Genomic DNA, 60,767 nt, shown 5'->3' on the forward strand with positions numbered 1-60,767 from the left:
GATGGTTTGTCTCACGTTTAATTTTAACTGAGGATAAAGTTTAGTTAAGGGTTTTTGTAGCTTAGATCAAGTTTTTGGCCCCTGCCAAGCATTCAAAGAGATATTTCCCAGACACCTCCTTCCCCCATAAGTCTCCAGGAATCATAGAAGTCTAAGTTGGTTTGGATACTTGAAGTGTGCCAGGCTGGAAGAAAAATAGCTAAAGAAACATAGTGGAAAATGAAATGAGAAGGGCTGCAGAGCTCCCCTCACTCATATACTAAATTTACTACAAAAATATATATTTCCTGCCTCATCCTTTTCAGATGGGCACATGGACAAATACATGGACCTTTCCCTTACCTTCAGTTATCATTTCCCCCCTTACCTGCAGTTTCCCTGTCAAATCCAGCTTGACCTATCCCAGAGGTGTATCAGGGGAAAATGGTGCCTGGGAACACCTTCTCAGAGTGCCCGCTCCGCCCCCGCGCCCTCCCCCTGTGCTCAGGGGAGGGCTTGGGCCGTCTGCTGCCAAATCCCACCTGCCACCTCCTCCCTGCAGGCCAGCTTCCTGCAGGCCCTGGGGAGGGTAAAAGCTGGCTTGCACAGAGACTGGGGTATGGTGGCAGCAGGTGGCCCAGGTGGGTGCCCGCTGTTGAGGCCTGTCTGGAGCCAGTCTGTAGGGAGGTAGGCTTGGCAGCATGCAGCTGGGGCGCATGCCATTTTGTCATGTTTCCCTCCCCCATGACCAAAAGGTGTGCGCTGGGGACATGGTGACCCCATGTGCCTACAGGCCATATGCTTCTGGTCTACCCTTTCAAGGTACTGAGTTATGGGCTGATGCTGATCCATGAATCAGTAACTGCATGACAGGTTCTAACTATATTATTCCCATACTTAGATCACTTCATTTTCTCTCTTGGTAGTAAATAGCAGTCACACACCCATTTTAATATGCAGTTCATTCATATCAAATTCACTTCACTAACGTGGTTTGTGAATCAGGTCTTCAAAAAACCAAATAATTTAATGTAGCAAACATACTGATGGATACTTTCATTTCACTTATACTTAAAACTATGCAAAGAACGTACCCTTCTTGTAGCAACTTTTTAAAATGTGTATATCACCTTTTAAGATATGACCATATCTCAGACTTTCTCAATTTTTGTATTATTACAATTGTTTATTAGTTCCATTTGTACTGATAACATACACATGGGTTTTTCGTTCCATGTATGTTATAATGTATTATTATTTGTGTGGACAGAGACTTCTCACAAAACTGCTTTGGTACATAAATAACCACAAACATATGTTACATAGAATCATGCAAGAGACCCCAAGGGCCATCAAGTCCAACCTCCTGCAGCACAGGAAAACATATTTAAAGCACTCCTGACAGATGACCATCCAGCCTCTCTTTAAAAACCTCCAAAGAAGGAGACTCCACCACACTCCGAGGTAGTGCATTCCACTGTCGAACAGTCCTTACTGTCAGGAAGTTTTTCCTGATGTTTAGGTGGAATCTCTTTTCCTTCACCTTGAACCCATTACTCCTGGTCCTAGTCTCTGGAGCAGCAGAAAACAAGCTTGCTTCCTCACCAACGTGACATCCCTTCAAATATCTAAACATGGCTATCATGTCACCTCTTAACCTTCTCGTCACCAAACTAAACATGCAGCTCCCTAAATCGCTCCCTCGTAGGGCATGGATTCCAGACCTTTTACCATTTTAGTTGCCCTCCTCTGGACCCATTCCAGTTTGCCAGTATCCTTCTTGAATTGCAATGCCTAGAACTATACACAATATTCCAAGTGAGGTCTAACCAATGCAGAATAGAGAGATACAATTACATTTCTCGATCTAGACACTTTACTCCTATTGATACAGCCCAGAATCACATTGGCTTTCTTGGCTGCCACATTACACTGCTGACTCATGTTCAGTTTGTGGTCTAAGACTCCCAGATCCCTTTTGCATGTAGTGTTGTCAAGTCAGGTGTCACCCATCCTATATCTGGACATTTCAATTTTTTCTGTCTAAATGTAGTATTTGACATTTATCTCTGTTGAAATTCATTTTGTTAGTTTTGGCCCAGTTCTCCAATCTGTCTAGGTCATTTTGAATTCTGACCCTGTCCTCTGGGGTATTAGCTACTCCTCCTATTTTGGTGCCATCTGCAAATCTGATTAGCATGCCTTCTATTCCATCAGCCATACATACGGCCACTTACATCTTGTGGTCAGCCAGTTATGTACCTCAGCACATATTATTCAGCTTTGAGCTTACTATTGCAAAATGTGGATTTTTCAGCACCTGCTTGTGACACACCAAAAACTTAATCCTGTGTCTAATAAGAGATTCACATGCTGGCTGGTAGATGGCATCAGAAGTGTTTTTAAGGATTGTGCACCCAGTATACAAATAGGGGTGCAGTCCTTAATTTCCTTTTTACACTTTCTTATTCAAAACATATCTTGCCCATACTTATCCAGTAGGTTATATTCTCTCAATATAGGGAGTCAAAAGCAACTCTTGCACTGATTCTCTTTAACATTAGTTACTAGACTTGTGGAGATTCTACCAAATTTTAATCATGATTTTTCCCAATTTAATAAGTAAGAAAAATAGAATGGCTTATTTACTTACATTTTGTTCACTTCTGATTAATAGGACTCCAAGTGGCTACATTATTAAATCCAGCTAAAATCTCAGTTCATAGAAATATGACACAGATAAGAAAAGAACAAGACATTATCCATTGCATGTCATACTTCCATTCATGAGCTACCAGAGCCACAGGAGAAACTAATATACTAATCTGTTTTAGACAACCTACAATTTTTTTTGCAGAACTGGGAACTTATTTACATCCTCAAGAAGCTTATTCCACAACTAGGAACAGCCACTGAGAAAGCGCAAATAGTAGCAATTCTTATTGTTCTAAGTGGACAATCTACTAATAATCCCTGGTCTCCTGACTGGAGCTGCCTTTTTAACATACATGGGTGGTGGTGGACGTGTAGGTAGAAGGGTGTGGAGAAATGCCCTTTACTTCTGGGTTACATCCTAGTATTTTGGGCCTGGGTCTTGCAAAACAGGTTTTTAGAAATGGGGGGGGGGGGGGTCACAGAAGACTGGTATGAAGGCAAAAATTGATCTCTCCCTACTAACACCCGTTCAGTCAACTGCTGTGATGAGTACCCATCCATCATAACCTTTTAAATGCAAGTGGATGTCCCAGTTGAAGACCATAAAACTCCGAGCTCACATTTTAGATGGAAACTGACATTTAAAATGTGACACAGACTTGAGATGTTGGAGACTAGGTTGTATCTACCTGGATATCTTGTGAAGGGAAGGTTTGACCCACAGGAGTAAGGTATGGGCTGAGGAGATAAAATCCCTTGTCACAGATGGAATGGGAGTCCCCCCCATTTCTCCCTCCCACTGCCCTAAACACCAAGTTGCCCCAAACACCAAGGGTGTTGGGGAGAATGGGGAGGCTGTTTGCTGCAGTAAACACCAAGCTAGATCCAGCAGGACAGGAGTGACAAGTGGCTCTCCTGCTGGGCCCAGCAACAGCATTCCCCTACCTCCCACCCCCCCAGGCCAAATACCAAGCCGTGTAGAGCAACAGCCTCCCCATTCTCTCGCCCACCCACCCCCCAACTCACCATTCAGGACTGTTTTCTACTGCGGAAGCATACTCTTCCACTGCACCACTACAGACCACACATATATCTTTTCGTGGGAAAGGGTATAGATTGCTATTTCCCTGGGAGTATGTGAGCAGTAATCCCTATGGTAATGAGCTGTTGGATAGAAAGACATACAAAGGGAAAAGCTTTTAAATGACAATGTGGATTACAAGCTAGGAGTACTGGCCCTTTCAGTGGGAATATCCAAAATTGACCAGCTCGTGGCAGTATACTGGAGGAAAAGCAAGAGAAAAACCCTGTTGGAGCGGCACATTTCTAGTTAAAGACTCAGGATGATCACTGTGGATCTAAATGCCTCAGAGGGAAAAAACAGAATGGGATTTGCAGGACAGTGTTGCCATTCCATAACAGAAGGTCACAGGTCATAAATGGCTTTAAAGAAGCAAACTGGCAGCCATTATAGTGATTTTAAACTTAGGGTAATATGTTAAAAACCCTTAAGCCCTGTTAACTGTCTGGTTACCACATTCTGAATCAATTGAAACTTCCATGTTGTCTTTCAGGGCAGTCCCACATAGAGTGTGACCACAGTCCAGACCAGAGGCATATTGGGGGAAATGGCACCCAGAGACAAATTGTCTCCAGGCGCCCCCCCCCCCCCGCTGCTGCCCTCCCTTGCTCCCGGCTGGCAGTCCCTTCTGCCCTCCCCTCTGGGGAGGCCAGAAGGGACTGCTGTCCCTCAGCCTCCGAGAGCTGCTTTTATAAGCACTGAGGCAGGGGGCGGGGCTCGGGGGTATGGCCACGTCTCCAGCCTCAGTGTTTATAAAAGCAACTCTCAGAGGCCGAGGGACGGCAGTCTGGCCTCCCAATTTTGCGCCCCCTGCATGACCAGATTAGTAGCACCAAAGGACAGAGGGTATCCCTCGTCCCTAGGCAAATACGCCACTGGTCCAGACTGAGTTGATTATAGCATCAATGAATATCATCAAGACAGCTGGGTCTGAGAATGGGGACAATATCCGTGTCCTATGAAGTTGAAAATAACATTTTTTTTCAAAACTTGTCTGTTTGAGAGAACACAGTGTGGTCATCCGTGAACTGGAGACACAGATTCATTCTACAGATTGCAGTGTCCTGCAATACAGACATGAGTAAAAGGATAAAACGTATACATAATTTCTTGAAGGAATATTTAAATTTAAAGACAGGTATTTCAGAGGGGTAGCTGTACAAGTCTGTTACAGGGAAAAAAGAATTTTGTGACATCTTAAAAAAGCAAAACTAATGAAATGACTTGTGATCAAAGTGTTTATACTTCTTTCCTTCAGTTTATTTTATTTATGGCATTTATAGTCTGCCTTTCTCACTTGGATTCTAGGAGGATTACAGTAAATGAGACAATACAATCGACAAGATGAGGGATATTCAATAAATAGGATTAAGGTTGTAGAACCAATCAAATCTAAAAACAGAATTGAAGCAAAGCAAGTCTTAACATGACACATTAAATTATGCAAAAATTACAAGGCAGGATCCCAGATTCATTAAGCTAAACACAGTAGTATAGATCACTTATCTAAGAAACTTTGTAAATCATTTAATACAGTGTAACACAATTGCCTGCACAGAAAAGCTCCCTCAAATTCAGTTTTGCATAGTTTGCAGGCAGCTAGGAGCATGGGAGCCTTCATGATCTCCTCAGACAGGCCATTCTATAAGGAGGGGACCACAATGGAGAAGGCACATAAATGGGCAGTTGTTGATTTTGCCCATTAGCAGTTTAGAACCTACAGAATACCTTGCTCAGATGAGTGAAGCTGTTGCGGCAGTGCATAAGGGAAAAAGTGATCCCACAAAAATGAGGGTCTGAACTGATCCTAGAGACTTGGGGGTGAACTAACTGCCTTGGGAGAGCAAGGTTTGGGGAGGGACCTCAGCAGGGTATGATGCCATAAAGTCCATTTTCCATGGCTGCCATTTTCTTCAGGGGAACTGAACTCTGTAGTAAGGAAATCAGATGTAATCTGAAGGACCACATGGAGGCTTGCAGCCAGAATCTGGGTTTTTCTGCTTCTTGAAGCTGATGGAATAGATTGTGGCCAACTTAAATTTATACCACAATAGAACTGTTAGTCTTTATGGTGCCACAAGATTTTTAGATGTTTCAGCAAAAAACCTATTTTAGTTATTATCTGAAGATGAATTCTTGTCCTTTGGTATGTTTAGGAATAATATTAGATAACAAACTACAAATACAAATCAAAACTTAGATGTGTGCCAGTGAATAGATTAAGTATTTAAATAATTATGATAGAACAATGATTTAAAACAAAAACTAATTTATATCTTAAATTTTTACTACTTTAATAAATGGCTCTTATATTAACAAATTGCCCCTCATCCCCCCTGTTTCTTAATTGGATTGGTTAATACTATTACAGCAATTACATGCAGGTACAATTACCCTTTTCAAAGTCTTCCCATTGATCTGCCTCAGGCTTTTGCCAAATTTATAAGTGTTGCAATTACCTCCTTTTAATGCTAAAATTAATCTTGATATGCTGCAATTGCCTATCAGAGCACAGAGCCTTGACTTTTCCAGGTTTTAAAAATATTATTTAGCAGTCTGAGCATAGTTCCTTATGCCACAATTTTGCCTTGTTAAAATTTTGTACATGCTGTATAAGCTGACAAGATCCTCATTTCATTTTCATGAAGGTATTTGCTCCCTGGGGGACAATACACTTTACAATCGTCTCTAGCACACTTCACTACCTAGGAAACAATTATGGAGAGACACATGGTTATTATCTAAATGAGAGGCAGAATACAAATGGATTTGTAATTCCCCCTCTGGAGTTTTTACATATGGACCTCAAAAGAACTGATGACATTTGCTTCCATTATTACACAGGAAATTTTTATTTAGAATAAACATTTGTCCCCTCTGGTCTTACTACAAAAGGTCTCTCTTTCTTTCTTTTTTTTGCTATCCTAGTTGCCATAGAACACATCACAACTGTATTCAAGGCTCTCTTTTCTGGGTAGTAATACTGAGTATTGGCACTATAAATAAAAAGTGGGGGCTCTCCCAAGTCCTGAGGGGAACTGGTAGAAATCAGTACAACCTTAAATATGAGTACCAGCACCTTATTAAAAACAATAATATAACTGGATCTTTCTAGTAAATGGTCTGTTTGAATGAGATCTACAGTTCACCAACTATTTTTAAACATGTGGTACCTAGGCTCTTTCATCTCTCCTATTATGAAAAAAGATCATTTTTCGTTTGCAAATGGATTCTTCAGACTAGTATATGAATGTATCACTATTTTTTTAAACCAACCAAACAAACAAATTCAACAGCAAATCTTTAAACTAAGCCTGTTCTTTTTAGGATGATTTACCATTACAACCACATAGTAAAGTGGTTGGCTTTTATGAGAATGAAGAATGCAGAAAAACCTAACACCTGCAGACAAGGTAGAGGGTGTACCTATTCAAAAGACTTAGACAAATGCATAGTGCAGTGCCGCCAGCAGGGTGACTTGCATGGAGTGTATGGTTGCCTACTGCCTAGAGATAAATATCCTGTCCCTCTAATGCAGTGGTGGCGAACCTATGGCACTCCAGATGATCAAGGACTACAATTCCCATCAGCCCATGGCCATGCTGGCAGGGGCTGATGGGAATTGTAGTTCATGAACATCTGGAGTGCCATAGGTTCGCCACCACGGCTCTAATGCAAGATTAATGGGGATAGTATTTAACTCATGCTGCTGAAAAGCTTGACTGCCCATATCCACAAGGTAAATCTCTATAAAAAGGAGTGACATCTTCATACCTACTGGCAAAACTATGAAGTATCCTGCAATAGGAGCTCGGGGACTCAAGTTTAAATCCCTCCTCTGCCACAGAAGGTCACTGGATAGCCTAGGGAGTGTCACTCTTTCTCAGCAGTCACCTACTTTACTGAATTCCTTTGAGAATAAAGGGAAAACATAAGTGGGTATGTTAACATTGATTAAATGCCTAGATCAGAAAGTTAAACATAAAGATTCTTTGCTTTGCTTAGTAGCTGAAGAGGTGTCTGAAGGTAGTCTGATTGCAACTTCCTCCTGCCGACCGCTTCCTATGGAAGTTTTGAAAATAACATGTTTCTCTGTTCTATGCAATACTCAAAAAACCCACAAGTTCCTTGTTCTATAACATTCTTGAAAATCCCCAGCCCCTCGATGGCTCATTGTGTCCTACAAGTTGCTATGCTAAGAATTAATAAGCAGAATAAGTCTATTAACGCTGATTGGCTTCTGTATTTATGAAGCTGCTTGCCAAATAAGGTAGAAAACAGGCAGGGTAAAGCATAATAAGATGAAAAGCAAACTGTGCCCACAAAATAACCATTATAAAAGGCTATGAATGTTTTTGTTCTGGATCCTGAACCCTCAGGTACACACATAGCTACGTGTCTGCTGCTACCAGGCCTAAATAAAATAACTTCCTGATCAAGAAGTGGTCATTCAGTTTGCTGTCTGATCTTGTTCTTTGTGACTGCACCGAGGACAAAGGTGGCAGGTATAAATACCAAAACAATACCCAAGATCCAGGGTTCAATGCCGAGTCCCAGGAACAGCTGAGATTTGGGGAGGGGGTCATGGCTTATTCATTTCTCATGTGGATAATCCCTAGTTCAGCCTGTCCAGTCATACTAGTTACTTATCAGTCACAGAGGACAATGTTGACCCCAAAAGAGGTTTATAACTTGTATAAGGCAGCTTCATGTGTGTTTTCTTCATATATAGCATTTATAAATAAAGGAGATGGGAACTAAAGCAAGCTGATGTGAATGAAATATACTCCAGAATGAGCACATTTTAAGGTGAGAGGAAGAAGGTAACAAAGAGGAGATATGAGATTACTCAACTGCCTGAGCGTTCAGAAAATTCCAGAAGCAGCAGTTGGGGGGGTCGTGGTCTGGATTTCTAAACTGTCCCATTCCTTGTTCAAACCCATTAACCAAACACGCGGTTTGTGTGTGTGGTTTTTTTTTTTTACACAGCACAGAATAAAGGGGCTGTTCGTAGCGCTGACGAAACAAGACTTGACCGTGGGTGCAATGTGGCTTGCATGACACACACCTAACGACAACCTGAAATACCGCCTGCCGCTTTTAATTTGGCATGGCCGAGCCTTAATGATACAGATTGGCATCCCTGCGTCACTCTGGAAAGAAGCGCGGTCAGGGGGAACGCCATCCGTCCCCTCCCAAGCTAACCCTCCAGAGTCAGACTATACCGGGAAGTCTCACGGGCGGAGGGAAAGAGTTTGCATGTCGCATCTGCTCTTTGTGACGAGGTTGTGGGCAGGCTGAAGTCAGAGGCGAGACTTTCGAAAGCGCACTCACTCGGGAGCCGCCCTTATGCCTAAGCTAAACGCGACGGATGCACGGAGGACGGGGAAAGCCTTCCTCTTCTGCCACAAACCAGCAAGGCGAACGGGAAGGCTTGTTCCGTCTCCGCCCCGGAAGAGAGAGAAAAGCAAGCGCCATAGAGCTGGCAACAAGAAGCAGCTGCTGTATATATATATTTTTTGGAAAGAGTCTGTCTCTGTGGCCGCAAGATCTTCTGAAGGGGCGGGGGAAAACCTGCCTCTTCTTCTCTTGCCTCGTGGTAGGAGACGACGGCTGTCTTTAGTGCTTGCTGGTAGTGTCTCTGGGAAAGGAAGGAGCTCCTTTTCTTGGGTGCTGTGTGGTTTCCGGGCTGTATGGCCGTGTTCTAGAGCCCGGAAACCACACAGCACCCAAGTGATTCCGGCCGTGAAAGCCTTCGACAATACAACTCCTTTTCTCTTTCTGGGATCGGGCGGCCGGGCGGGCGAGTAAAGGGAACCCGCTCTACTGATCTAGGCTCCCGTCATCTTCCTGCTGTGTCTCTCCATTCACGCGAAGGCGGAGCCGAGCTTTGTTAGACAGCTGTTCTGTTGCCAGAAACCAGAACGGGGCGGAGACAGAAACTTGCTCCCACACCTAGACGTTTCTGTTTTTATCCACTGTCTGTGCATTTTCCCGAGTAGCCTAGTTTGTATTAATAGGTGAAGCGGGGCGGGAGCCAAGTTGGTGAGTGCGATTGGTGCCTTTCCTCCTAGTTACCGAACGATTAGCTGGCTTGTGTGTGACCTGTCAATCTTAAACTGCGAGACCTATCTGGTTTAACTTTCCCCGAACAGATTCCCAAAATCCACGTATATATTTATTGTAGATCTTGTAATTCTTCTTCTTTTTTTTGGCCTGTCCTTTTCCCAAGGACATCGGGACAAAATATTTGTTTTACGTCTTCATTTATTCTTATCTGCCCTGTGAAGGTTAGGATGACAGCAGTTCATCCAAAGTAACTCACTAAGTTTGATTGCTGAAAAGGGAGGTTTGAACCGACCTGTCTCTGTCCCAGCCCAATACACTATCTGCTGCTGTTCTAAAGTTATAAAAATAACACGCTTGGCCAAGTTTCACGCATTACAAAAAACACCTCCAGAACAATTAATTAATATATATACTCTCTAGTTGCCGCGTACACCCAGGCAAAATTTCTTGTCTTCTACTTCCTGTTCTACTATACTATGTCTCCCAGCAGGCAGTGCTTCAACTCCCTTATGCAGGAGTTCCAGCATTCCACAAAATTATGGAATCTCAAAAAAGTGCATTTTTGTGCTTAGGATGCCTTTTTTCACTGCCTTTTTCTGTGATCAATAACTAATGTGGTTTCAAATCCCTGTTTGCTTTAGACATATTTTTACACATAACAGTGTTGAGGGCATATTTATTTACATTATTTATAGGCTGCCTTTGTCACTGAGAATCAAAGTGAATTCATACAGAAAGTCAGTACATTCAACAGAATGGGACAGCCAATGAACAATGAAATAGGGTTTGCACTGTAGAAACCTATGACCAATCAGAAATCTGAAAACAGAACTGTATAAGTATAAGCATAAGCTTATGCATAAGCGTAAGTATTAAGTATTAATTGTATAAGCATAAGTATTAACATGACTCATTAAACTATATAGAATAGTAAGATCCCACTTATAATGACATTATAAACTATCCATGTTAGTATACATCACAGTGTCTAACCCTTGACCCAAGTATCTTTCTGAACCATTTTGTTCTAGTACAGCACCATTACCTGTTGAGAAAAGCCCTTTTTGAATAATTCAGTTTTCATTGTTTGCAGAAAAACAGGAGAGTGGGACTCTTCCTGACGTCCTCAGCCAGGTGATTCCATAAGGCAGGGGTCACAACAGAGAATGTACATGTACAGGCATGTCCAGTTGCTCTGGTTCAAGGGCTTCACAGGAGCTTTTGTAACCTCCAGGGTTCCCCTCTTCCCTGACAGAGCCTTAGGAAGGCTTCAAATAAGCCAAGAGGAGGGGCATTCACTTCCACCCAATTCTCTATCTCTGGAGTGCACACATCCTCTCCCTTTACAATCTAGGAAGCAGTCAAGCCCTCCTTTCTTGGATCTTCCTGGACCTGCCTTTTGAAGGGTTCCCTGGATGAATGACATCTCTGACTTATCCTTCTCTCTCTGGTCCAGGGACTATGTCCTGTAGATTGGCAGGAACTAGAGCCAGAGAGGCCTTTCCCCGTTTGTTTTGGCGTACCCTACCCTACTCCACCCTGGTCCTTCCCAAAGGAGCTTGCTTCTAGGCTGCTTGGGTTTAGCGAGGCTGGGACTGCCTGTTGCCCTTCCCATTCCACTAGGTGCACTTTCCTAAATCGGTACTCTGTGTCTGAGCCTGCCTTGTATCGAGCTGGGTCCCACCAAGCCTCCTTTACTGTTATTTTCGATGCTTTTGGTTTCTGTATGGCCCTTCTTGTTGTGGCTGGCCCCAGGATGCTTCTGACTGTGTGGGTAAACGTGAAGGCAGGGGCAGCCCAGGGCAGTTGTTGATTCTGCCCATTTTCCAACTGACACCAGTAGAAGACCCTGCTCAGATGAGCAAAGCTATCATGGCAAAGTATAGAGTTCTGTTTTCAAAACTTGCAGCTGTTTTCACTACTACCCAGAATTTAACTGGAAACTTGCAGTGTGGAATACAACTTTTGTGTATGTTTTTGATAATAGTAGTGCATTCTGTCTGTTGCTTGCTGCTCTTTCTTTTTCGCATTTGAATCTGTCAGTTTTACTTGTGTTTCCCAGAAATGTTTGCCAGAGTCGTTCCTTGCAATTATCTCTAGGATAAATTTGCGGATTATCTTCCCTTCTCTATTTTGATAGGGACTGAACTTCCTGTCATAGTTATAGGAGGAGCCAGTATGTCATATGAGTTTTCAGTTATGGGAGGATACATGCAGTGCTAATGACAAAATTTTACAGTGCTTTGGAGTGTTCCCTTCAGCAGTCCTTGTAATTGATATGCAAACTGGCAAAATGTAGATCAGTGTCAGAGTCTCTGTATTGTGGATGAGAAGTGGCCGTCGAAACTTTGAGAGGGCACTTTGCCTAAGGATGACCTGTAAACTCACAGCAGAAGCAATAGTTGAACTAGGGATTAATTCATGATTATTGTCACAGATCTTTGAGTTCCATTTGGTAGCTAAAGAATGATCTGACTAGTTCAGGTCACTGAAATTCAGCCCTTGTCCCAAGCCTGTCTTCTTGGATTGCCATCGCTTCCACTCCCCTTTTCTTTGATTTTCTGTTAACTGTCAGCAGCATTGAATTAGGTCATGTTTCAGTTGTCTCCCCCAGGTCTTCTTGCTCAGTCTTTATCCCCTGGGCTATTCTTTCCTCTTGCCCCCAGAGGGAGGGATGAACGTCATGGCACAAACACACAACTTATTGAAATAAACACAGACACTTTATTTGTGGTAATAAAATTGGCCATAGCCATAGCGTTTATTGGCAGGAAGACAGAAGAGCGTGGCGCAGCATGGGGGTCTGATCAGATAGCTGGGCAGCCAGGCAGGCTGACCCAAAGCAGCTTTCCTCAAAACCCGCTGTTTGAAGAAAATGAACTCACCCTTGAGTTAAAAGGAGGGCAGCAATGAAAGTGGGAATTCCAGACGGGCGGAGGGCCGCATTCTGAAAAAAATCCCCCCATTTGCTGAGGGGGGGGGGGGGCGCAAGCTGTCTCAACCCAAGCAGGGCTGCCAGACCCCAGGCTTGCTCCACCCCTACCTCATAGGGAGGTTCCCAAAGGGGGCAAGCAAGCAGCTTCCCCAGGCAAGATAGCAGCATTGAATTAGGTCATGTTTCAGTTGTCTCCCCCAGGTCTTCTTGCTCAGTCTTTATCCCCTGGGCTATTCTTTCCTCTTATCTTTGCCAATTTGCATATCAGTTATAACTGCCTGTTTCTGTTTCTACCTTAATTTCTAGTCCTGCATTCCAGCAGCCCCAATTCTGATTACTTTCTCCTTAGTTACATTTGTCTTCACATGCTGTGTAATGTCACTGACCTTTTGCTACTCTGTATCCATTCTTAGTCATGACTGAAAGAAAAAGAAAACCACCGCTTGCAGAAAAATGACCAAAAGTTCTCATCAGGACTCTGTTATTTGTCTTAACTTTAGAGGGGTGGGCCAGTTCAGAAAGGTGTACAGGTTATACAGACTCTGTTCCAATGCAGTGCAACCTTTAATGTGAAGTGGAGTTGTGGTAAACTGGAGTAACAACCAGTTTGTAGCAAAAGGCGGCAGCGTTTTCTCTGAACCAACTTGATTTGCTTCAAAGATTGCTGGTTTTAACTAGCCAACCCCTGGCACCTTAAGTGCCTACTGCTGCAACCAGCAGAGCCCTTGTTTTAACCAGAAGGGGTCTTGCAAACTCTTGGATAAACTATTGGGAGTTATTTCCTTGTTTCCCACAAATAAATGAAACTGATTCTGGTTTCACACAATCACAGCCAAGTTTGGGGGTGGTGTGAGGAGTTAAATGACTGCACTCATCACACAAAATTCAGGTTAACAGGCAAAAATAACAAAAAAAACCCTGTATATTCTTTATTAACATACACAAATAGTTGGATATGTTATAGCCTATTAAGAACCTAAGGCAGAGTAAACATGGTTGTATCAGGGATAAAAAACCAGCCTGACCCTTCTGATCCTTGCTCAACCTTTTCCCAATCTCAGCCCTTACCAGCCAAAGTCTCACCAACAAAAACCTCCATGGCCTCTTCTTATCTGCTGTTAAAAACTGAAGCCCAACCACCTTTCACTCAGATTGGTGGAGTGCTGTCAGTGGAAGCATTCCAATGAAGCTCTTTGCTATCACTAGACTGGATGATACCAATATTGGTCAATATAAGCATCAGGCTTATACTGGTAAGTGGAGGGAAGAGATTTTGCCTTGAGAATCCATTGCAGGAGTATCCATTATAATCCATTCACCTTAAAAAGGGCACACTTATGGTACAAATAGAGTTTATCTGCATGCTCAACAAAGTTGGAAAAGTTTGAGCTTCATCCCCACACTCAGGCTACGTGTGAAACAGCTCATGGATGTAAAATTACCCCTTCATGCTGTTTAAAGCAACCATTTCTGGCATCTTCGTAAATCTACCTAAATGCTTGTTTGACATCCTATGCTTTTATTGAAGCTTTACTGATTTGAGGTCTCTATTTGCGCCTAAAAATATACAAAAGAGTATACTGTAAAATAGTGTAGCATTATATTGCTGTGACAATCATGTCTTTATTGTGACCTTTATTTAGGTACCAAAGTTGAACACATGAGAGAAAGAGATGACCACCCTCTGTGGTTCAAGATTAGCAGCCATGAACTGTGCTTTAATTCGATTAACATCTTTGTCTAACTGGGGAATGTGCAGTAATTCTTCCAAGTTTTCCAGCAAAATCTTTAATGGATGGCAGCTTCAAGTGAATAAGTGTCAACCATGGAATAAAAGCCAAAAATGCTACCTTATGACTCGAAGTTCTAAAAGCCACAGGCACTTCATTAGTAAAAACCAAGGACATTTTTTTAATGTGAAGAAAACTGAAATAGGCAGTGCTACATACAGTTCCTCTATAAGACCTTCTATCTTCTCTGAGAAATGGCTGAAAAAGGATGCATTATCTGGCACACTTTCTTCTTGGAAATTACAAAATGTGAGTGATGTTCAGATCTTAAAGTCTTTTCATGGGTCACCATCACTGAAGGCTGCTCCTGTTCCTATCTTGTGGATGATCTTGAAGCCAGTTCAGAAACTTCTTGCTATTATCCTTGGAAGGTAAAATATAAATATTGATCAGGAAAATGGAATGTAATATATACGACTGTGCTGTTAAGGGAGTTTCCATATAAGCAGAGGGTGTAACTTACAGACATTACATAAAAATATTTGTGAAGTTTGCCGATACTTTTTGACATTATTAAGAAATTTTATAACAGTGTTGTCCCAGATCCTTTTGTTTGCCTGTTCAAAGCCAGGTGAGGCAGCCAAGCAAATGCTAATGAACTATCCTACCTGCCTCAACCAGCCTTAAAAGACCAGGAAAAGATGCTGGGCTAGCAGTGGCACTCTCTTTTCCTATTACAGTGTGTTTTCATCCCTTTTCTCAAAGACATGTGGGATTTAGGCCTAGACTGCTATTTCTGATCTATGAAAGAGGATTGGCAGCAGCTAGTAAAATGGGAGTGGATGTTGCTAATAACCTGTGTGACTGAGCCTAAATTCTTGTTGCCCCAAGTGGATAACAATTTGTACCTCTACAGCTAATCATTTAAATGTGTATCTTATTTCTGTAAAATGTGGAAGCAGCTTCTACTTTTTAGGAATGTTGCGTTTTCAACTTGTAGATTGTCAAGTTAAAAAATTTAAAATATTGAAACTACCAGCCATTTCCTTCAACTGGAATTACAGGTGTCTAACATTTATAAAGTTTGAGTCCTACTCATTTTACTACAACAGCTTCTTTGGGGCTGGAATAAAATGTGAACATAAGTACATTATTATTCACTTGGAAGAAAACCCCCCCAGAAATAATAAAATGTTTCTTAAGTGTAATTAGCATGAAGTCACACCTAGACTGCAGCCTAGAGAAAAGATGTTCTTTATGTGGCTTTGATAAGACTAAAGCCAGATATCTTTAATCCAAATGTGAGGATATTTCAATAGTATTTCCTGTTTGTTATAAAATAAATTAGAGTATTTTGTTATGTATGGCATGAAAACATGCATTTTTGAGGTAATTCTTACCATATTTCAGTTTTTAACAGCACTTTAGTTTGTTCAGTTTCATTCTTAGCTTTGTCCAGCTTATGTACAGAAATTTTGAAAACGATTAAAAACTGAATCTGGCGCGAGGAAACATTTTGTGATCTCTCCTCCTTGTTGTTCAATCCTGCAGTCCCCGTTTGGGTACAGTGTATGTGCATCAGAGCAGCAGATCCATGTGTATCACTCCCTACCCCATGCATGTACAACATATTGTGCAACTTGGGCGTGTGCTGGCAGTTTGTGTTCTTCAGCCTCATAAAAGGATTAAGTAAAGGCCCATATAAAGTGGGGAATATAAGTAGTGTAGGGAGGGGTCAGTCTACTGCCTTATCTTGCACAAAACATTTGTGGATCAACAACCACTCCTTTCAACTTTGAACTCATCTTGAGGCACATTTGATAACTAGCCTTTAATTTATAATTTTAGTGATCTGAGGTCTCTATTTTGTGCCAAAAAGATACATAAGACGGAGATAAACTGGTTTTAAGAGCAAGATAAACTGGCCTTAAAACATATGTGTGGATTCGAAAATATGAGGATATATTTTCATCTGTTTAGGCCAAGATCCCAATTGCTATATGGTTTCATGTAAGGTTGCTTCTTTTAGCCCGGTGCTTTTTTTTTTCTTGAGCAGTTGGCTTAATCTACCTATGTTATATGACAAGCTGCTTTTTAAACCCTTCTCAATATTGAAAGAAGTTTTCCTTATGGCTTAGAAGATTGCTGTTGGAGATAAAGAAGTCTAAGGTGCCTTAGGCTCCTTGAACAAGTTTCATAGTTGGTTGGATCCTTGCCATAACCCTCACATTCACTGGGCAAGCCAAGTAACAAATGCTGATGTGGTTTTATTTTATCCTACATGATCTGTAGCTGTATATATTGGATGTAAATAATATATAAGTAGATCTCCCTGGAAAACATGTTATGGTGGGTGTGGTAATTTTAAAAATGCCTGTCCCTTAATCTGTTTCTTCTTAATAAGCTAAAAACACTCTTACTATAAACATCACTTTTAAAAATGTTTCACATGCATGGTGTCCTCATTTTCTCAACAACAATTTTTAAAATCTTTGCACACTATTAAGTATTTCTCCTTGTAATATATTTACTTTTTACTTTCTTGCATTCATTTTCCTTTTGGAAGGTCTTTTGAAAGATAATTTTAAAAAATGTTTAAAAGTTACTGAGTTGGATCCTGTCAAAATTTTATGATTTCTGTCAGTGAGGCAAACTGTCTTCATTTCCTCCCTTCTACTGCTGCCCACAATATGCCCTGATATGCTGCCTCTGGGGAGAGCCCAGGAACAGCAGCAGGAGGGAGCTGCAAGCAAGAGGTGGGGACACTTAAAATTCTGTTAGTGGAAACCATCTATGGCAGTGGTGGCGAACCTTTGGCATTCCAGATGCTATGGACTACAATTCCCATCAGCCCCTGCCAGCATGGTGATGGGAATTGTAGTCCATAACATCTGGAGTGCCAAAGGTTCGCCACCACAGATCTAAGGGATCCTCTGCATTTTCCCCCCCCAAAGTTATTTTTTCCCCCATAATTGCCACTTGGCTTCTAGAATAATGATTTAACATTTTCCTTTTCCGGGTGTAGCTTTTGTGTCTCTCTTTCTAATGGAGTAGAAAGCTTCTCCTGCTTTCTACCAGCGTATTTCTCTGCCACCAGCTGTGTTCCATTCCCCATATCTCTGCCCAGCCCTCAACAGCCATTCCTCATTTATCAGAATCCTGCTTGCACACACACAGAGCCAATAGATATCACCTGGATTTGGTTGCTTTACTGAGATGAAGGATTTGCAGATCTGGGTGTGTTCAAAAACTAAGATTCTTCTACAAATCCAGTAGTTTCCTCCTACCCCATCTTTCCCTGGCTCCACTTTGTGCAGGTTATGTGTACTCATGCAGTATATCCACTTTACCATTCTAGGGAGTTAGTGAACTTTGGAGTGAACATCAGTGCAAACTCAAAGCTTACTTACTTTATTGATGTCCTCTAGTTTTTAATTTTGGTCTCCCTGGAAAAGATTCCTGTTCTTTAGTTCAGTGTTTCAAATATAATTTCAGGAGAAGCCTGTCTGCACCTCTGTTCCACTTGTCTAGATCAGGGGTAGGGAACCTGCGGCTCTCCAGATGTTCAGGAACTACAATTCCCATCAGCCTCTGTCAGCATGGCCAATTGGCCATGCTGGTAGGGGCTGATGGGAATTGTAGTTCCTGAACATCTGGAGAGCCGCAGGTTCCCTACCCCTGGTCTAGATTCAAGCACTTTGGCTACAAATTCAAGCAGGCGTGGGTACTGCTGTTATCATTTTTGCCTTTATGGCATTACTCAAAAGGAGAGAGTTGCATTCTGGGAGTGTGGCAATGGGGCATATATTCATTTGCTATAGGAGCAAGCTACAACCCTGTCTTAGTTCAACTTTGTAATACTTGTACCTTACAGGAGCATAAGAAAATGGTGGCATGCACTTCCTCCAAACAAGAAGGAGTTATTTAAAGAAGCTGCAAGAAGAAATCAGTGGAAGATAGTCTTGGGCATATGTGGCTTAGGAACTGTATTTATTGTGTTTTATTTTACACATTTGGAAGAGACACCAATCACTGGGCGTGCTCGGCTTCTCATATTTGGAAAGGAGCATTTCACTGAACTGTCTCAGATAGAGTATAACATGGTAAGTAGTTTAAAAGCAAGCAAGCAAGGCAAAACAAAATCCTGCCTAACTATTATTTTTTTTCTTTTTTAAAAAGTGAATTCTTTCTTGCAGTGGAGTGAAATAACCCATAAGGAGGGCATGCCCCAGATCTTATGAGTATAGAACTTTTAGTCATGCTGGATTTTTCTTTTTGCATTATTGTTAACCAAGTACAGTTGTAAAATGGCTGCCAAACCAGTTGGATAACTTACTGTGGAGTGTTTCATTAGTTATGAATTCTCTCAAGTCCCATAAAGCTACTCTCTGTTGAGCCTCGAAAAATCAGCTATATTTATTGTCTCATTTGATTATAGCAGCTCGCTTAGTGCTGGCAAAACAATGGAAAAAGATAACAATTCCGGAAACAGAAGAATGGAAGAACAAGGTTCAACAAATGTTTACGTTAGACAAAAGATATCACCAAACTGAACTATTACCTGCAGAGAGATATGTGGAAAACTGGAGGCTTTGGATTAAATATCAAGAGAAAGAAGCTGAAAGCTTAACTTTTACCAATTGGATTATTAATTGATTTGATTTGTTATATAGCAATATTAGTAGGGATTAATAACTAGGTTTTGGATCACTTGCAAAAGTCTCCATTACTGTATAACTCCTGTAAAACCATTCGTTGAGATGATAATGTATTAAGTATTAGGATTGAATGCTCACCATGATGACTTTTGTTTTAATAGACAAACAATAAGGGGTGTTAGAGAATCAATTTTTATTATGAGTTATAGAAATAACTTATGTTAACTATGTATTAACCTTTTGGAAACCAAACATAAACTGGATGATGTGTAATCCAAAGAAACAGCTAGAGAAGTTACTATATATAGAACTAAAATAACCAATTGAGACTGAAGGAGAAGTCTAATTTTTTCCCTCTCCCTTTTTCTTTCACTATTATACCCTCTTTGCTTTTCTTTCTTTCCCTCTGAAGGTTAACACGATGAAATGAAATAGATATTGATGTTAACTAGATATAACTTGTGTTTTCTTAATATTGTAATTTTCTTTTTCGTCTCTTCCTTTCTAACTATTACTTTCTCTTTTTTTAGTTTTTAATTACTTATCAATAGGATGCGGAATGACTTCGCGTACAAGGATGTGTGAACCTTGTTTTTTATGTTTTAATTAATAAAGATATTCTAAACGGGTTATGTGTGCCAATGCCTTGAAAGGTTTCACCCATTACAGCATCGGCCTTTAAAAGGAACACAGTCCGTGTACTCCCTAGGATGCCAGTGGAAACTGCTTCAAGCCGCCTCCATCTTAGTTTAAACCCTCTAATTCTTTCTCAAACCTTTCCTTGAGAACCTTTTCCTTTGTCTATCTGAGCCTACACTGCCACATTGGCGTGGCGCAAGTTTATATGTGAAGCCAGAATTATTTCCGTGCTCCCACATTTTCTGCTGAGTGCCACCTGGCTAGTCACAGTGCCAGGGGGGTCTCTCAGCCCCATCTATCTTACACAGCCTCCACTGTGAAGATCGGAAGCAGAGCCTCAAACCAGCTAGAGTCTCCTTACAGGAGGGGAAGGTAGAGTTAACTTCCGGACCCTTCCCCCCTCCCTTCTCTTCTGCACACCTCCTCCTTCTCTCGAATGGGCTGACGTACTCCACCTCTAGATCCTAGGATTTGATAAAGGGTTTTTGCAAACCCCCTCTCAAGTTGCTTCGATGTGATCAAACCCTCCCAAGCCCAGGAACTGTTTTCTTTTACATTTTTCTTTCCTAAATCTTTCCTCTGTGGATTGTTATATTACCAATATGACTATAATTGTCAGGGAATTGTTTAAGCTTGCTTTGTACTAAAACCCACACTCTAGACGGTGGCACTGGGATTGTTTTGCAAACAAGCACCACCTGGTGTGACCCTCCCCCTCCCTCTCTCCCTCCCACCCCCAAGTCTTCCCGGCAAAATTCCCTGTCTCTGCCTTGTAATTTTTCTAACGCCTTGAATGTTGCAAGTGATCGCCCGAGGAATGGAGCCAACTGCACCTACAAGGGAAATCTTGTGGCCAAACAAACAACAAAGAAAGGGGAGTAGCCCCCCCCCCCCCACTCAGGAGCCTTCAGCCCCACTCAGGGGCTCAGGGTTTTCCCATTGTCATCTATAGCAAGGAAGTAACTCAGCAAAACTAACTCAGCCAGCGCACAAACCCCCCCTGGGGAAAAGGTGCTGCTTGTTTTTTCTCTTCCACACAGGTTTCCCAGCTCGATGGGGCCCAACTCAATCCCCAGGGGACGCAGGGAAAGCCGGCCTCTATTGAGAGAGGGGCATCGATTGCCCCCCCAGCCTGGGCCGAGACAGGAGGGATCTCTGGAGCCAGCACACCTATTCTTTCCCACGGAGATCGCGAGGCTCCTCACTGGGGCCCCCCCATCGGGAACGGGCAGCCTAGGGCCAGCTATGGCTCAGAGGTTAATGCTGCGTGCCACTGCTCCCTCGCCTACAGTCGCCATTCTCTCCTCCCTCTCTCAGCCTCTCTGGCTGAAGTTTGGAGTTGCAGCCAGGAACATTCCCTGATAGGAGTTAACCTTTTGGAACTCTTCCGCATTGTTTTCAGCCACTTGGATTGTTAACTCGGAACATGCCTTCTCCTCAAGCCAGCCTTGCTTTCGTGGGAGTCCACTGAACTTGCAATGCTAAAGAGACTTATCAGTAGCTCTCCCCTAATGGCTCTTGGAGTAGAGAAATCCATGGACTCTAAACACCATTGCTCCACATAGCTTTGGTAGTCAAACAGCAAGAGCCATGCATTGGACAATTATGTGCAGCCACGGGCTTTGCCTCCTGCCTTGCATCATCTAGCTTATGTATTGCTTTATCAATGTTTATTGTTTCCATTTATGCTCCTTGCCTCTATTTATGCCCCTTGGGAGCACGGTACCTCCAAAGCGAATCCTTGAGTACTGTAACCCAACTGATCGTTGGACAGTTATTGCATGCCTTGATTTTAGAAGCTATGTTATCTTGTTGTTGTTCCATTTACATCCCTGATCATCTTTCTCGCTGGGACTCCTCTGCTGTCTCGGCCATGCCTTTACTCATCGTTTTGCCTCAGGCTCCGCCTCTGGGAGTCCCAGGGCGGCAGCCCTTCGGCCATCAGCCGGGCCTCCCCTGGACCCCTCTTGCCAGAGCGACGTGGTAGCCCTCTCCGAGGCAGAGTACATTTCCCTCGCAACTTCCCTCATGGGAGTCCCCGGACTTGTTTCCTGTAACGCCAAGACTATCGGGCCGCTCTTGGCCGGGCGCCTCTTACTTAAGTCCATCAACTCCACCTCGACTGCTTTGTGGATGCTCTTGGCCTCCGAAGCGGCAAGAGCTTCGGCTGCTTAATCTTTAGATGAATCATGCCGCTACCGATTACTTGTTATTGTTGATTCATATGACAGTGTGTGAGGTTGCCAGATACTGTACTGCTGTTCATTTCTGCCATTGATTTGATTTTGTATGCTGCCTTGCTTATCGTTTGGAGCCCTTTCTATGCAATGTATTTCTATGCCTTGCTTATAATATGTGTGAGGAAACCCTTTTGACTTTCCCTCTCACGTTGCCCAACGCCAGGTCCTCATAGTTGCACTAAACAGCCTCCAGCCAGCTTGAGCGTAAGTCCCCTGGGGAGAGCAAGCATCCCCTAAATTGCGCCTAAACTGATTCGGGACTTCCCTTCCTAAAATATAGCAGAAAGCGAGGGAGATGTAGGGGTGAGCCTACGAACTGAGCCAGCAGAACTGTGTAGGAAAGGAGCGCCAGGCATGCCGGTGCCGGCTATGGCCTTTGAGAGCACCACGCTCCCCCAACCCCCCTCGGGCCTCCCCCACATGAGTCACGGGTCATGGAACTTTGCACCTCGATTCGCGAGTCACCAGTTGTCCCACACAAAGGGGACCACAAAGGGGCTTCCTTTGCCCCTCAGGGTGAGGAGTTTGTAGGGACCCAGACGCTGGGATGCTTCCCCTCCTGCACGTAGCAGCCCTATGCCGAGATCATGCATCACATGATGATCTCCCAAGCTCTCCCTGCCTCCCCGGGTCCGCCCACAATACTGCCCCCCCCCCCTCTTGTAAACCCTAATAAAAGGAGGCAGAGCCTAGCACACGGCAGAGTTGCCAGGATCACGGGATCTCGCGCTTCCTGCTGCTGGCGCTCTCCACCAGATGGAATCTCCACGTCTTGTCTCTTCCTTGGGGCCTCGTGGATCAAGACTACACTCCTGATTTTAACATTTATGATTTTAGCTATTTATGCTTTGAGTGCTTGTCAAAAGAACAGCATATAGATATTTTATATAAATACCTGGGGGAATATCTGGAGAGTTTTATTTCTTGCCCTCTTTCATTCACTTTTTCTGGTAGGGCAGAATAGTATAGATACCAGTATCAAACTGTGATTTTACTATTCATTCTCCACCATAAAAAACTGAGTGTGCAATTCTAGGAAGAGTTTCCTCTGTCTAAGCCTTGTAGAAACTCTACATCTTATTTATTAATATGGTCTGAAAAGAATGGGTGATTTTACTTAGTGTGACTGGTATTTATATGCATGTCACATCCTGACCGTAAATCCTGTCCTTACATAATTTTCTTTGGAAATGAGTGGAGATAATTTTAGCTCAGTCGTACACTCCTTTGCATGGGAATAGAAGCATATTTTACTCCACCTCTGCATTAAACCAGTTTACTTGTCATGGTTTTTCTCTTGTGAAACCTGAAGAATGGTAGGTATGAGAGTTCCCAATGCAGTCACGTTAACTTTGAATTAAAAGAGCCTACCTTATCCAGTTGCCATAGTTAGTGACTGCTTTTTGGATATAGATTAATTTATGGTCTTTGGAAAACGCACCCTAAACAATCTAGAACTCCTTAATGTGTTACTCTTAATAAAGAGTGGAGCAGTGTTTATTCAATGAAGAAAATAAATCTGTAAACCTACATTTTGTATGCTATCATGAGATAACATTGGGTCAGCTTAAAATGGTAAACTGATAAAAATAATGCAAAAATAAAAACAATTAAAATAGCTGCAACAACAATAAAAGTAGTAGTAGTTTCCAGTTTGAGAAATAATGTTATATACAGTTTATAGCTATGATTTTCCAACTTGCCCTTAAGAAGTCATAGCAATTTGCTTAAGCAGAGAGAGAGGCAAGAGATGGGACGTACGAGAAGAACCATCAAATGCCAAGAGCTTTCTGAAAATACTTCACTTGCTTAGTTGTTTCTCAGTAATAGTCATTAGTAAACTGCTGGATAAAAAGTCTCTGACTAGTTAGCTTTTCTGTTTCATAAGGAAATAAAATTTGCCAACCTGAGGCAAAATATCACCCGGGTGCCTCCTCCGCCCCCTGCACATCAAAGAAAAGTGGGCAGGGCACGATTTTTCCGTTCCCCAGGCACGTGCCCGGTGCAACTCCCCCCTTTCCCCTTGTAGCTACGTCACTGAAAAAGAGGATGCCAGGAGGGGGCTGGCTGGCAGTTGGCTAGATGCCATTCCTTCAGGAGGTAAATTGTTTTTGTAGTGTCCAGAAATGGGGAAGTGGGAGATAACAAGGCAAGACTTCAGAATTCGGAAGGGGAACTGGAAGGAACCTGACTCTCCCAGTGGACAGTTAGTGGTCAGGTGGTAGCAGCAGTTACCCAATAGAGGGAGAAAAGTCCCTCCAGGAGGAGCTGGGACCCCCTGGGAGAGGGTAGGGGTAGAAAAGGGCCTGCAGGTCAGAGCAGGCTCTTTCCTCCACACAGTGGTTGAGAAATTTTGGTTTCTAGCTGATAATAAGCAATAGTTTTAAAAGTACAGAAGTACTGTTTTATTATGTGCTGTTTTTATTAATTCCATGTATCTATTTCCTTTCCCCAAGTTATACACTTTACCCAAGCAGAGCTTAAATCTTACATTGCATAGAACGTGTCTTGTTTCAAACAACATAATATAGCATAGCATGGATCTTTCTTTTTTCATGAATTGGATATCCTCATTTATGTGTGATACCAAATGCTTTTCCATGACCACTGATGTGTTTGTATCTATCAAGTATAGTTTTTATTGTGTAAGCCACCACACTGTTTTTCTTGTTTTAATTTCAGTGGATGGAAGAATTTAAAAACAAAATGTTACCTGAAAAAGACCCTCGTTATCAGGTTGTCAAAAAAGTTGTTTATCACTTAGCTGAAAGCAATAAAGATGTTCTGCAATTCTCAGAGATCAAATGGACTATTCATGTTGTGGAAGAGCCAGGCATCAATGCTTTTGCACTTCCAGTAAGTAAACAATGACAACTAAGGATAAGAAACTGCAGCTTGGAAAGAAGCTACAGAAACTGCTTGTTTATGTTATACTTTTTTCCCCCTTTCTGGCTGCAGAATGGACAAATATTTGTTTTCACTGGATTGCTGACTGCTGTGTCGGATATTCATCAGCTGTCTTTCATTCTGGGACACGAAATCGCTCATGTTGTTCTGGGACATGCTGTAAGTGCTTTTCTTTTAAAAAACTTTTTGTTTGAATACTGATATGTCTTTCTTTTATGATGATCCTTTTTAATGGTTTCAGTGGCCGATTACAGACAAGGTGTTTGCAGCATGGTAGAGGTGAATGTCCGCCATGGCAGGATTTCTTGTGTGGACATATTTCCTCTAGCTCCGCTTTCACTTTCTACTCTCTCCACAGCAAACAAATCCACTTACAGCACTATTTTAATTTTGCTTTGCTGCTAGAGTGGGCACAGCTTTGTTCTGGGTTCCTTCCCTCTGTTGCAGCCAGCCAGCCTAGTCTTATTCCTCCACTACTTCGCACTCTTTGCACGCTTCACCCTTGCCTTCCTCCTTTTGTTTGATTGCTTTTTGCTTCTTGTCCTGCAGTATCACTTCTATTGCCTGGACCTTCTCATTCCTGCATATCTTTAGTTCTTTAGATTTTAAAAAATTAAATAACCATATTGATAGTTTGATAAATTGATACTAATACTAAAAAAGTAAAAATAATAAGACTGTAGTTGATAGTCCAAACACCCAATTTGTATTTGATCAACAAACTGGGATGCCTCCAACCTCGTAGTTTTATATAGAAGCAATCAGTGTTTTCAGACCAGACTGGGAAAAGTCCGTCAGTCTTGATGCTTGGGTTTGCAGCACATTGGGAAACAGACAACCGTGAACCCATGGAGTTTAGCAAATGGCAGTTCACATTGTCCTTTTGCAGTTTTGCAGTTTGCATATCACCATTACTTTTCTTACTTCCCACCATAAAAAGCAATCAGTGTTCGGGCAAAGTGTACAGATGCCATATTCAAGACTTTTCACCTTTTCACCTTTTTATGTTGATATGTCAATCTATCAGTAGATTGATAGATTGATATATCGCTCTGTTTATAAGATCAAATATAAAAATTAAAGATTATATTAAAAATTAAAGCATGCATGCATAATAGAGAATCCACGAAACATCCCCTCCCCTGACACAAGCAAAAAGTCAGCAGATGAGTAATGCCCGCCTCACTGTAAACAGGGCAGTGGGCAGAGGAGTAGCTGGGCCAAACTGCACCCAGTGCACAGTCTATATTTTCCACCCCCATGGCCCCCCCACGGCGCCCCCCCCCCACAGCGCCCTTCCCCACAGCATCCCCTCTTCCCACACTTACCTTAGTTCCTTTCCTTTTCCTAGAACTTTTTCAGGCTGAAAAAAAGGCCTGTTCACAATTCAGGCTTTAAAACGGCCTGATGGGAACTATACTTCCCAGGAGACCTTGTGAGCCCCAAGGTCTCCTGGGAACTGTAGTTCCTCAGGTCATTTTTAGCCTGTACTGTGAACAGGCCTTTTTTTCAGCCTGAAAAAGTTCTAGGAAAAGGGAAGGAACTAAGGTAAGTATGGGAAGGGGGGTGGGGGAAGCACCACAAGGAGGTGACGCGGGGAGGGGGCGGGGGAAGGGAGAGGGGGAAGGGGTATTTTGCACCCCCATGTGACCCAAAGCTGTGTGCCTGGTGTGTGGCGCACCCCCTGTCCCCTGGTAGCCCCGCCTCTTGCAGTGGCTAATAATGCTAAACATGCCCTGAAACAAAGACTCCCTGGCCAATTCTCTTTGAAGTCATGGGAATCTTGCTGTGCATCATCGGCCAGTGAGTAATATGGAACTCCTCTTTTGCTGCTGCTTTTAGCAGTCTACAGCCTACTTCAAGATTAATTGTAGGCAAGGGCATGTTGCATCTATTATCTTCTAGCTCTGTGTGGTTACGTCATTTACTGAACTGATGTAATCATCATTATAAGTTGGGATGTAGACTTCAGCTGAATAAGGCTTAAGTCTGTGGGTTTTGAACAAGGAAGTAAAATAGAATGGTTCAGACAGTGTCTATAGTGTCACCTAGTATCAGGCAGATATATCAGAAGTAAACCACAAGATTTGCATTACTATCCTATTTAGAGTTACTTCCTTCTAAGCCAACTGACTTGTATGGCCTTAGAAGAAAATAAATCTACTAAGAATGTCACTGCAAAGCACCCAGAGGTGATAATTATGGAAAGGACCCAGTGTGCCCAATTGAAGGAACTTCTGTTTGCATCCACTTTCATTCTTTTAGGACTGTTACATATTCCATGGCAGACCACTATTCACTTAGATCTGCAATATGGAGGGTAAGAGGACCTAATCTGTAAACTAAGCTCTTCTCATGATTCTTTGGATCAACCCATCATTTTTAGAACACCTGGTTCTTTTTTAGGGGCAAGCTTTTTAAATAACTATGCAGACCACTATTCACTTAGATCAAAATTACCTCCTTTAATTTTTTGGGGAGAATCTTATGGGTTTATTACTCCATTCATGTCACTTAAGGTCATTTTCTCTCCTTGAAAATCTAGTATGGATTGAATTTTTTGTGTGTTTATGTTATTTATGTATAGATCTTGCCTTATAATAGCTCCTTCCCCCTGCTGAGACTTTTTTGCTCTTTTCCCTGATATCTCCTGCCCAAACTCCAAAAAGAAAAAAAAGGGGGGGGGGGATCCCTGTTACCGCTGGGCCTACTGCATCAGGCCCCTTGTTGTCCTCCCTTGCGTGCCACTTGAGGTTGCACTGCTGTCCTCTGGGCACAATCCACCAATTCCCAATCACTCGCTGCTGCAAGTCTGCTGCTGCTATCTTGCTCAATTCAGGCCTCCTTCTATTTCCTAGAGGCACTAAGCTAAAAAGCCGTTTTTTTGGCTGCTCCACGTTGCCTGATAAACAGCTGCCAGGTGACACGAAGGAGAAGAGAAGCCACCATAGCTCAAGCAGAAAAGAGACACGGGAAGGCCCAGCCTGCCCTTATAAAGCCGCGGCCCTGCCCCCTCTACCTACATCATGTGCTCGCACTGGCAGCAGAATGGCCCTGCTGGGCTGGACGCCGGTGCAAAGCCTGCCCCTCTCCCTGCCAGCTCCCAGGCAGCAATGGTGGCCAAGGTAATTCTCAGTCACGCTTTCTCTTTTTAGCAGTAATCTACTATTGGATGTCCTTTCCAATTGATAAATGCAGTAACTTGCATGTTGGCAAGAGTGAAGAAATCATTTAAACTGTTTGACTTCTTTAAAAAGTCGCTGTTGTGATTATGGGAAATTGTATGGATGTAATGTTAGCACATGATTAACTTAAAATGTCATTTTTTTCTGTTTTAAGGCAGAGAAAGCAAGTTTGACACACTTCTTGGATTTCTTCTCTCTCATTCTTCTCACAGTGATCTGGGCTGCCTGTCCTCAAGATAGCTTAGCAATTATAGGACAATGGATCCAGTCCAAGTTTCAGGAGGTAATATGAGCTCTGCACCTTGCTTCATTCTTTATATTTTTTTTCTGAGTTCTACAAACATGTTTGTATGTCTGTGTTATGACACACTAGGATGTTGGGACTTGGGTTGTCATGAGGTGATTGTGATTCGATGGCTCACGATTATTATATTATTGTTGTATAAACACACAAAACACATAAAAATACAAGCATGTAAAAAAAGAAATTGACAGGAGGTCTAACAAAAATTAGGCAGGAAATGCCAGACAGAGCACAAGTGTCATTACTTACTGGCAGAGGACAACAGCAGATGGAGGCAGATGATCCCAGAAAGGGTGTTTCAAAGTTTCAGTGCCATAATTAAGAAGCCCTAATTAACAGACTTCCCTCTGTGATACACCTCTGAAGATGCCAGCCACAGATGCAGGTGAAACGTTAGGAACAAGATCTACCAGACCACGGCCACAAAGCCCAGAAAACACACAACAACCAGTTGAATTCGGCCGTGAAACCCTTCGACAATACATTTTTAAAGGTTACCTTTATCAACCAGAAGTCCATTGAAATACCATAGAGTTGTGTATCTGTTTTATCAGCATTGTACTTTTGAAGACTTTTGGGCAAACACAATAGAACTCCCCACCCCACCTTACCACATTGAGATAGTCCCAGACTCTCAAATGCTTTGAGAGCTTCTGCTTGGGTTCGTGTGAATCTCTGATGCAAAACTCGTTAACCAGAAGCAGAGAAGGGAATAAACAGTCTTTGTTTCCCTGCAAAGTTTTGAATTACACTTGAACTTCCTGCCAGTCAGGAATAAAATCAGAGGTGCAGGAACGAGCAGTTCAGTCACCTAACCTAAAATGTCTGAGAGAACTGTCAGAATGATCAATGGTACTTCAGGACTAGGCTTTCTAGAAAGTGTCCAAGTTGCCAAACCTAGTTCTTTGCCCCTTGTCACAATTTGCAGTTTCTTTCCCTCCATGTTCCTGGAATAAAAAAAAATGTCTGTAGTGGCATTTTTTTTTTAAAAAAAGGGAGGAGGTAGGAAAACTGGAGTTGCAAGAACTTAATGATTTTACTGCTGCTATTTCCTGGTTGCCACAACTGTGTGAGCTGGTTATGATGCTGTTGCTTCAGGTGAGATATTTGTACCAACAAACAGTCCTTATCAATTCTCTATCAAGGGTTTTAAAATTTATTATGGCTAAGTGGTTCCAAAAGTATTTAACTCTATGATCTTTAGTGTGTATAGAGGGGGAGGAGAGCTGCTTATAGTTCAGTTCTTTTAAAAATATGCCTGTGAGTTTGGTGACCCATAACCATTGGTTAGTCACATTTTTGGGGGGAGGGGAAGGTAATTGCACACAGTGGTGTCTATTAACATTCAAATGCCTCTCTGAAACAGTTGCCCTGGCAATGAACTCAGGTCCCAGGAAGTCACTACCTGAAGGCTCTCGTGATAAATGGATCATTATTCAAATATCAGTATTATCGTCTGATATTTTGAAAGGAGAGTAAACCCTTGAAATAAATATCCAGTAACAAAAATAGAAATGATCCCATAATAGAAATTGGGAGGGGGGGGCATTTAAATGTATTAAAAACTGAATGGAAGAACCACCACCAAGCAGAACTTTGGGGTTGCCATTAGGGGTCTGTGTACCTTGCCCATCTAGAATCTCTTGGCAAGTGAATTTGGCAACTGTTGAGAAAACCAGTTACCCGTGTTGTCTTTCATAATCATAGAGGAAATTGTTAAAATGTTGGTTGTGCAACGTCTGGTGATTCTTTGGGAACTGGGTGGCAGATGGTTCAGAACTGGGTAGAATTTCTGAGGTTCAGAGTGGGACAGTACCTTGGTACAATCATCTCTTTTTATTACTTGGGTTCTGTACCTTTGTGAATATGTGATGCCTTCCCCAATCTTAAATTCCATGGATAGGCCTTGTTTGCTATACATCTAGTCTCTCCATTCTTTGCAACTGATTTGGGCAAATTCTTTGGGTATTTGAAACATAAACCTCCAACTGGGTCAAGATATTCTCAGGGTGACTATAAATGCATTTGCTGTTCTATTTGGAGTTTTAGGAGGGCATAGTGGCACATATAGCTAATTGCATATTTTCAGTTTTCCCTGAATACATCAGTTTATCAGAGTTGTGTGAATAGCATAATAGCTTACAGGTTATCTGGGAGATTGCCAGTGAGAAAATAGGAGAAGAATGTGTGTGTTACAATTTCACAAGTAGCCTTAAACGAGTCACTGTAATTTAGCCTGTGACATCTGTGGCATTCTTAGAATGGTTGTTTAGAAGAAAGGAGAGGCAGTCCTCCTCTTGAGTAGCTGCTGCATGCAGTACAAGTAAATAGAAGCTATTACTGTGGATTGGATCCTGTGCTTGATTCCATTAACAGCAGAACTTACTGTTTGTACAGAGTTCTGCCATTAGCCAATATTTTATTCATGTACCGAATTTACAATCTCCCTTTCTCAAAAAAGTCTCCACTATCCAGCCCTTTAATTCTAGCAAGAGTAAATGTTTGATGCTTCTTCTTTCCTTTTTAGCTGCTGTTTGATAGGCCATACAGCAGGACATTGGAAGCTGAAGCAGACAAAATTGGACTTCAGTTTGCAGCTAAGGTGAATAAAATACCAAATGTTTATTTTGCTTCCTTGAAGGGTTGAGCTTATATTTCACCGGTTACCATTTATGAATTGTTCCATCAAAATATGTGCAAAATGAATTTGATAACTATACCTGTAGTGCCACCTAGTGTAAATCATCAATAGTGCTTTTGATCAGAATTTTGAGGGCATAAACTGCTTTTGCTAGTGGAGACATTACTTTAATGAACCATTGACTTACAGAGGTAAATGAATAAATATAATATTTAATTCTTCAAATAAAATTTTTTCAAGTTCCTTTTCACAACTCTACTGGAGAGAGGCAATGCCATTGTGAAGAGTATTTAACAACTGTGATTTACAATACTGTATTGAGAAGTCATTCTAATACTTTATTGCCGTCAAACAAAAACTCCTTACTTGGAAGTGGAGAGTAGGTGAAAGCTGCCACATCCTGTTAAGTAGCCATCCACTTGGACCTCTCATAATATCTGTTAAGCACATTTCTATAAAATATGACACTTCATGAGTGTTGTGGCCTATTCACTCTAGCAGAGTGCTGGACTAGATGGACTCTGGTCTGATTCAGCAGGCTCGTTCTTATGTTCTTGTTCTTATGTTCTTATCCTTAAGCACAGTCTGCAGTTTGGTAGCTTCATGAAAACTTTGTCCATGGCTGCCTCTCTCCAAGGCTTCCACATGGTAGCAGAGATATTTTTTCCTGTCTCTTTTAAAGCCATTCTATCGCAAACTTTCTTTCTCCAGGTATTGCACTCATATGGAGAGAATTGTTCTAACTGCATTGGGAGCAGCTTTCAATTGCTTGTATTAAACAGCTTTTTGGCAAAGCTTTCAATTGCTTGTATTAAACAGCTTTTCTCATTCAGTGAAACCAGGAGTGCTACAAGTAGCTGTTAATATTTTTTGCCTTAAAATATATATATTTTGGCATGTGCAGTAGTTCAAGGACATCTTGTCATTTATAACATTATTTTTCCCTATAAGATTGAGCCTTCACTCAGCGTCTTTGTTTTGTCTAGAGCATTTTGTGAGTCTGTTTCAATTTTGTACACTTTGCAATTGCTAAAGTTCTTCTTTGTTTGCTAGTAAAGGTCAAGATCTTAATCCAGATGGTTTTCTTTTCATTAGCATAATTGGTATCTCTTTCTCTTATCTTGGCATATGTGCACAAATGCCACCTGTTCCATTTCAAGAGTTGTTTGTATTTGTGAATATTGGGTGGTTTACTTAACATTGCAGTTACTCTGACTCATAGCTTTACTAAAAAATGAAATCAATTTTAAAAAATCATTTCCCAATACTAATTAAGTAATGTCAAGCAGTTCTTTCCTCTTCCTCTGTGTTGAAGCATATGCTTGATTATGATCCAGTAATGCCCTCTTGCTTAATAGTTGCCTTCTGCAAGCTCTAGCCTTTCATCGGATTTTAAAAAATAAAAATGAGGAGTTGCATTTTCTTCTTTCCATGGTTAATGTTACCCACGTGAGCAAAGCCATTTGACTTTGGCAGTTGATACTAGAGGTCATTCCAAGGCCTGCAGTCACTTTGTTTATCATAAACACTGTAGGGGATACAACAGGTTTTGGAAGAGAAAGCCAAAATGATGTGGTATTCTGAAGTCTTCTAGAAGTGAACATCTTGCTTCCTGTAATACAAATAGGGTGCCTCCCAGTTGGCAGGCATCCATAGCAGAGAGCAGTTCCAAACCATGCTGCTTGTCTTGGCTGCTAATTGGATATCAGGATTCAGGCAGAATGTATGAAACAGTTTATGAGCAAGTGACTGATAAAGCAGCTTGGAATAGTCTGCATCAGTTATAGCTAATCAAGAAGATAGTAATCTCTGCCTCAACCATTTGTTCAAATTGACTAGTATATTTTGAAGGATGTATGTCTGTGTTCTAAGGAGAGAGAAAGGGAAGCAAGCACGTATGAGTTTGGCGAGCCATTAAGAGAGTTGTGTGAGTGGGAATCTCAGCTGCTGCTAAAGCAGCAATATCTTACATGGTGATTCTGGTAACCATCTCCTCCATAACATCAAAGTCATGTTTTTCTTTGATCTTGCTTCTGTTCTATGGACTGAAACACTGTGATTGGTCTATCTATCTGTCCGTCCGTCCGTCCGTCCGTCCGTCCGTCCGTCCGTCTGTTTGTTTGTTTAAGCTTTTATACCGCCCCATCCCCTAGGGGCTCTGGGCAGTGTACAACATAAAATATAATAAAATAAATTACTAAAATCTTTAAAACAGCGGTATCATAGCACTGATGATAATAATAATGGTAAGGCGTCCGACCAACCCCGTATAGGAGAGTTCAGGGTCTCCAAAAGTTTGCATATAGAAATCTGCCATATACTGAATCACCATTAGTTTATCAAGATCAGTACTGTCTACTCTGATTAGCAGTAGCTCTCCAGGGTCTCAGGCTGACATCTTTCACATCACCTACTACTTGATCCTGTTCATTGTATTGGCCAGTGGTTGAATCTGGGACTTTCTTCAGGCAAAGTAGTTGCTCTACCATGCAGACACAGCCCCACTGCAAATCAGAAAGACTGACAGGTAAACATGCTGAGATTTTTATGGGCAGAATAGAAAGATGTGTTCTTGCTTACAGGTGAATTTCCTTTCATCTCTGTATTGCACATCTAATCCTTTTTTCCTGTTCCATTTTATACCTACAATTTCTCCTTGAAACTTTCTGGATTGAATATTTTGTGTCCCAGATTCTGTAACTTCCCTGCTGCCCAGCGATGTGGTAAATGGATTTAGTGAACCATTTTTCAAAGGATCTGTGCTTCAGCTTGATATCTGTAGTTGCTGTGTTTTTTCTGCCAGGGCTCATTCACCATTGACGGCTGCATAGCAAGCAAAAATGCAACAAGTGAATCTTTCCATCACTGCATCTTCAGGCTAAGAAAAAACTATTCCTGTGGAGTGACTATCATGAAACTGATAATGGCAGCCATTTTCACTTTCACCTTCCAAAAGACAGATCAAGAGATCTTTTTGTTATTGTCCAGTTTTTACAAAGTTTGCCTTTTAGTAGCACTAATAACTGCAACTGAATATTGGCATAATCTTAAATCAGAATTTTCATTGAAGCTGCAAGCATATGCATTGACTTGGATATCAGTTTTTATTGAAGACAGTATTTTTGAGTAAGCATATTGCTGAATATTGCAATGTTTAACATGTTTCTTATGTTAAATACAAGATATGTCTTGCCCTTTTTTCCAGCTAATATTTTTTTCTCCTTTTGCCATCCCAGTTTTCACATAGTAAGTTCCTTTTTGAAAGTGCCCCCTTTCAGAATTGTTTAAAAATTTATTGTGTTGAACATAAGGCCTCTGACCACTCTTTCACATAATGTGTGACATTTGTTACTACATTATTGCATGTGAAAGAAGCAGCCAGTAGCAGGTACAGGGCTTCTAAGTTTATTTTGCTGTCCTGAGAACTTTATTGCTTAGGCGATATCATCTGTATCTCCTTCTTTTTGTTTCTAGGCATGCATGGATGTAAGAGCAAGTTCTGTGTTTTGGCAGCAAATGGAATTGGCTGAGAAAATTCAAGGAAACCCAAAGTTACCAGAATGGCTTTCTACTCACCCTTCTCATGAGAATCGAGTTGACCATTTGGACAGACTTATACCAGAAGTAAGTGAAAATTGAAGATGGTTTTTGGCAGGGGTAGGAAATTTTCTTTGCCTAAGTGCTAAAAAAAGTGCAGCATCTGTCTACTTGTGAAGATGTTGACTGGGTTTGAAAGGAGACTATACAGATTTATGGAGGATAGATCCATCAACAGGCTACTTGCTATGGTGACAAAAGGGAGCTTCCATATTCAGAGGCAGTAAACTTCTGAATACTAGTGCTAGGAGGCAACATCAAGAGAAGGCTTTTATGCCCTGTTTCCTTGCTTTCTAGGGCACCTGTTGGGCCACTGTGTGAAAGTGGATCCTGGACAAGGCAAGCTATTAGTTTGATCCAGCAGGAATTTTCTTATGTTCTGAAAATGGGTAGTGGGGGTAGGTGAAAGTTGTACATGGAAACAAACTTGGAGTCAGTCATGCTCCAACACCACTGCCAGTATCTCAGGGATTTACTTTGAACTAGGGCATAGGCAGGTGACTATGCAGATCTAGGAGGGGATGATGGGCATAACCCTTCCCTATTGCTTTCTTTTGCATTGCTGTCCCAAATGCACATCCATTGCATTGATCAGAGATATAGCCCAAGGTACCAACCAAGTTTGTCTGTGTGCTGGCTGTTGGCAACCATGCCTGGAGTTGCCTACCCCTTGTTTTGGGTTTTGTTTTATTGTTTAAACTAAGCACCCCATCAGCATTATGTCTTGTTAACATGTGTATTTTTCCCAGCCTCAGGGAAGGTACACTGGGAGGTATCCAGTTCTGTTTCTTTCAGTGCAATGCTACCACATGGGTTAATGTCTTAGCAGGCCCCCTGGATTGCTTGGTAAGCTGCAAAGATGTCTAGAAGTGCATAAAGAAATGACAAAAATCCATTTTGGTTTCTTGGCTGCAAACCTTCAATAGTCCTGTGAGAGAACATTTTTCTCTCTGACAGTTTCTGCACTGCTTCTGTTTTCTGTTTATCACTGGAAACCTACAAGTCATTATTAGTCATACTTTAGACTGTCGCACAGTATTTATTTATTAAAACATTTATTTCCTGCCTCTCTCAAAGAACGAATGGAGCTAACAAATGCCAAATGCTAACAAATAGCAAATACTTCAAATCATCATGATAGTGGTGTTTTAATGTCAATATTTTGTATGTATTTTATTTCTGTGATTTAATGTGGAATTTTGTATGTGTATTCCTGTTGTTTAGAATGTATGCCTCTAGAGTAAGAAAAGGGGGCAGGATGGATGATTGAAATGTGTTGTGGTTGGATGGTAGCTATACCCGAGGGGGCTGGATTGACTGACTTGTAGAGCGTGTTTGTGTGCAAGAGGAGATGAGGGTTGCGTGGATGGAGAGATTAAGTAAGATGCTGTGAAAAGTATTATTTGTGAAAGTTATTATTAGGGTTGCCAACCTCCAGGTGGGGCCTAGAGATCTCCCAATATAACAGTTGATCCACAGATTGCAAAGATCAGTTCCCCTGGAAAAAATAGCAGCTTTGGAGGGTGGGCTCTCTGGCACCCTACCCTCGTGAGGTGTCTCCCCTCCCCTGGTTCCACCCCCAAAAGCTCCATGTATATCCTAACCCAGAGCTGGTAACGCTAGTTATATTAGCCTAACTGGCAAGTGAGAAGAGTAAGCCTTTATGACTAAATCTATTTAATGAACTTTAGAGAAAGAAGAACTGTACCTGTCTGAAACTTATTCTCTTTTCCCATCAATAGGAAAGGTATCAGGCTGTTTCATATGACTTGGATTTAGTTGCCTACCTCCTGGACAACAGGTTTTAAAGAATAACTTAAAATAAAGAAAGAGTCTCGTTCCCGGGAGAAGGCCTAATTCCCAGTCTTTACAGCAGCACTTAAGAGAGCCCTTCTGGTTTTTTTCTTTACATCCTTCCATGTTTGTGGTTCTTCAGGGTTGTGGCCATACCAGTGTCTACCTCTCTTACTTAGAATTATAACAAGCATTCTAAAACAATTATAACAAGTGTCCTAAACAGATGCAAGTTGAGCCTTCTTCTCTTTCTTACCTTGAAAACCCTGTTTATTTTGTAACAAAGGGTTTGGTTTTAGTATGGGATCAGGAGCAGATATATGCAGAACTGGGTATGTGCACCTTTTGTATGTTTCTAAATATTCTGGTAAATGCTAAATATGCTGCTTTGCCAGACTCCACTTTTCGTGATAAAAACAAACCATAAAACAAATCCAAAAATAGAATGCCAGTTGTAAACATGCATGGTTTTAGTTTGTAAAGTTTTTAATATGTATATTGTACACCATCCAGAGCCCTTTGGGGGTGGGCGGTATACTAACTTTAATAAATAAATAAATATAGATGCAGGCTGTGCCAGATTATAGAGGTATATAATGAAATAAATTTAACATACATTGGCTGGTACAGATGTATACCCTTAGAGTGCCTGAAGGTAATTCAAATCATCTACTTACCAGTTCCCTCAACAGCTAGATATCCTGTGACCAGAACTATAAGTGTGTGACATGAGGGATCTTCTTAATCAGCTCATTCCTCTAGCCATTGGTGTCTGGAAAGTTTGTATTACTCAACTGCAGTGCTTGTTTTTTGATCTAGGCAAAATTGTAGCTTTCTATATTGTTCTCCCTTAAAATAGAACTCTCTTGTGTTTTCTTATGGCTGGAAGCCAGTTCAGCTAAAGGTCATTCTGTTTGGTTTGGAAAAATATTCTTGGTTTGTTTTGCTATGTCACAGAGCTGTGAGTTAATGTCACACATTTCTATGAACCTTTTAAGGTGACTTTGAATGCCACAATCAGGCAGTGGGAGCAAATATGCGAGAGACTTATATATTAGATTTCTGTGCCTCTGATTTAATGTGATAAGATTGAAGTTATACATGTTCCCTGTACTAATTACATGAACTTTAGCTTGGAATTTTCAACTTTTGGAGAGAAGATGTATAATTGGGAGGTCTTGAACGGTGCATTTACTAGTTTTCAGTTTTTCCTATGGAATTACTATAACCTCCTTGATATTCACACAAGCCAGCAAGTGAGGTCCAAATATCATTAATATGGTGTTCATCCTCCCAAATACATGTAGACCTGTAGTTGGTGGGCAAGGATGGGGAGGAATCTGGTGGCATAGATCCTATAACCCCATAATTGATTAAAGAAAGAACAAATCTCTATCACCTGACATTGCAGAGATAAGGGACAATATGCAAGCAGTTTTTTTCCAGATTGCCTAGGAAAAGGGAGGGCAGCTGCAAGATGGCTGTAGCTAAGTCATTAAGGCCTTACTGATCACATTTCTTCTCAGTTCCACAGCACAGAGTGGAAACTGCGGTACTGCCATCAATGCTCTGCTCACTACCTGAGTTCGATTCCAATGGAAGTCGGTTTCAGGTAGCCAGTTTAAGGTTTACTCAGCATTCCATCCTCCCAAGGTCAGTAAAATGAGTACCCAGCTTGCTGGGCATATAGTGTAGATGACTGGGGAAGACAACAGCAAAACCACCCCATTAACATAGTCTGCCTAGTAAACATTGTGATGTCACGTCACCCAATGACCCAGTGCTTTCACAGATTGCCTTTACCTTTGGTCACTTACGAACTTGTGGTCTCCTTTGCATTCAGCATACATTCCCTATGGGATGGATCCTTGGTTGTGCACATATTTCCTCCTCTTCAGAATTTACTGCGCTTCAGATCAGACTCTCTACATCTGTGGTGGCGAACCAATTGGTCATGCTGGCAGGGGCTGATGGGAATGGCAGTTCATGAAAATCTGGAGTGCCATAGGTTCGCCACCACTGCTCTACATGGTTTCTGAAACCAGTTGAAATGTGACTTTTAGTCTCTGCAGGGAGAGCGAAGGGAATCACTGTGCATGCAGCTTCCTCCAGGTTTTCTTGCTCCTCCTTGCTTTTCCCCACCCACAAAGCAGCAGATCCAGCCACTCCTGCAGCTGGCATATCAGGAGGAGCAGTGGAGCTTCTTTATTTTTTATTTTAATGATGTAGGTCTATTGTAGGAACAAACAATAGAGCATTGAAATGCCCCCCCCTCCAGAAAATGGCAGAAGGCAACCTTCCCCATTGGAGGCTGCAGAAACAATACGGAAGCGTGGGGAGGGGATGAACAAAATGGTGGCTCTGCTTGGCAGAAATGCTGTGTAAATGAAAAAAACATGCGGAAAACCCTCAGTGAAGCAAACAGCATCGGGGTAAATTCTGCATGCACAAGTGGTCTTTTTGTACCTGTGCAGTTCTTTTTCTCCCTGGTTCATTTGCTTGTTATTTTTTTTATTTCTGTCCTGTTTAATGACCACAGTGATAAGAGGATACTGGAAATAAAAGTATGACTAAATGAAATTAATAGATTATACATGAAATTAATGGACTCTAAATGAAGTAATGAATAAAAATTGGGGTGAGATTATACTGTTCTGGGGTCTTCTCTTTGGCATGGGAAATTTGCCTCAGGGATACATAGACTGTGGGAAGGAAGGAAGTGTAGAAAAATTATCTAGTATCTGATTGTAATCATTAAAATCGTATCTTCGGGACCGCATCACCCCACACGTCCCAACACGGCCTCTTCGCTCAGCAGAGGCCAATCTACTGGTGGTCCCTGGCCCCTTGATGATATGGCTGACCTCCACGCGGGCCAGGGCCTTTACAGCCCTGGCCCCAGCCTGGTGGAACGCTCTTCCACCAGCTGTCCGGGCCCTGCGGGACCTTATGGAATTTCGCAGGGCCTGTAAGACGGAGCTGTTCCGCCGGGCTTTTGGAGGTACCAGCCGTTGATGGTGCCCCCCCCCCCCCATGGCCATACATCTGGGCCTTATCATCTTGGGATTGCTGTCCTTCCCTCCGGCAAGAGGGTTTGAAATTGAGACTGCGGACGCCATTCTATGAATTAGTTTAACTATTATAGTTAGTTTCCTATTTTACTGCTGCTTTTAAAGGTTTTAGTTGTTTTTAGCTGTACACGGTGGTTACTGTGTTGTACACCGCCCAGAGCCCCTAGGGGATGGGGCGGTCTAAAAATCTGAAAAATAAATAAATAAATAAATAAAAAATGATTAAAGGAGCAGCAGTGGCGTAGTGGTTAAGAGCAGGTGTACTCTAATCTTGAGGAACCAGGTTTGATTCTCCGCTCTGCTGCCTGAGCTGTGGAGGTTTATCTGGGGAATTCAGATTAGCCTATACATTCCAACACATGCCAGCTGGGTGACCTTGGGCTAGTCACAGTTCTCCTGAGCTCTCTCAGCCCCACCTACCTCACAGGATGTTTGTTGTGAGGGGGGAAGGGTAAGGAGTTTGTAAGCCCTTTGAGTCTCCTATAGGAGAGAAAGGGGGGATATAAGACCAACTTTTCTTCTTCTTAATTGCAAAACACCTTTCAGTAACTTGCCCATGTAAAGGAATGCTTGCCTTTGAACATGCATAAGATATATTTCACCTACAAATGAATCACCACTGTCATGCTGCTGACCTCACTCTTCTTCTCATCTCCTGGCAACATCTGGTGATCAGGGCTAAAGTACCAAAGGGGCCTAATGCTCAGAGAGGTCTAAGCTATGGAGAATTCCACAGAAGAAAAAGTATTTTACTACAGAAGGCAAAATGGCTGAGGAAGCATAATATCTAGGCGGCCTGAAACTGTAGCACCTCTCATTAAAGGATGATCAGATCTTGGGAGGTCTAAATACATCTGTGACAAGAATAATGAGCTCTTTGAAAGCTGATACTGCAAAAATTCTGGGCAGGTACCGAGTTCTTTTCCCTTCACTATACAGTGAGCGCACATCTCTCTACCTGGTGTGGGATGATAACTTCTAAGTTGGAGGAAATTATTTTCAGGCAGGGACTACTCAGGAATCTTTAGTTTTTCTAATGAAAGCACTGATTAATTGATATCTTCCCTCACCCTCATTTTTCCCAATACAGATCTAAATCCTACCTTGCAGCCATGTGCCCTGCATCTTCTCTAAAGAGAAGAATTGTAGATTCTTTAATTAAATCAACAGAAAACTCAGTATATAGTCATAATCAAATCAGTTTTTCCTGGATATTTGATGGTGCTCTGTGTAGATACATTTTTTTCTCAGACTTTCATGCATGCCTAATTGAGGTATAGGTTGGAAATGGAAGACAATACTTGGCATTGAAAACTGAGTTTCATTTTACATTTAGCAAACAGTTTATTGTCCTGTTACTGGTACTTTCATTCTGCTAAATATCCTGCTTTTTCAAAGCTACACGATTGTCATTAAACACAGATCCTACATGAAAATACGTAATGGTTTGTTGAAGTACATCTGTTCAATGTAGCATTACATCACATTGCTTGATCACCACCCATGACATTTTCGGATTTCACTTATTGAGTCTCAGGGTTTAAGAAGGGTACTTGGTCCCCTCTACCTCCATCCCTGGACATAAAACGTCTGGCTACAGGTTTGAATATATAAGTTCTCAATAGCATGCAGGTGTAAGTGCTCCTTTTAATTATTAAATGTGTATAATGCAACTGTTTCACTGAGTACTGTGTTCTCCCATCAAACCTGTCACATGCTGTCTTCTGCCAGTGTACTTTGAGTACATTTTATTCATCAGCCCACATAGAAAAGGCAGGAACTGAGCAAATGGGAGAGAGATATTCATGGAGGTTCCCTCTTCTGGGTTCAAGGTTTTTCAGGGTGTGAATTGCATTGATGCAGACAAAATAATTCGACACCATCATCCAGTCATCTTTCTGTATTGATTAGTTTTCTTACTAAGTTGTATAGCCTGTGATCCAGAGGACTGTGATCATGCACATTGTTTTTCTGAGCATGTCTCCCTTATATAGTAACTGCTAAGGGGGAAACTCACATTCTAAAATGCCTGTACTTCCATGGTTTGCAATCATAATGGATGTAAGAAACTCATTACCAAAGTAGTTTGAATCATTAATTTTGAATTATAGTGACCTTATTACAAATCTACCCATCTAGCTGTACAATATCAGAGGGGCGGGGGAGGACTGAACTTTAATTCATCAAAAATGGCCTAAAGTGTTTCTTCCCTGTATATGGAGTCTCTGTGTTGAAGCGAGCTGTATTGGATCAGTGCAGGATTAATAGCAAGAGCTGACTCTTATCAAGAAGCCGTAAAGTTCATTCTTCTCTATTCTAATGCTACAGAGCTAATGATGACAGTTTTGAAATCAGTGGCATATCTATTTGCAAAAGAAGAAGAAGAAGCCATTACTTGAACTAGGTGGAGCTTTACAGCAAAAATTGGCAAGGAGATTTAAAATTTAGCATGAAAAAGAACATTTTGTTATCAGCATGATTGAGGAGTGATTTGAAATGGAAGGATAAATTTTAGATATAGTTAGAAAAGAGCAAGTGTCAAGTAGAGCCTTAAAGACGAACAAAGTTTCTGGCAGGGTATGAACTTTTGTGAGTCACAGATTTCTTTTTTTTCAGAAAAAGTGAGCTGTGACACATGAAAGCTCTTACCCTACCATAAGTGTTATAAGTCTTTAAGATGCTCCTGGACCCTTGCTGTTTTCTACCACTACAGACAAACATGCCTAGCCGTCGAGATCTTGTTAGAAGCAAGTAGGAAATCAAATGGAAAATTTAACACACTACTAGTCAAGGGTGAGAAATACAGTAGTTGAAAAGCTGAAAATTTAAATCTACTTTCATATGTATTTCAGTTAGCTCTGTGCTCATGGGCAACAAGCCCAGAACACATTAAGGAGCATTAATTGGAAGTGGGGCAAAAGACATACCAATGAGGGTGCCCACTCCACCAGTGTAAGGGCAATTGCACTGGCAGAGGGTCTGATATACCAGCCATAGGACACTGTGCCACTGTGCCACGCTTGAACCTGGAAGCTGCCATGCATGCTGACAGTCCTCTGTTGTGGGAGCCTGTGCAGGTGGGGTAGTACAGGAGCATTCCTGGGGGTGGAGCTGACTTTAGTTGGCTTCCATAGGGCTTTTGGCCCAGGAACACCCCCTACACCAGGGGTAGGGAACCTTTAACACTCAAAGAGCCATTTGGACCCGTTTTCCACAGGAAAAGAAACACTTGGAGCCGCAAATAATTTTTGACATTTAAAATAAAGATAACACTATATATAGGGGTTTTTTTTACCTTTTACTCCGCTCATTCTGAGATGCGCATGGATGCGCCCACCCTGCTGCATGCAGGGTGGGCAAGGATGAAGCCAGCGGCTCGGCCTTGCCAGCAGCCGGGAAAGCGCCCGCCCTGCTCCAACGGGGCGGGCGAGAGGGGAAGTCCACGGCGCAGCCCAGCCGACCATGGGCAGTTGGTGCGCCCGCCCTGCTGCCTGCAGGGCGGGCAAGGATGTGGCCGGGGGCTCGGCTCGTGGAGCCACAGTGCAAGGGCAGAAGAGCCGCATGCGGCTCTCAAGCCACAGGTTCCCTACCCCTGCCCTACACCAATCAGCAACTCATACCACATTTTAGAGTGGTGTAGCCCATTAGGCGGCAATAGGGGGTTTCAGGTTGGCCAGGAGGTTTTTTTTCTATGCTCCCCACACTTCCTGAAATTCTTTAGGCAGGGACAACCCCCCCCCCCCTCCCCGATTGCACTGTAAGTATTCTGTGAATGGAAAATAGTGTTCAAAAGTAAAATTGCTTTTAAATTTTGTTGAGTGTTGTTGACTAGAAAAGCCATTCCATAGGGTTGATTCAATTGTACTTCAATTGTAAAGAGGCAATTGTACTTCCAAGTGATCGAATTCCACAGTAGTTGGGACAGGTTTTTTTCTTTTATAAATCTTTATTTATTTTAGCATTTTTAATCTCATTTTCTTCTTGGAGAAACTCCAGAATGGCTTACAAACAATAAATATAATTGGAGAATCTGTTTGTAAAGTCATAATTATATGGTGCATTGCATAACACACTAATTTGGTGATGCTATGCAACTAGCTAGTTTCTAAGAGCATGATTTGTCCTTTATAACTTCCTTCTCCCAAGTAGTGGAACTATTAGGGTTGTAAAACTCAGTTTGATTGTGATGCCGCAGTATGCTGATCTTGTGACAGAATTCTCCTCTGTCCCGCAATCACAAGTCCTTTTTTTTAGGACAGTTGTAGTTTCCACAAGCAAATTAAATTGCTGTTTCTCTTTGCATTCATGCCATTCTGAAGCATATTCTTGTTTTCTTCACAAAGGCAGAAATGCATGCATGCATGGCCATCTTCAATTGTGTCATATCAATGTTCTTACTTCCACATTACATGTGTCAGTTTTTCCTACCCATGGACACACTGTCATGACTTCTGTGCCTTGTGACAAGGGAGCAGCTATGGTGTTCTGAGCTTATTGTCATCCTTATTTCTGACTGGGCTGCTCACTATGGCTTAAGTAATCAGAATAAGTACTGTTGCTTCCATTGACAGCATAGTATTAGAATAAACTTCTGCTTTTTAATCTCACCCTATTGAGGATCTGCTGTGATTTGGATGGCCAGCCAGCCCAGTCTTGTCAGATCTCAGTAGTTAAGCAGCGTCAGCTCTGGTTATTCTTGGACAGGAGACTCCCAGAGAAGTCCAGGTTGCTGTGCAGAGGCAGGCAGTTGCAAATTACTTCTGTTTTTCTCTTGCCTTGAAAACCCTATGTTTCAGCTGTGACTTAATGTCCTTTCCCACCACCATTCAGGGCCCAGAAGCACCAAGTAATCCTAAATTGCAAACCTCCAATATGCTGCCCCAATTGGAAGAGGGTCCAGCTCCACTTAACATGATTAGTCCCATGATCATAGAGGTGTACATTTGTTGTCGTTTGTCCTTGACAAAGGATATGAGAGTACTAGAAAAGTGTTTAGAAGGGCAACAAAAATAACCAGTGTCACAAAACTTTTAATATGAGATACTATAAAAACGAGCGGGTCTGTGATTGAATGTTGACTGTGTTTTATATTACTAGAACAAGAAGTTATACAATGAAATTACTGCACAGCAGGTTTAAAACAAACAAAATTGTTAGGTTCCTGGCAATTTTCTGCTGGTTACAAGTGGGTGAATGGAGAGATCTTGCCTGGTTCCCTTCCTCACTGCATCCCTCATCCTGCATAGCTGTTTTTCCATGTGTTCCCTTGTCCCCAGAGTTGTCTTGTTGGTGATTAAAAGGTGTGGCTAGAGGACATGGAAAGAAGGAAAAACCCACAAATGCCGTGCATTTACTTATCACACTTGTGATCCTTATAAATTGTAAATTCTGGAAGTCAGACATCTTTGGGTAAATTTTGGAAGTGATACTTGTAAAAATATTGGCATGGCTTTAATAAGTTTTCCACTGGCAGATTAGTCACTACTGGAGAGAATATCCAATACATATGCTTCAATTACTGAGGCAGAATTCAGCAATTTTATAGACACTGAAGAGGAGATGAGTGGCAGAATGTTAAGACTGCTTGAGAAATCCTGCCTCTTCATTCATGTTTGCTTTTTGTGGTTCATCAGTGGCACTTGAACCTTATATGGCTTGTTGGCATTGGAGAAGACGAAGAGATGAGGAGATTAGGCAAAGGAGAACAGTACAGGAAGTGAAGGGAGCAGCACAACAAATATGACAGTAGTCAAAGATTGACAGTTTCTATCAAGCCGGATTAATACCAGAGATTGCTAGATTCTGTCCTTTAGCATATGGTCTAATGAATAAGACAAATTACTGGGAAGTAACTGCTGTTTCTCATTAAGCTTTTTTAGGGAGAGTACATGGCCCTTTCCACACAGGCCAAATTAAACCGGGGTGCAGCCAGGGTACATGAGCCCAGTGCAGCCCCGGACCCTTTGCACGGCTCCAGGTGGGTGGCCCTGGAGCCAACGTGGCTGGGCAATGTGCCTTCGTATGGAGGCGCATCTGCTGTCAATGTAATTGCCTTTCCCGGCTGCGTAGCAATGCAGCCAGCCATGGATGACCCCAGCAGCCATTCCGACGCAGGAGAAAGGCAGGGAGGACAAAAGAAAAAAGATGTGGCTGGGAAACATGCCACTAGCACAGGGCCATTTGCTCAGCACCACCTCCGACCCGGCCTTTTTGAAAAGAATCGCTGATAGTGCGATTCTCGTTTATGGTGGGTTGGGGCAGATAAACCAGGGCAGTTCCCACATATTCCGTTGTAATCCCATGTTAGATGGCCCATGTGGAAAGGGCCTGGGATTGGAGAGACCACAGGTCAGTACTGGGCTTCTGTGTAAGAAAAGTATGTCTCTATCAGAAACCATGACAAAAATAAATGTAAACTGATTTAAGTTCAGGTTTTGTGATGTAATATCAGTATTAGAATTGAAAAGTGACTTTTGACTAATTTAAAAAAGTAATTTTTAGTGTTCTGTACAGCATTGGCTATAAAATATGCTTCAGGTTTTAAATAATATACAGAGATGTTGCTTGTTCAATACAGACAACACTCATTCTCAGTCCAAGTTTTATTTAGCTTGTATCACAAAGTAACTAAGGTGAATATTTTATCAGCAGGTATAATTGAATTGGTCTTGAAAGTGCATGATGTCAGCAAGCCTCGCATTTTCAGAATTTTTTAAAAATTGTCCTGTATTACATGTGTGTATATACTGTTGTTCAGTAACAGACAAACTGTTGCAAGGAATTGTATCCGTGAGAAGAAATGGCATTTTTAGAAAATGCCTTAGAAAAAAATGTGGTCATTTTTATTTTTGCTGTCACAGTTAGGTTTTCATGGCCAGAATCAATGGGCTGTTCTGGGTCTTCCAGGGTGTTGTCTGGTAGTTTTTGCTGCTAACGCTTTACCTGCATCTATGGCTGGCATCTTCAGAGTCATATTATAAGATATCTGTCACAGAGAGAAACATATCTCACTGTGATATGTCTCTGAAGATGCCAGCCATAGATGGCGGGCAGAATGTTAGGAGCAAAAACTACCAGTCCATGGACACACAATCTAGAAAACCCAGAACAGCCAATTTATTTCTGCTCCTCAAAAAAAAAATCATATAAGTCACTTAAATCACTTTCAATCTCCCTTGAGAACGTTAAAGCAATTTGGATCCTGTCTTCCCATAGCATTTTCTTTTTAAAAAGAATAAAGTGTACTACTTAGAGGGCAAGATGTATAGTTTTGTCCAGGATTTTATGGAATTCCGTCCCTCAGGTGCTAACTCACTGTAAAAATGACAGAAAATGGAAGCAACATGCAAACACCCTGTTGGCCTTCCATATTCCATATATATTGCTGTACATCATTTATATGGTATATGCCTCCTTGCCTTGCTTGCCTATGGGAAATAAGTACAGTTATTTTACATTGTGTATTTAGTGAGCAAGCAAATGAGAGGGAGAAGGTCCGTGGGTGCAAAAAAACCAATTCCATGAAGTCCACTGGCTGTCAAATCTCAAAGAACCTTGGAAATCTTCTAACTAGGAATATTTGGAAATTATCCTCAAGGTACAATTAACAGCAGTAGGTGAAGCAACTTGTGCACATAAGGAGAAAATAGACATCATGACAGTTTTTAATGACAGTGAGTTTATTATTATTATGGGAGCAAGATGGTGAACAGCTTCTCTGTATTGATCTTAGTACTAACTTGAAGACAGGGGAATAAGTGCAGTTGTGTGCAAATGACTGACTGAACCTCTGCAATGATAGTCTATTAGAAAATACTTGAAGCAGGTGTCACAAGATTGCTGTGGCATTGCACCAGTCCAACTACTAGCACTGATTGAATGTAATGTTGAGGATAAATGTTGTTCTGTTCCTCAAGGAAGACACCATGGTTCTATGAGCAAATTCCAGATTCAATCCCTGGCATCTCCAGCTTAAAGGCTCAGATAGTAGGTGATGTAAAAGACCTCTACATGAGATCCTGGAGAATCACGGCCGTTCAGAGTAGACAAAATTGTCTTTGATAGACCAATGGTCTGACTAACTATGAGACAGGTTCTTGTGTTCTTCATGGAATATACCATAGAATAATAGAATAATAGAAGTAATAGAAGCCTTTGTAATTTTGTAAATTCTAGTGCTTCATTAACACTGAAGCACTCCTCCCCTCAAAATCTGGGGATGCTCGAAGGCAAGATAGTGGAGGTGAAGGAGGGGAATCAGGAGGCGATGAGGAGGAGACAGGAGGGGCAAGTGAGAGAGCGATGGAGGGAAGGATTTAAGGAAAGATGGGGCAACACCGAGGAGGAATGAGTGGAAGAAACCTGGCTGAATGGAGGGTGGGGCAGGCCAGAGGGGGCTGCGGGGGCATACCTACAGAAAATGGTGCCTGGCAAAGCATTGAAATTCTGCCCCTCCCACAAATAGTTTAGGTACACACACACCCCTAGGCTCAGAGGCATGTGGATTAACACTTTCTGCCTCTAGAGATTTTTTGTACCATCAGCCATGAATTCCTGCAAGTCTTCTGGAAGGTTCCTGTGAACTGCTGGCAGAGTCTGAGGCCTGTTTATGGTCAGCAGCACACATGTGCTGTATGCTGAACACAGGGCAAGTCTGCTGGATGTTTCAATCCTCAGATAAACCCCTGCAGCTGCCCAAAACATGTGCAAGGGTGTGTGAGGGGGAGTAGCAAGGTTAGCTGTCTTTCAAGACAGAAAATCTGCTGTGGTGTTGGAAAGCAATGACCCTGTAAGGCTTTCAAGGCAATGCACTAACACAGGTGGATTTCCTTGGTTGTTTTTTGGCAACAGTGCCGCCAAATGTGGCAGCGCGTGCAGGGGCACATGTGACGGAGTCAGGCTCACCAGACCCAGCCAGGGATGGGCCGGCTAGGTGTAAATCAGCCCCCTATCTCCTGAGCAATGCATGAAGTGGCAGAATAAGCATGCCTGAGGCCCCCACCCCAGCACTCATGTAAGGTCTGCTGGGCAAACCCACCAAGTGGTGGGCAGCCTGTTGGACCAGAACCTGTCTTACGGGCCTGGTGAGCCATCTAGCTATGCCTTCCAGGCAGGTTTCTGATCCTGAGATCCTACTTTGCACGCCTGGAAGAGCTGCCTGCAGCCATTGAGGAAACCATCAGCTTATAAGTTGGGCAGGGAGACTTTGCACATCTCTGAAGAGCTACCCCGGCAGGACCACATGGGTTAGGTGCATATGTGAAGGGAGGAGGAGGAAATTGAGGAAAGGGCATGCAAGAAGAGGCCAGCCACTCCAAGAGATGCACCAAGCCCTTCCTTCCCTCCAGCTGCCCATAGTTGGACGCAATGGTGTTCAAATGCTGGCTGCCTTCTTGCCTGGAAAGGAGCGTGGCATGATGGGCGGGCAGGCAGACAAGTCAGGCCAGCCATCTGGCTACGCTCATAAAGCAACCTAATCATTAGCTTGGGCCTTCCCTGAGCCAGCCACTGCCTGCAAAGGGGTGGCATGCCCAGTCACATGGGGGTGTTCTACTGCTTCTGCCCTCTGGCCTGGGCCAGGTCTTGGCTTAGCTTCAGTGCCCCAACTCCTCACCTTGCTCCAGGGGGCGGGGAAGGGAGCGAACGAATGAACAGTCAAGCATGCCCCCTCATGTTACCCATGGGACTGGCACACGGGGCATCCACCACCACCACCCTCCATGCTTGTGGCAGGTGGAGCTAACCTATTTAAACACAACTTTGCCCTGACAGGTGGGAAGGAAGAGGGCTGAGCAGTTATTCAAGCAGGAGGACTGATCAACCAGGGAATAGGAGCCTGTTTTGTGAGGCTGCCCAAACCCTTTCTGAGGCCTTGGGAGCAGCGTGGCAGAAGGCAGATGACCAAGGAGGACAGGAAAAATTCCCCTTAGGAGTATGGCAGCAGGAGGGCCAATGCTGAGCATGGAACACTTGCCTCAGAACTCTTCTCTGTGCAGTGAGCTTGTAGGGGGCTCTCCTTGCATTTCTCTTGTCTACACATGAGAAGGCACTCCCTCCTTTCCATGGAGCTTTTCTTTAGAGAGTTCTTCAGGCCTGATTATCTTAACTCTGCCCATCAAGTGATTCTTAAAGGCACAGATCTCATTACACTTAGTCAAGACTTAAAGGGCTTAGCCCTTTAAGCTGCACATGTCGATATTATTTCCAAAAATAATTCTCCCACAATGAAAGTGGCAAAGCAGTTCCCTGGACCATAGGCTGCTTAAGAAGGGGACTGTCCTAGAACAGATATTCTCTCCCCCTTCCCCCCACATATCACTTCCTGCTGCTGGTGCTGCTGCCACTGGGGGACAGAGGCTTGTTACTTCAAAGCTCTCTTTATATCAATATCTTGAAATATCAAGAGAATTAGAGGTTGATGTTGTGTGAGTGAGTTTCTGTTCTGTTACTTGAAGCAGCCAGCAACATGGAAGGGTGTGTGTGTGATGTAATGACGTATGAAGTAGTGGTGTGTGCTTAATCCGGCTCTTGGCCCCTCAGACTGCTTAACATGGAATAAGAATGCAAAGGCTTCCACAAAGTAGTCATGCTTCCTGTGAGCTCTTACACGGGGGCTCTTGATCTTGTGTGTGTGTGTGTGTGTGTGTGTGTGTGTGTGTGTGTGTGAGTGCATGCCAGTATTTTAGATCACTGGGGAACTAGGTAAAGGAAAGGTAGGAACTGTACAGCATAGAAAGCATAGAGATTTAAGAAGGCTAAATTAATTTAAAGGAGGATTACATTGCCCTTTTCAAGATGCAGCCTAAATCTTTCTGTTTCTAGTTGGCTTGAATAATGCTGTTTGACATTAATGCAGTCTTGCAGTGGCTTATGTTCAGCAAGAGAAAACTGTGGTCTGTCATTATAAATACCAGTTAAGGAATTGATTGGTAACTGAATTGGAAATGGCATGATATACATCCAGTGCATATTTATGAGTGGTATTGGGTGATTGTCTACAAAAACAAAGCTGGTCATTATTTTCTAAAAGGCACTGGTAGGGGAGGGGAGAAGATGGAAATATTGTGGCAGAGGTTTGCTAACCCTTTAGCAGAGGGTGGTTCCAGTGATGCATACAGAAGAAGAGTTTTTATACCCTGCTTTTCTGAACTTTTACGGAGTCTCAAAGTAGTTTACAATCATAATCCCTTTCTCTCCCCACCATAGACACCTTGTGAGGTAGATGGGGCTGAGAGAGTTATGGGACAACTGTGAGTGACCAAAGGTCACCCAGCAGGCTTTATGCAGAGGAGTGGGAAACAAACTTGGTTCTCCAACTTAGAGTCCACTGCTCTTAACCACTATACTATGCTGGCTCTCATTCATTACATTCAAACTGGATTGCACAAATGGAAATATACATGTCAGACATCGCTAAAAGTTGCATAGTTATTATGTTTGTTTCCAGGCTAGATCGGCCTCCAGGTATTTTCTTATTGCCCTGGGAAAGATGATTGCCATTGGAGAAATGTGGTTTCAACATTTATTGGTCTGGGATTGTTGGTATTGTTTTTTCCCAAATACCGGTAGCTTAACTTGACATTTTGTGTCTTGAACAAAGGGCTCACATATTCTTTCTCCCCCTTCCACACTCAGCCAGCCTTCTTCCTTTCTGCTTATAGTTTGTCATTATATGCAAACAAAGGTTTGTATAAATCATAGTTTTCCTTAAAAAAACAAACAGAAATGTAAGCCTTGGTCAAATCATGGTGTGTAATTCTGGTCTTGAGACAGCCATAGTTTATTGACTGTAGAGATACCAGCAAATTATGATTTTCCCAAAGAGAGGTGAGAAGGAATGTGAATTGGCACGGTGGGAGGGAGGAAGGCAGAGCATGAGCCTGTGGCATAGTTCCACTTTTTCCAGCCATAGTTTTGGTGTTTTAGCGGCTTTACATCTGAACCAAGCCAGAGTCAGCTTTGAAAGAGACTTTTTCTGGCCTCTTTCAGAAACCAAACAAATCCCAGAAGCATTTCAAATAAAATTCTTCTTCAGCTCTTGGTTCTTCTCTGCAGCCAGTATATCATTTGAAAAAGATAATATAAACACAGAAGCTAGAGCCTACTGAAGCTGCTCAGTACAATATTTTGTTGTTCTGTTGTGAGGACTTGCTGGAAGACCCCAAAGGTAGGTGTCTCAAGCCTTCCAGGAGGCTCTTCGACAGCAGCAGGACAGCATCAGAGGTCGTTTCCCCACTTTAAAAAATAATGTTGAGCCAAACCGCGCTCCTTTGAATCGGTGCTTTTGAGCACGAGGTCTGACTCCCCACCGCAGCTTATCCCTGTAGTAAACCTCGCAGCAGCCGCGAGCTTCATGACATGCAGCATTCCCCACAACCACGCATTCAGTGGTCATTGGCAGGGCGCTTCTCTGTTCCGACTGGCTGGAGTGCCTGTTTGGGGGTGGAACTTGGTTTAAAAAAAACACTGAAATCGTCGACGAAAAGTCGACACGCACAGTCGTCATCGCAAATTGAACCAATGCCTTTTTTCCTTAAAAAAATGGTTTCTGATTGGCTGTCGTGCTGCAGTGCAAAAATTTGTGGAACACGGAAGTGCCCGCTTTCCTTTCTCCTCCATTTCATGAGATGAATCCATTGAATCCATTTTAAAAAGTTGATTCGTCGTTTTGAATGAACAATGAAAATAAGCTGTGTCCGCATGCGCTCAAAGCGACGTGCTCAAACCCGCAGTGACCCCCGGCTTCCCCACTGCCTTGCTCTCCGCCGTGGTCGCTGCGGGGTTTTCAGAAATGTTGCTTGACCATCCGGGGGAGAAATGACGCGTGCTGAGGAGGTAGAGCGGCAGAGCCGGGGTTACTGTGTTGCTGCCGCTTAGGTAGTGGGGAATGCAACAGGCCCCTGGTTTATTTGCCGCAACTACCGCGCAATGAAAGGTGAGTGGGTAAACGACCCGAGAAGAGCTGAATCCAGTCAATTCACTAATCATATGTTTCTTTTAAGCATTTACACACAAACTGACGTATATGATTAAAGGTGCATCCTTAGTAAATGACATGATGATGTATTTATTCCTAAGATTTGTTTTTCTATAGACAAATTGTCACTTTTTAAAGCTCCAGTATAACTATATCTGTTCTGTGCGTTCCAGATGTGCAAATTCTGTTTCTTCATTGTGTTGCTGAGTTACATTAGTTAGTTCATTAAACATGAACATAAAGTTTTTAAAGTGTGTGTTATACTTCGTGTTTGTTTTTACCCTCACACCAGCCCTGAGAAGGAGCTAAGTGTTTTTTTTTATTTTACAAACTGGCAATACTTACATTTGTTAATTACTTCCTTTCTCCCCCCTCCCCCCCGCCCTCCTCAGGCCCTTGAAATACGAGAACATTGCAATTGTCCTGCCTTGGCCAGTGAAGATCCACGTCTTATTTTCAAATTGAGTATGCAGCATCTTCTGAAAACATCTAAAGATGGAGGTCCAAATGTTACTGATCATGGAAAAACAAATGTGAATCTTCCTTTCATTCAAAAAAAGAAGATGCCTGTGGATATTCTATCTGGACAACTGTCAAAATGAAGGCTATAATTTTATCACAGTGCTCATTATATACCTCTTAAACTTTCCAGGAATTTTGAAATGTTGTATGGATGAGATGGTTACAAATCATGATCCCAGTCTCTTGTCAGCAATATGTACTTGAGATACTCAGTGTGTACAATGTGGAAATCTCTAGAAGCAGTTGCTTTCATAGAAATGAAAAGGAAGCCCCTATTTCAATGTGGCATTGGGAAGCACTGAATGCATGTACAGGAGACAATAACATGTACTCACCTGCGCAAGGAAATGTTTGGTTATTATCCAACAATAAACATGTCCTTTCATAATAATCTCATGATCTCCCATTTTCTGTTTGGAAAGAGAGATCTCTAAGGGACTATCAGTGAAGTGGGACAACGAAATAGTCTTTTGTTGCTGTCGTAAGCAAACAAGGTGAAATTAGATATATTAGCACTTAGGACATGTCAGTGTTTGGATGCCAGTGACTGGTACTCCAGGTAGTTGGATGATGGCTGGATGCTGTGAAGGATCAACCATGCATTTGAAAAGCAGCCAGGCTCAGGCTGCAGTTTGCAAACCACATATTTTACAGTGGCATCACTGTCTCTCTCCATGCTTTGAAGTTTCTGATAAGAATCTGATTTTAAGTCATTCCTTTGTCCCATGCTATTGCAGAGTTCCTGATTTTCTGCTAATAAATTGCATCACATCTGTTGTAGTTAATAGAGGACGTTGTGGTGTTTGCCAGCACTGACATCATTATCTGCTATTCAATTGTTTTTGGAAAGTGTGTGCTTATTGGAATGCACTGCTTACTTCAGAACCATACCTTTCTCTCTGCAACAGAAAGCTCTTGCGTGTTATAACTCTGTGCAACAGGCACTCACTGAGGACACCTTCACACTGCAGCAATGAAAGGATCTGGTGTTGGCCAGCCATGTCTTTTCTTGCTGTATTTTAAGGATATGTGTGTATTTTTGTTCCTCAGAAAGCTATTCTAACTACTGATACGAGTTGACAGCGTAGGCGCAACTGAGCATACACAGAGTGCGGCAATAACCACTGGAGCCAGGGAGTTCACTCAAAGAAAGGATGTATTGGCATTGATAAAATATATACAGTTTAAACGGACAGAGCCTTCGGCTTAGGTCCTGTCCCCAGCAAGGAACATACTTAACTGAGTTAGCTTACTTATATACACTATAATACATTAATTAGCCTATGGCTAGTACAGTCAAAGGTCACATGACTCATATATATAGCTGATGCAATCATGCTTAGTCATTCCCTTTGGCTGACTGCTAACAGGTTACTGTAGTTAGTCCTTCAGCAGGCAATTAAGGCAATCAAGGGTTTTGCCATGCAGCTGTTATACCTTCAGCTCCTGACAACTACAGTGAATCAACTAAGATGAACTATAGTCAGAGGGTCTGGATGAGTAAGAAAGATGGTTTATTGCCTACCAACAGCCTTAACCTTACTTTCCATCTGCATGCGCCCCCCCTTGCCAGTGAGCCCTCCTCCCAGATACACACAAAGCTGTCTTCATCATGCATGTGCCCCTTTCTTGACAACACTGAGTGCAGTGTGTATGACTGGCAGTGCTGTTGTTGTGACTGTCAGGAGCATCGCTGCCATGCAACCTTCTACACACCCTCCCCTGATGGCAGTAGTACCATGTGCAGCTGGGGGCTAAGTGGTAGAGCACTAACAAGCATGAAGGGAGGTCAGCAGTGGGGTCCCACCAGAAACCCTGGACCTCAGCAAGTGCCTCACTTCAGCATATGCTGACGCTAGCCCTGAAAGTAGTACTCAGCTTTTAGGTCCTGACAAACAGCAAGGCAATTGTAGTTATCCAATTAAATCTTTTAGTTGACTGACTGGCTTTTGGGATCTAATTTTTACAATAATAATATAATATTCAAGATGGGAAATGTAAGGTGCACAGTTATCACATAAAAGCTCCAATATTTTATGCACAATACAGTAATGTTTGAATTCTGAAACATTCTTCTGTTAATGGAAGAACCACATTGCTTTGTGTCCATAGCATGGTGGTGGTGATAACTTCTTGTTTTTTGATTAAAAATCTAATTGGTTCTGGAGGGTTTTCTCGGCTGTGTGGCCGTGGCCTGGTGGATTTTGTTCCTAACGTTTCACCTGCATCTGTGGCTGGCATATTCAGAGGTGTATCACAGAGAAAAGTCTGTTTCATACTGTGTCTAAGTGAGAAGGGAAAGTTTAATGTGGTATAATGCCCATGTCCCAGGGTGGGGAACTTGGGTGGAACTTGCTATGCAAAGGTGTGGTTGAGTGCATTGTATTGCGAGTGGGGTTATCAGTCCATTTTTTAAGTACTGGGAGCCAGGCTTTGCTAATTTTTAACGTCTCTTCTTTCTTATTGAAGTTGTTCTGGTTCAATAAGGAAGAAGAGACGTTAAAAATTAGCAAAGCCTGGCTCCCAGTACTTAAAAAATGGACTGGCTGATAACCCTGCACCCTCGCAATACAAATGCAAATCAATCTACACCTTTGCATCAGCAAGTTCCACCTAAACACTTTAATGAGGACTGGTTCCCCAAATTCTGGGACATGGACAATACAATTGGGTACTCACACTAAACTTTCCCCTTCCTCTACCTCTAGACACAGTGTGAAAGTCAGACTTTCCTCTGGTAGATACACCTCTTGAAGATGCCAGCCACAGATGTGAAGTGGCGTAAACGCTGGGGAACATTAAATCCACCTCAGACCACGCCACAATAAGCCCTCGAAAAAACCCACCAGAACCAGTTGAATCCAGCCATGAAAGCCTTCGACAATACATAAAAGTTTAATGTTGGCTGTGTCCAGTCTACTAACAAGCTTGTAAGCAGTCATTTGTTTCTTACTGACTCTCCCAGCCAAAGTTGGATGCCAACATCTATTTTAGTCGTAGTAGGGAGGAGTCTCTTATATTCCAGATGTTATGGATTCACAATACCCATCAGCCCCTACAATTGGCCATGCTGGCAGAGGCTGATGGGAATTGCAGTCCATAACATCTGGAGTGCCAAAGGTTCGCCACCACGGATCTAATGTATCTTTATTAGGGACCAGGTATTTTCAAGGTTGGCTCTGCTTCAGATAGCTAAACCTGATTTTGTGTCTTTTGATTTAGTGCATATTGTTCCCAAGCCTTCTATAGATCTGTATGCACTTCTATCGCGGACAAAGGGCAAGGTAAAGACCTCCACTTTGGACCATTTCCTCTATCATTACTTTGGTCTCTAAGTGACAGGGAAGGGTTTGTTTTTTGCAACTGAAGTTCTGAAATGTGCAAAGCTATTTGGACATAGTCACATAAAGTGACCTGAAAAAAACATGATATATGTTTTCCTACTGTTTGTGTAGCTTACATTATAAAACCAAACATCACTGTTAGAGGTAAAACTTCACATAAAGAGCAGATGTGTGCAATCAAAGACAACAGTGTAGTACAATTATTTTAAAGGATTTTTAAACCCCACTTGCCTTCCCACCTCAAAATGTTCTCCAAGACAGCTTATAATAGTTCAAAGGAATAACAGAATTATGTCTGCAGGTGGAACATGGATCTGGCTTATGTATTAACAGTAGAATAGCTAAATGAGTCAGGGGTGTGTGTGACGTTTTCACAGGGTGTGATGTTTTGAGGGTTGCTTCCACAGCTGTTGAAGCTGAGACCGGGGAAATAGCCTAGCTTCCTAGAAATTTATTGCTTGTAACTGTCTCTAGCATCCTGAGCCCCTGATTCTTGGAGATGAGGCAGAAGTATGGTCCTGTGTGGAGGGGAAGAATGTAATGTTCTTCCCAACTCTTTGATGATCCTGCCATATCTCAGTATAGTTTATTTTAACTTCTATAGTTTATAGATACCCAAGATCTTTTTACCAGCAGTGTTTGGGACGGAACTTGGAACCCTTTGCATGCAAACCACGTGCTATAGCACTAAACCATTCTGTTGTCTCTGTTGAGAACTGAGAAAAATAGTCGCTCCACCTATTAACACAGGAAGTGTACTGTCATGGAGTACTAGTTTATAATAGAGGAGTAAAAGGGGGCAGCCATTTCTCTGATAAAAATATGACGTTTGAAGGTCTGGAAGGGTTAGACAAGAAAGGATTAAACATGTTTGGCCATGCACGAAGAGGAGGGGACACACAAATGCAAGAATCACTGATGCTTGTTCATTTAGCAGCTGACCATTCTATGCACTTCACCCTTCATCTGAAATACAAGCTATCGTTTGTCACACTTTGAATAAGACTTGAGGGATTATGCATTTATGACAGGACAAGGCACTGCCCACACAACCTGTGGCACTGGTCATATGGCAAGCTGGGTGAAGATCTGGGCCACCCATCACAACATTCCATCCCCCTTTGCATGCAGCTGATAGTTAACGAGTTCTGTTTTCATAGAAAAGTGTAATAGTCCTGTTCACATGCTGCAATGAATGCAAAAAAGCTGATCAATGTTCATTCACTTTACAAATGAAACCAGGGACGACCATCTGAATAAAAATGAGGTTTCAATCGCATGTTCAGCTGTGCACGTATTGAATGTAACATGATAATTACTCACGTAAAGAAAAATCCTGTGGACACTATACATAGATTGTATGTATGTTCACTATAACTTGTGAACAGGACAATTGTGTGGCCTCGTTCAAAACAGAAACTATGAGTTGCTGTCTTCTTTCCAAACCAAGATTGAAGCAAAGTTTTGGACCCTATTATGGAGCAAAGAAAGGAAATGTAGTGATGTTGTATGGTTTTTCTGGAAAGCCCTAGTCGTTCATTGTTAAGCCGTGCATAAAGGAGTGAGTATGGGAAGGTCATGCATGAACCTGAGATTTCCCAGACTCACTCCCATAATGACAAGCATGTCTTCTCCTCATGTATGAAGCATGCTGTTATGTCTGAAACAAACCAGTGAGATCTGAACCAAGGTATTGTGTGTGTGTATGTGCAATTTTTTTTTTGCAATTGGGCTTGCAGGAACAAGTGGGGAGGCTGGTAATAACACATTGGCAGGAGCTCGGACAAAAAGTAGAGACAATTGCTGGAGTAAAAAATGCCTCAGTGACTTATGTGAAATGGGGATTTTATTTTTCTGCTTCCCGTAACACTCGCATGCAAAGTATTTCCCTCTGCAGTCTTAGTCATCTGTAAGTTGAGGACAAGGGAGGCAACATTTCAGTGCAATCAGGTTAATGAGAAGGGAGGGGACCAGCACCATATGGCTGCAGCAAGCAAAACTGGCAACTGCTCAATGTACTGTGTGCCTGGCAAGCTTGGAAAACACCCAGCAGGCTCTAGCAGTCATCCATTTTAAGAGAAAGCTAGTGCATTTGAGCAAATTTTAGTAAAAGCAGTGCATGCTTATAAGACGGTGAATCCAAGAGACCACAGAAAATAATGAAAACGTGATACTTGATATGAAAAATTAATTGATATTTCTGTGCCACTGATTACTTATTTCTAGAACACCTCTATAGGACTCCTTTGGCTCTGTGCTTTACTAGTGTGATTTTCCAAATAACTGCTTCCTACTCCTGTTGCAGCCTGTTTATCCCATTATCGGGTAGTTGCTGTGAACAGTGTAGCGCTTAGATGGCCCCTGTCCCAGCTTAAACTTGTCCTCCCCCACTGTCTCCTGCAGTTGGTTTAAAGCTTGAGGTAATTAAATTTCTCTCTTTTTCCCTCTAGCAACATTGATCTATATTGGATATTTAGACTCCAGAGAATCAAAGCTCTTTATTCCTGCCTGGAATATGTTGCCCTCAGATTTATTCCCTACGTGCATGGAATAAATGAGGGAGGACTAATGTACTGAAGTCATAGCAGCAAGATTTGTTAACCACAAGATGGCAGTTTGACTGCCTCGGCTAGACTCCTGTAATTGATGTGTTGCAACAGCTTAGTTTTTAGTCTGGCTTTGCCAAATCGTTGAGACCCTCTTTCTTTGGATGTTTGGAGGCAAAGGCTTTGCTTCTGCCATAATGTCCCATGTTTAAAAAGAGCTTCCAGGGAACTTATTTTATGACATGCAGATACTGGCCAAACATCCCTATTATAGTCATATTTCTTGAATTGTTCAGATTGTCTTCCTCAAGGGAAGCAATTGTAGAGAATGTGTCTGTGAACACCTCCAATTTTAATAGGAAATTAGAGCTTGGAATGTAGAAAATGTATTTTATTGTTTAGTTGGGGAAATTGATTCTTATAGAGTGCTTGGGTACTTGGCAATTAATCTGGAATGTGTACAGGAAGATAGGCTTTATAGTTACAGAAACTGGAAATGTTCAGTTCTCAACAACTTTGCTGAAAGTACCCAGATACTTTCTTTATCTTTCCTGATTGCTCACCCCAAATAACTGTAGGTGAGTACATTACAAGCAAAGAACAGAGGAAGGAACAAGTAGGATTTTCTGGTCCCCTCAGCCACTGGTGAGAGACACGGGGGTGGGGGTCGGTGGGGGGTGTAGAGTTGCTAACTGCAAGTTTTCTCCAGGGAAACTGATCTTTGTCGTTTGAAAATGAGCTGTTATTCCATGAGATGCCCAGGCCCCACCTGGAGGCTGGCATCCTTAGGAACAAGGCTAGCACATGGGTTCCTAAATACTGTTTCTTCCCCCTTTTCTAGCACTAGACACCTCTCTTGATTTAAAAAAAAAACCTTATCTCCTGCAATGAGACTTCTGCTGTAATCCAGTAAGTCAGAATGATTGTGCTTCGGATGAAAATAGTTACCCTGCTAATGAGGTAAAAAAAATACTATTAAACACATCCCTTAGGTGCTTTGTAAAAAAAATATGAAATAGTAATTAACTAAAAATCCTAAAAGAAAGATGCAGAGATATTACAGCCATGTTCAGAAAAGCTATCGTGAAAGGTGACAGTTCACTTGTGCAACGGAGATTATTGTAATTTAACAGATTATTATTCAGTGTCTTTTGTCCTAGTCCATTGTCCTAGAGCAAATTTAAAAATAAAACACGATAAGCTGAATTCTTGCCTTTTATCTTGCCAAGAACCCACACATAGAACATGTTCTGACAAGGACTTCAGGTAAAAGAAAAGCAAACAAAAAGAGTAATTCATGGAAGACATTTGAAATACTGTTGAATTGATTTCTTTAGTGCCAGTAGCTCTTTCCTAGTTTTGGTGTAATGATAATTCCAGTGATAAATGTGAAAGGGGAGGCCCAAAATACAGGTGGAAATGTGTGACTTGGGGCCCTGAATGACTGATATTCCTTAAAATGTGCCCTGAAGAAATCAGTCCCTGATACATTTTTTTTTTACTTCGTAGAACAAAAACTCCTCCTGAACTGTCTTACGGCTCCTGTTCTTTTCATGAATGTGATCTGGCTGTGGCTGTTGCTGGCTTCCATGTTTGATTTACAGCACCACCTGCCTGAGTGGAAGTCTTCCTTTTATTTATGGCATCAAGGAAACTTTGTACCATGTAGTTAATTTGGGATATGAACTAAATCCTTTCTCGGTGTTGGGTATAACACTTCATAAGAACATAAGAACAAGCCAGCTGGATCAGACCAAAGTCCATCTAGTCCAGCTCTCTGCTACTCGCAGTGGCCCACCAGGTGCCTTTGGAAACTCACATGCAGGATGTGAACGCAATGGCCTTCTGCGGCTGTTGCTCCCGATCACCTGGTCTGTTAAGGCATTTGCAATCT

The 60,767-nt window shown here is 42.2% G+C and overlaps 1 protein-coding gene across 8 annotated transcripts; it reads left to right on the top strand.

The window, feature by feature from the left end:
* The first annotated feature begins 9,044 nt into the window (after nt 1-9,044).
* OMA1 (OMA1 zinc metallopeptidase) lies at nt 9,045-53,763 on the top strand. Of its 8 annotated transcripts, none has more exons than XM_048498523.1 (9): nt 9,045-9,347; nt 14,363-14,880; nt 18,324-18,552; nt 24,669-24,842; nt 24,945-25,052; nt 28,233-28,361; nt 30,910-30,984; nt 34,498-34,647; nt 52,854-53,763. In XM_048498523.1, exons 2-9 carry the CDS (start codon nt 14,393-14,395, stop codon nt 53,061-53,063), a joined length of 1,563 nt encoding a protein of 520 aa, XP_048354480.1. In that variant the 5' UTR covers nt 9,045-9,347; nt 14,363-14,392; the 3' UTR covers nt 53,064-53,763. The 8 variants fall into 8 exon arrangements, with proteins under 8 accessions (XP_048354480.1, XP_048354481.1, XP_048354478.1 ...); XM_048498524.1 differs by having other exon boundaries at nt 9,045-9,219; XM_048498521.1 differs by having other exon boundaries at nt 9,046-9,314.
* Nucleotides 53,764-60,767: the final 7,004 nt, after the last annotated feature.

Source organism: Sphaerodactylus townsendi, linkage group LG05 (genome assembly GCF_021028975.2).
Source record: "Sphaerodactylus townsendi isolate TG3544 linkage group LG05, MPM_Stown_v2.3, whole genome shotgun sequence".
NCBI lineage: Eukaryota > Metazoa > Chordata > Lepidosauria > Squamata > Sphaerodactylidae > Sphaerodactylus > Sphaerodactylus townsendi.

Coding starts and splice junctions, on each gene's coding strand:
- OMA1 (XM_048498523.1), top strand. CDS start 14,393: ATGACCACCCTCTGTGGTTCAAGATTAGCAGCCATGAACTGTGCTTTA. Junction 24,843..24,944: donor TCAATGCTTTTGCACTTCCA/GTAAGTAAACAA, acceptor TTCTGGCTGCAG/AATGGACAAATATTTGTTTT. Junction 28,362..30,909: donor TCCAGTCCAAGTTTCAGGAG/GTAATATGAGCT, acceptor TTTCCTTTTTAG/CTGCTGTTTGATAGGCCATA.